This window comes from Dipodomys spectabilis, unplaced genomic scaffold (genome assembly GCF_019054845.1).
Source record: "Dipodomys spectabilis isolate Male_0828 unplaced genomic scaffold, ASM1905484v1 ptg000749l, whole genome shotgun sequence".
Taxonomy (NCBI): domain Eukaryota; kingdom Metazoa; phylum Chordata; class Mammalia; order Rodentia; family Heteromyidae; genus Dipodomys; species Dipodomys spectabilis.
Window position 1 is genome coordinate 1 of NW_024871426.1, and position 72,089 is coordinate 72,089.

The 72,089-nt window shown below is 43.0% G+C and overlaps 1 protein-coding gene across 1 annotated transcript; it reads left to right on the top strand.

Annotated features, from left to right (window-relative positions):
• Positions 1-1,943: 1,943 nt before the first annotated feature.
• Hprt1 (hypoxanthine phosphoribosyltransferase 1) lies at positions 1,944-26,243 on the top strand (the record flags this gene model as incomplete). Its single annotated transcript, XM_042672646.1, has 8 exons — positions 1,944-2,056; positions 5,413-5,596; positions 11,884-11,949; positions 15,130-15,147; positions 19,162-19,244; positions 23,952-23,998; positions 24,671-24,747; positions 25,653-26,243. Coding segments are annotated over 8 exons (636 nt in total), but the record flags the coding sequence as incomplete, so codon positions are not given.
• Between the last annotated feature and the right edge of the window lie 45,846 nt (positions 26,244-72,089).

Genomic DNA, 72,089 nt, shown 5'->3' on the forward strand with positions numbered 1-72,089 from the left:
GTGTGTGCGTGTGTGTGTGTGTGTGTGTGTGTGTGTTTTGGTGCATGTATAATACTTGTAGAATGAATCCTAATATTTATCATTACCACAGGGGTTGTATCATTGGTATTTTTTTTGTCAGTTATGGGGCTTGAACTAAGGGCCTGAGCACTGTTTCTGAGCCTCTTTGTGCAAGGCTAGCACTTTAACACTTGAACCACAGTTCTACTCTCTGAGCAGGTTTCTTGATCTGTATATTTTAACTCATGACAAGCATATAGTATTAAAGTTTCAAACATAATTAGAGGTAGAGAGAATAATGTATATTTTCCATATATTCATAACTTTTTTTAAATGCCTAGCATTTGGCCACATTTCTTTTTTTTTTTTTTTTAATTTATTTTTTGTCCAGTTGTGGGGCCTGAACTCTGGGCCTGGGCGCTGTCCCTCAGCTCTTCAGCTCAAGGCTAGTGCTCTACCACTTGAGCCACAGTGCCACTTCCGGCTTTTTTCTTTCTGCTTATGTGGTGCTGAGGAATCGAACCCAGGGCCTCGAGCATGCAAGGCAAGCGCTCTACCACTGAGCCACCTTCCCAGCCCTGGCCACATTTCTTAACTCTTTAAATTTTCTTTTTTTCTTAGTGACTTACCTAAAGTAAATTAAATGTTTTACCTACTGGTTAGTTTGGACATAGCCTGAGGACTTCAAATCCTACATTTTATTAAAGATGATTGACTTACTACTTTTTTTGGTTCTTTGTGGGACTTGAACTCATGGTCTGGGTGCTGTCCCTGAGCTTTTTTGCTCAACGCTAATGTTCTAACAATTTGAGCCACAGTGCCACTTCCAATTTTCTAAGGTGTTAATTGTAGATAAGAGTTTCACGGACTTTCTTTTCCAGGCTGACTTTCAACCACAATCCTGAATGGCTAGGATTACAGGCATGATCCACCAGTGCCCAGCATAAATTTCATATGTGTTTCACTTCTACAATTTTATTTTAGGTACTATGGTTTGAGCTTAAGATCTTCAGCTTATTTAGCTTACTTGTACAGTTACTACTCAACCATGTGAGTGAGCCATGCCTTCAGCCTGATTTTTTGATGGTTATTTTGGAAATGGACTTTTCTTCCTGGCTGTCTGTAAATGAAAATCCTCTGGATCTCAGCCTTCTGAGTAGCTAGGATTAGTGTGAGCCAGCAGTGCGTGGCTCACTTTTTTATTAACTATTCATTTCTTTTTTTTTTTTCTTTTTTTCTTTTTCTCTTTTTTTTGTCGGTCGTGGGGCTTGAACTCTGGGCCTGAGTGCTGTCCCTCAGCTCTTCAGCTCAAGGCTAGCACTCTACCACTTGAGCTATAGCGCCACTTCTGATTTTCTGGTGGTTTATTGGAGATAAGAGTTTCACAGACTTTCCTGACTGGGCTGGCTTTGAACCGCAAACCTCAGATCTCAGCCTCCTGAGTAGGTAGGATTACAGGTGTGAACCACCAGTGCCCGGCTAACTATTCATTTCTAAGATATGCTTTTCTTACAGGAGGATAATGTATACTACAAGGATACAAAGATGTATTACTACATAAGGAAATGTATAACTACAGGGTTAACAGTTCTAGCTGGCACCAGTGGCTCACACCTGTAACTCTAGCTATTTAGGAAACTGAGATCTGAGAATCGTAGTTTGAAGCCAGCTGGGGCAGAAAAGTTTGTGAGACTATTATCCCCAGTTAATTACCAAAAAGCCTGAAGTGGAGCTATGGCTTAAGTGGTAGAGTGCTGTCCTTAAGCACAAAGGTATTAGGGACAGTGCCTAAGACCTGAGATCAAGCCCTAGGACTGGCACAAACACACAAAAATTAACAGTTCTTTGTATTATATCATATCTAAATTTGTCTGGTAGTTTATCATCTAAAGCCAGTTAATTGTATCTTGTAATACTTTGATTTGAAACAACTCTTATTTCTTTTTCAGATTAGTGATGACGAACCAGGCTATGACCTTGATTTATTCTGTATACCTAAACATTACGTTGAGGATTTGGAAAAGGTATTTATACCTCATGGACTGATAATGGACAGGTAAGATCTTTTTAAAATTTTTAAAAATAAATTTTAAGTGCCAGTAATCGTTGTAGTTGATATTTGAATATATATACTAGGCTAACTTGTTAATTTGAATACTTTTTTTTGTTGGTCATTGAGCTTGAACTCTGAGCCTGGGCACTGTCCCTCAGCTCTTCAGCTCAAGGCGAATGCTCTACTACTTGAAACACAGAGCCACTTCCGGTTTTCTAGTGGTTTATTGGAGGTAAGAGTTTTATGGACTTTACTGCCTGGGATGGCTTTGAACTTTGATCCTCAGATCTCAGCCTCTTGAGTAGCTAGGATTATAGGAGTGAGCCACCAGTGCCCAGCTTTGAAAACTTTTTATTTTAAAGTTGTCTTTACAAAAACAAAAGATTATTATATAATAATATATAATGCTATATAATATTATATAATAATATAATAATTATATAGAATAATGCCATAATTTGTTAGAAATCTGTAGGGAGTAGAATAAAGTATACATTGAAAGGAGGTTGGAAAAGTGAGCTTTTTGGGGCTGGGAAGGTGGCTCAGTGGTAGAGCGCTTGCCTTGCATGCTCGAGGCCTTGGGTTCAATTCCTCAGCACCACATAAACAAAAAGAAAAAAGCCGGAAGTGGCGCTGTGGCTCAAGTGGTAGAGCGCTAGCCTTGAGCTGAAGAGCTGAGGGACAGCGCCCAGGCCCAGAGTTCAGGCCCCACTACCGGACCCAAAAAAAAGAAAAAACAAAGAAAAATGAACTCTTTATCAGTTTGATTTCTTAATCCTGCATAGAGTAGTAGCCTGAGAATCACATGAAGGCATAGTCAGATTTTCATTATTACACATATAGCTTGAAATGTTTCCCATCAATAAATTAGAATGAAAAACTTTTTCTGGTATTACATACGTGCTTATATGTCTGACTCTTCTGTTTATTTTCAAATTGTAATCATTTTTGTTTGTTTGTTTGTTTTTGTTGGTCATGGGGCCTGAACTCTGGGCCTAGGCGCTGTCCCTCAGCTCTTCAGTTCAAGGCTAGCACTCTACCACTTGAGCCACAGCGCCACTTCTGGCTTTTTTCTTTTTGCTTATGTGGTGCTGAGGAATGGAACCCAGGACCTCGTGCATGCAAGGCAAGCACTCTGCCACTGAGCTACCTTCCCAGCCCTCAAATTATAATCTTGGTCTTGGAATAATGAAGCACTTTAGGCTGGGTTCATGCCTGTAATCCCAGCTACTCAGAAATCTGAGATATGAGAATTGTAGTTCAAAGTCAGTTCTGGCAGGAAAGTCCATGAGACTTGTATCTCCAGTTTACCACCAGAAAACCACAAGTGGAGCTGTTGCTCAAAGTTGTAGGGTATTAGCCTTGAACAAAAAAGCTCAGGAATAGTACCCAGTCCTGGATTTCAAGCCCCATGACCAAACAAAACAAAACAAAACAAACATTGTATAATGGAATCTGCAAATGGAAAAATACAGTCCCTAGACATCAACTGCTCATTTATACTTACTACATGTAAATGTGGTTATATACACATATTTTTAACACATACATGTACTATCATATGCTACTAATTGTTTTTTGGGTCCAGTTGTGGGGCCTGAACTCTGGGCCTGGGTGCTGTCCCTCAGCTCTTCAGCAAAAGGCTAGCACTCTACCACTTGAGCCACAGCACCACTTCTGGCTTTTTTCTTTTTCTTTTTTTTTGTTGGTTGTGAGACTAAACTCTGGGCCTGGGCACTGTCCCTCAGCTCTTCAGCTCAAGGTTAGCCCTCTACCACTTGAGCCACAGTGCCACTTTCGGCTTATTCTGCTTATGTGGTGCTGAAGAATCGAACCCAGGGCTTCATGCATGCAAGGCAAGCACTCTACCACTGAGCCACCTTCCCAGCCCCGCTACTAAATTTCATCAGACTTTTTTTTCATATCAGTACATCGAGTTATCATATATCTAACATATTTTAGTAGAGAGAGCGAGTGAGCATAGCATTCTGTTTGTAGATATGCCATAACTGTTCATTATTGATGGCCACTTAAAATCTATTGATTTGCCCTTACCTACTATATTAGAGGGAATATCCTTTTCCATGTATTTGGCACTTGTATCCAGATATGATATAAATTCAAAATCAGAAGGAAGGCATTCATTGTATATTATCCTCCAAAAAGTTGTATCATTGTATACTCCCAATGGTATACTACCTCACAATCTCTATTAATGTATAATAAAGAAATATAGTTGAGTCAGTTTGCCAATCTGATAAGTAAAGTGACATCTTTTTATTTCCATTTTAAAATTTGTAATGTTAGCCGGGCACCGATAGCTCATGCCTGTAATCCTATTCAGGAAGCTTAGATCTGAGGATCACAGTTCAAAGCCAGCTTGGGCAGGAAAGTCTGTGAAACTTATCTCCAATAAACTACCAGAAAACCGGAAATGGTGCTGTGGCTCAAGTGGCAGAGCACTAGCCTTGAGCTGAAGAGCTGAGGGACAGGGCCCAGGCTCAGAGTTCAATCCCTATGACAGACAAAAAAATAAAAAAATCAATAAATAAAAATTAAAAAAATAAAAAATTTAATGTTACAGTGTCCATAGTATTTTATCTAGTCCAGGTACTGGGACTTGAACTTATGCTCTCACATGCTCAAGCTTAGTATTTTCACTCAAGACTCATTCACTACCACACCTCCACATCTGGTTTTTGTTTTTTTTTTCTTTTTTTTAGTGGGGGGGGGGTCCGGTCGTGGGGCCTGAACTCTGGGCGCTGTCCCTCAGCTCTTCAGCTCAAGGCTAGCGCTCTACCACTTGAGCCACAGCGCCACTTCCAGTTTTTTTCTTTTTGCTTATATGGTGCTGAGGAATCGAACCCAGGGCCTCATGCATGTAAAGCAATCGCTTTACCACTGAGCCATCTTCCCAGCCCCTCCACATCTGGTTTTTTGATGGTTAGTTTGCTGGTTATTTCTTGGATTTGTCTGCCCAGGCTGGCTTCAGACATGGATCCTCAGATCTTACACTCCTAAATAGCTAGCATTATAGGTGGGAGCCACCAGCACTGGGCTCATGTTCTACATGATTTTTAAATATACCACCTTTTAATTTTGCTTGAGTGGGTATGATGACACATACATGTAATTCTAGCACTCAGAAGATAAGAGGATTACGAGTTTGAGGCTACTCTGATTTATATAGTGACTATCGTTAAAAAAGTTAATATATATATATATATATATATATAAATTTAGTTTTTGATTTATGAAGCAAAGATACTTGTCCTGGAGGAAATGGATGTGGTTTTTAAAAGTTGGAAATTATAGATTTTTTGCACATTTGTTTTCAATCTCTCATTGTATTTCCACAGGACTGAAAGGCTTGCTCGAGATGTGATGAAGGAGATGGGAGGACATCACATCGTAGCCCTCTGTGTGCTCAAGGGAGGCTACAAGTTCTTTGCTGACCTGCTGGATTACATTAAGGCACTGAATAGAAATAGTGATAGATCCATTCCTATGACTGTAGATTTTATCAGACTGAAGAGCTACTGTGTAAGTATAGTTAGTATGGGTTTTTGTTTAAAAAATATAGAGCAACTTTGGTTTTGTCTGCATTGTTTTGAAGCTCTCTAAATGATTTACATCTTTTTTATAGGTGATAGAAAAAGTTATTACAAAAGAAATAAGACAGAAAGAGAGCATATGGCATACATACACCATAGAGAAGCCCACAGTTAACCTAGAGGACTCACATCTTTTTTTTTTTTTTGGTCGGGGGTGGGACCTGAACTCTGGGCCAGGGCGCTGTCCCTCAGCTCAAGGCCAGCGATCTACCACTGTAGCCACAGCATTATTTCCGGCTTTTCCTGCTTATGTGCTGCTGAGGAATCGAGCCCAGGGTCTCATGCATGGAAGACAAGCACTCTACCACTGACTACCTTCCCAGCCCATGACTTATATCTTAATTTTACTTAGTCACAGTGGAATTTTACTTTTGGCAGTTGGAGGGCTTGAGCTCAATGCCTAGGCGCTGTCCTGGAACTCTTTTGCTCAAGGTTAGCACTCTTCTACTTTGAGCCACAGCAGCTATTTCAATTTCTAGTGGTTAATTGATATCAGAGTCTTAGAGACTTTCCTTCCCAGGCTGGCTTAGAACCACAATCATCATTTTTTTTCCTTCTAGTCCTGTTGTTTGAACTCAGGGCCTGGGTGCTGTCCCTGAGATGCTTTGTGTTTTACCACTTGAGCCACATTACCACTTCTGGCTTTTTCTGAGTAGTTTATTAGAGATAAGGGACTTTTCTGCCCAGGCTAGCTTTGAACCACAATCTTCAGATCTCAGCCTCCTGAGTAGCTAAGATTACAAGTGTGAGCCACCAGACCCCGGCTGTATATTTTTTTAAACTAAAATAGTTCAATGAAAATGATGGGTTGGGTAGAAAAGTTATTAGACAAATTTTTTTAAACTAAAATAGTTCAATGAAAATGACGGGTTGGGTGGAAAAGTTATCAGATAAATATTTCCCTCCACTTCTGGGGATGAACTCAGGGCCTTACAAATGCCAAGCCACATGCCTAGTCCCAAAGCTAGAGTTTGTTGGTGCATAGAGGTTTTCACAATTCCTAGGGATGGAAAACTACGAAAAAAATGAAGTTATTTCATATTATCCTCATTGTTTTACCTAGACTCCAAGAGGTAGACAAAGTAGAAACAAATGGTAAGGATATGTATTTATACAAAGAGTTCTATAGATAGTTTCTTTAAATTGTAATTTAATTATTATTAAGGTGTTGTACAGAGGGGCTACCATTTCAAAGACATATCTTTAAAGCTAGTTTCAGGCCTCTGAAAAAAGTGAGAAGGGATGGGAAGAGAGGTGACTGGAGGAACTCACTAGGGGGCACTCTTCCTACATGCCAGCTCTTCACCCCAGCATTATTGTAATCAAAGATGAGGTTATATCGCCAGATTGGGTTAAGTGATATAGTACCGGCTGTGAGTAAGCAAGCTGAGTGAGAGCATGAGGCTCTGGTTTTAAGCCCTGGTACACACCAAACAAATGCATGTAAGGGGGATTCTGGAAAGGGAAAATAGGAAGCTCATTCGAGACAAGAAAGGAGGGAGGGAAGTTGATATAGTTCCTCTGGACGCTCAGGTCATACAATTGATTTACACATGGCATTTGTATATAATTTGAGCACTTACACCTGTATTCTAGTACGTGGACTTTCTCATTGCTCTTTTGAAAAACCGTGTGTGTGTGTGTGTGTGTGTGTGTGTGTGTGTGTGTGTGTGTGTGTGTGTGTGTGTGTGTGTGTGTGTGTGTTTATGTGTTTGTTGATACTGAGGCTTAAAACTCAGGGCCTCACATTCTGGCTCGGCTTTTTCCTTTTTAAATTGTTATTATAAAGGTGATATACAGAGGAGTTACAGTTACTTAGGTCAGGTAGTGGGTACATTTCTTTTTCTTTTGTCATTTGTGGGGCTTGAAGTCAGGGCTTGAGCACTGTCCCTGAGTGCTTTGCTCAAGGTTAGTGCTCTGTCACTTTGAGCCACAGCGCCACTTCTTGTTTTCTGGTGGTTAATTGGAGGTAAAGTGTCTCACACATTTTTCCTGCCCAGGCTGGCTTTGAATTACAATCCTCAGATCTCAGCCTCCTGAGTAGGTAGGATTATAGGCGTGAACCACTGGTGCCTGGCTGTGAGTACATTTCTTTTGGACAGTGTCTTCTCTTCCCTCAGTTTCTTACAGTTTTTCCCTCCCTTACTCACCCATGAGTTGTATAGTTTGTTTTCAACATAGTACCACCATTGCTACATTTGTTCACCTTTTGTCCCTCCATTTCTGTGATGGCTTTTTCATACAGTGTTGGTGTGTTACCACTTGAGCCACATCTCCAGCCCATGTACCATTACTCTTAAATCTTTTTCTTAGCCTTCATTCTAAAGGTGACTGGGATCCATTGAAAAAAAGCCTCGGCTGGGAATGTGGTTTAGTGGTAGAGTGCTGGCCTAGCATGCATGAAGTCCTGAGTTTGATTCCTCAGTAACATATAAACAGAAAAAGCCAGAAGTGACGCTGTGGCTCAAGTGGTAGAGTGCTAGCCTTGAGTACAGAGAAGCTCAGGGACAGTGCCCAGGCTCTTGAGTTCAAGCCTCAGGACTGGCAAAAACAAAAACACTTCAGAAAAAAACACAAACTCAAAATTATGGGGCCACCAGGTGTGTTTAAATTTGGGTGCTAGTAGAGCAGCAATACCTTGGATGTTTGGAGTTGTCTCTTACCCCATCAATTACATCCTTGTGTCATGAATATTTTTCCATAATGAGTACACTTCAGTTTTTGGATGTTTATTCCTCTTAAAAAAGAACGCACAAGCTGGGTCTTGGTGTCTCAAGCCTGTAATCCTCACTACTCAAGAGACTGAGGTCTGAGGATCATGGTTCAAAGCCAACCCTGGGCAGTAAAGTCCAAAAGCCTATCATCTCCAATTAACCACCATAAAACTGGAAGTGGAGCTGTGGCTCAAAGTAGTACAGTGCTAACTTTGAGAAAAAGCTCAGAGACAGTGCCTAGCCTTGAGTTCAGGCCCTACAACTGACCACAGAGAACAAATAAAAAAATAAATGGAGGGCTGGGAAGGTGGCTCAGTGGTAGAGCGCTTGCCTTGCATGCCTGAGGCCCTGGGGGTTCGCTTCCTTAGCACAACATAAGCAAAAAATAAAAAAGCCGGAAGTGGCGCTGTGGCTCAAGTGGTAGAGCGCTAGCCTTGAGCTGAAGAGCTGAGGGACAGTGCCCAGGCCCAGAGTTCAGGCCCCACGACCAGACCCCAAAAATAAATAAATAAATGGGAAAAAAACACTTTAATTTTGGGGTATTTACTCTTAGAGAATCAATTCAAGTTGGATTGTAATACCACATTTCTACAGAAGGTGGCACTATTTACCAAGGTATCCAGTAGAAATGTAAAACTGTTTGATGTGTGTGTGTGTGTGTGTGTGTGTGTGTGTGTGTGTGTGTGTGTAACTGTGTGTAACTGTGTGTGTTGGTACTGGGGCTTGAAGTCAGGACAGAGGCAATTTTCCTCCAAGCATTTTTGCTCTAACCTAGCACTCTACTACTTGAGCCACAGCTCCACTTCTATCTGTTTTCAGTGGTTAAAGACTTAAGTTTAGTTTAACTTAAGTAGTTGCATGGGTTTAGTTTTGTGTTTTGGTTTACTTCTTTTGGTGCTGAGAATGTCATCCAAGGCCTCACTAATGCTAGGCAAGCACTCTACCCCTGAGCTATACACCCTCAGCCTGTCTCCCTCCTTTCTCCCTCCTTCCCCACCCTTCTCTTCTTTTCCTTTTCTTCCTCTCTTTCTCCCTCTTTTTCTTTTCCCTGCCTTCTTTTCTGGAATTTTTTTTTTTTTTTGGGTTCAGTCGTGGGGCCTGAACTCTGGGCCTGGGCGCTGTCCCTCAGCTCTTCAGCTCAAGGCTAGCGCTCTACCATTTGAGTTACAGCACCACTTCCAGCTTTTTTCTTTTTGCTTATGTGGTGCTGAGGAATCGAACCCAGGGCCTCATGCATGCAAGGCAAGTGCTCTACCACTGAGCCATCTTCCCAGCCCTCTTTTCTGGAATTTTGAAACTGATAGGTACAACAAGACAAGACCAACCTCAACTACTTTTTTTTTTTTTTTTTGCTAATCTTGGTGCTCAAACTCGGGGGCCTAAACCCTGCCCCTGAGCTCCTTTTTGCTCAAGTCCTAAAGCTTTACCACTTGAGCCACAACACCACTTCCTGATTTTTCTGAGATTAATTGGAGATAAGAGTTTCACAGACTTTCCTGCCTGGGTTGGCTTCAAATTGCAATCTCTGCCTCCTGAGTAGCTAAGATTACAGGTATAAGCCACCTCTAACTGCTTCAACTTCCTGAGTGCTGGGCCTATAAATACCAAATAACAGTTTTGTTGGTGTCACATTGGTCTGTGACTTGGTATTCCTAGTGTTCTTTCTTGTTACTATATTTTAGATTGCTAGGTTCTTTTGTTTGTGAGTAGGGCTTTAAATTTAGGGCTGTGTGCTAGCTAAGCAAGCATTGTGTTTGAGCCACACCCTCCAGTCCTTTTGCTTTATTATTTAAATAAGATCCTCCTGTTTATGTTTCCTGTGTAGTTAGGCTGAGAGGTTAGGATCTTAAGCCATGATCTCCTCATCTTAGTCTCCTAGGTAGCTAGGGTTACCGGTATGAGTCATTGCACCTAAACCAGATTCTTTTTTGTTGTTGTTACTGTGGTTTGAACTGAGTACCTCTTACTTGGTCAGCTAGCACTCTATTAACTACTCCTCCAATCCCAGATTCTTTTTACTATATGACAATATTACTACTGCATAGATTACCTTCATAGATTTAAGTGATTCCCTATTAATAGACATATCAGTAATTTTTTGATGAACAGCTAATAGACGTTGAAATGTACCTTTGAGTATTACTAAATGTTTTTGTGGTGTCAATTCCTGTAGACAGGATTATAGGGCCAAAAATGGCATACATGTTTATAATTTTAGTAACTATTGCTATATCCTTTTCAAAAGAGGTGGTGTCAATTTATACTTTCACCACAAGAGGGCTTATTTCCCGTGAATATCACCAAAGTTCAGTTTTGTGAGTATGAATGGGTGAACAGATCACTTTTAGTATTTTTCAAGTAGGAATCATTGTATATGTTATGGACCTCTGCTCTTTGTGTTTATTCTCCATTGTCTTATAGGTTATTTTGGAGCCCAAGCTGTAATTAGCAATGTTTGTCACCGATCTTTTCAATTCCAGTTCACATCATATTCTAGATTTTTACCCTTTCTAAGAATATAGGAAAAAAAAAACCTTCCTCCATTTTCTTCCAGTCTGCTTATGGCTTTATTTTTTGCATTTAGATTTAATCCATCTGGAATTTATTTTTATGCATGCTGTGAGGTAGGGACCATACTTTTATTTTTCCCCCAATGGATATGTAGTTGACCAAGCACCACTTATTGAATAATTCATATTTTTTGTACTGACTCAAAATGCCATCTTTATCACACACTAAATCCTCATATTACTGGGTCTGTTTCTGGGCTTTACTTTGTTCCTTGATGTTTGTCAATTACTGTGCTGGTACCATGCCATCATAATTACTGTAGCTTCATGGTATGGCTTGCTTTCTGTTAGGGAAGGCTCAGGCTGTTAACTCACCTGTCTTCACCCAGTTTTTAGTCTTGAATCCAGAACGTCCAAATTACCCTTATTACCACCAAAACTCCAGTGGATGTTAAGCATTCCCCTTTGAAACTCCTGTAAGGGTTTCTGTTGGGTTCCATGGTAGCAGAAAAATTTGAGAGCTAGCAAGGTATACCTTTTATAGGATTACTGATCAGACCTGGTTTCTCAGACAGTGCTGAGATTACCTGGGCCTGGGCCAGACTTTTGAAGGACTTATCCTTGGGGTTGGAGGTAATATAGACTAGTCTTTACAACTTGTTTGTCACATGGGAATGGTACAGGGCCAGAACCAGACACCTGTCATGCTAATAACTTTCTTTGTGGTTCAGAAGTGACTGTAACTGATGATTGGTGGCTTCAGTAATACTTCCCACTCAGAAAATGGGTGTGCTCTATTTTTAGGACTCTCATTTTTACTAATCTCTACTTGAAAGTTATTTAGCTCATTTTTAGAAATATCTCTTATAATTCCTATTGTGTAAAATATAATATTGTAGACATTAGATAGCTAACTTCTTAAATCTTCTAGTTTTAGTGCCTTGTGTATACATAAGGATGTACATATATATGATATTTTTTTTCTTAATTAGAATGACCAGTCAACAGGAGACATAAAAGTCATCGGTGGAGATGATCTCTCAGCTTTAACTGGAAAGGTATGTGTCTGGAAGGGAAAGGAAAGAGAACTTTATATCACTATACTTGTAATCAGCCACTAAGAGGCAGTTTATGTTGTATAACTCAATAATGGTTATTTAGTCTTTGGAAATACTCAGAATTCATTACATTTCCCTAGGTCATATACTAAAAAGAAGAGTTCAACAGTTTGCTAATACAAGTGGAGGAAAGAGAGCTATCTTAAAAAATACACAATGCCAGGTGCTGGTGGCTCATGCCTGTAACCCTCGCTACTTTGGAGGCTGAGATCTGAAGATGCCAGTTGAAAGCCAGCTCAGACAGGAAAATCTGTGAGACTCTTATTATCTTCAGTAAACCAACCCAAATCCAAAAGTGGTGCTGTGTCTCAAGTGGGAAAGCACTAGGCTTGAGCAAAAGCTCAGGGACAGTGCTCAGGCCCTGAGTTTGAGCCCCAGGATCCGGACCAAAAAAAAAAAAAAAAAGACATCCACAACTTCTGTAGAAGCAATAGAGTGTAGCAGCTGAAAGTCTGGAGTCTGATGGCTTTAATTGAAAACCTTCCTAACTCTGCCATACTGGACAGGTTTGTTAATCTCTGGGTCTCAGAGGGGTCCCAGTAGAATAGGGGTGATAATGGCACCTAACTCACAGGGTTGAGGATTAAGTGATAATACATGTAATGATCTTATATTTTTAAATATGCATTTAATTTTAATTATTTTTATTATCCTAAAGTAGTTGTACGAAGACATTTTAACACAATTAGGTGATGTAATACAAGTAGAGATATTAAGAAAGTTTTTTTTCCTGTTCCTGAGGCTTGAACTCAGGGTCTGGGCGCTGTCTCTTGAGCTTCTTTTTCTTTTTTTTTGGTCAGTCATGGGGCCTGAACTCTGGGCCTGGGACTGTCCCTCAGCTCTTCATCTCAAGGCTAGCGCTCTACCACTTGAGCCACAGCACCACTTCCCGCTTTTTCTGCTTATATGGTGCTGAGGAGTGGAATGCAGGGCCTCATGCATGTGAGGCAAGCACTCTACCACTGAACCACCTTCCCAGCCCTCTGAACTTCTTTGTGCTCAAGGTTAGCACTCTATTTGAGCCAAAGGTCCACTTCCTGCTTTTTCTGAGTAGTTTATTGGAGATAAGAGTCTCACAGACTTTCCTGTCCAGGTTGGCTTTGAATCTCAGATCTCAGCCTTCTGAATAGCTAGGATTATAAGCATGAGCCACTGGCACCCAGCTCAAGACAGGTTTTTTGTTGTTGTTGTTTTGGGGTTTTTGGTTGATCATGGAGCTTTAACTCAGCCTGGGTGCTGTTCCTGAGCTCTTTTGCTCAGTGCTAGCGCTCTACAATTTTGAGTCTAATCTCCACTTCTAGTTTTCTGGTGATTAATTGGAGATAAGAGTCAAGGACTTTACTGCGTATGTTGTGGTAGCGTAATTTGAACTCAGAGCTTTTCTCTTGTAAGGTAGGCATTCTACAACTTGAGCCACTTTTCCAACCCTTTTATCTAGAGGTATTTTTTTTTTTACCAGTCCTGAATTCAGGGCCTGGACACTGTCCCTAGGCTAGCCCTCTACCACTTGAGCCACAACACTGTCCTTGGGCTACAACTGTCCCTGAGCTGCTTTTGCTCAGAGCTAGCACTCTACCACTTTGAGCCTAAGCTCCACTTCTGTTTTGTTTTGTTTTGTTTTTTGCTGCTTAATTAGAGGAACGAATCTTATGGATCTTACTGCCTGAGCTGGCTTTGAACCTCAGTCCTCAGATCTAAGATTCCTGAGTGGTCAGGATTGTAGGCGTGAGTCACTGACACCTGGTTTACACTGAAATTTTTTTTTGAGAAATCAGTGATAAATGATGGAATATTGCTTTTCTCTTTGATATCAGTTATCATTTACTTGCAGACACTGCCAAGTAAATATAAAGAGATTGATCTTTTAATAAAAGTCTCAACACTGCAGTGAGGGAGATTATATCCCCATCTTGTATATCAGAAAATTAAGGAACAGAAGTATTCTTTGTAAAACAGCATGGAATTATGATACACCAAAACTCTCCATAGTCCCCTAAGTCACATAACTAGTAAGTGGGATAGCTTTAATTTAAAGACGGACACCAAAGCTCCTTTCTTCTTTTGGCTTTTAGATCTTAGTGTTCACTTCTGTTTAACTGAGTGTAAGAAAAGTTAAATGAAAATGATTGTGCAAAATTCTCTGCTCATCAACATCCTCAGAGGAGAAATGTGTGTGACTGATAGAGCCTTCTGCACTTTGAGCACTCTGTCCATACTTAGACGCTATTTGAAGCCCTTATGATAATACTAGTTTCTAAATCTCTGCTTTGAAAATAACTTTTTGCATGTGCTGGTACTCTAGCCTTGTGCTCTCAGAACTCAGCTTATTTGCTTGGCTAGCACAGTACTACTTGGGCAATGCCTTCAACTTGGCTTTTTGCTGGCTATTTTGGAGATGGAGTCTTCAAGACTTGTCTTGGACTGGCTTCAAACCATGATCTCAGCTTCCTGAGTGGCTATGATTATAGGCATAAATCCCTGGCACCTGGCTCAAAAATAATTTATCATCACAGTAGAGCACATTTATTGTGGTAAGATTATAGGGTCATTCAAAACTTCATTTTTTCTTTTATGGAGACTTAAGTGTGTACATGTTTACACACACATGTAAATATTCTCCTCAGTTAATGTCTAAAAATTTGCACTTTTTTTGTATGTTCCAGTACTGGGGCTTGAACTCGGGTTGAGTCCCTGAGCTTTTCACTCAAGGCTAATACTCTACCACTTGAGCCACAGTGCCACTTCTGGATCTTTTGGCTTAGAATCCTTAGATCTCAGCCTCCTGCTTAGGAATATAGGTGTGAGCTACCAGTACCCAGCTCAAAATTTCTCATTTTACATATGGAAACTGAGGCACAGAAAATCCATGACTTCCTTAAGTAATTTAAACAACTTTCAAGAACAAAGCCATGAGTCAACTTTTTATTTTAGAAAATCTTAGTACTAAGGACATCCAGTGCCAACAGACAATTTGATTGTTTCAACCAGGGTTTGCTTTGTAAAGTTTCTAAAAACAAGAATTTGAATGACTTCCTTAGAGCTTTTTATGATGTGATTTCCACTGACTATTTGAAATACTATGGCCAAATGTACTGATACTCATTTTTCTTTTTCTCCTAGAATGTCTTGATTGTTGAAGTAAGTTCTACATTTACTTTTAATATGGTATTTATGACTTTTCTATCTTAATTGCTCTATCCTAAAGGTAAGCCAGGAAAAGAAATGCGTCTTTATCAGTTTTATAGTGGGCTGTGTTTTGTAAAAACTACTTAGTGAAGCTGGGCCAGGCTGGAGGAGAGGAATCTCTAATCCTAGTTCCCAGGAGACTTGAGCAGGAGGATCTCAAAGGTGAGGGCAGCCTGGGCTACATAGATAGGTACTGTCTCAAAAAATAAAAATAAAAAAAATTGCTTTTACAGATAATGGAAAAGTTGTGGTATATTTCCTACTATATGTGTATATGTTTAATTCAGTGCCTTGCTTTTGGTTTTTTGAAATATAAAATTATTCTATTTGAAATTTATTTATATTTCCATATAAATACCATTTTATGTTAAAAATAGAATATTTAAAATATGCTATTTTCAACTGTTTATTATGTTCTTAAAGTTGATTCTCTTTTTTTTTTGCTGGTCCTGGGACTTGAACTCTGGACCTAGGCGTTGTACTTGAGCTATTTTCCCCTGGTCACTTATCACTGCTTAGCAGTGTATTATATACTTTGTCTGATCTCCCTATTGTTACTGAACTCTACAAATGCTAAAGCCTCCTGTAGCAATTTAGAAATTTAGATTATACCTCATGTTCAGACTCTATCCTCCTTCCTTTTTAAAAGGTTTTTGTGTGTTCTGGTATTGGGGCTTGATCTCAGGACTTTGTATTCTCTGGTGTTTTTTTTTTTGTCGTGGGGCTTCAACTCTGGGCTTGGGCACTGTCCTTGTGCTCTTCAGCTCAAGGTGAGCGCTCTACCGCTTGAGCCATAGTGCCACTTCCGGTTTTCTAGCAGTTTATTGGAGATAAGAATCTCACGAACTTTTCTGCCCTGGCTGGCTTTGAACCACGATCCTCAGATCTCAGCCTCCTGAGTAGCTAGGATTACAGGCGTGAGCCACCAGCGCCCGGCTATTCTCTGCTTTTTTGATCACATGACAATCTACCACTTGAGCCACACCTCTAGACTGGCACTTGGTTTTTAATTAGAGATGAGTACCATAAACTTTTCTGCCTAGGCTAGCTTTTAACAGTGATCCTCCTGCTATTCTCAGCCTCTAAGTAGCTAGAATTATGGACAGTAGCCACTGGAATTTAGCTATTATGAAATAATTTGGACTCAGAGAAAGACATGTTCAACACACACATACCCACCAGAAAATAATATCATTTTGCCAAATTAGCTTCAGATCTCTTTTTTTGTGCCTGGTTTTGGACTTGAACTCAGGGCCTGGGCACTGTCCCTGACCTTTTTTTGTTGCTCAAGTTTAGTGCTCTACCACTTGCGCCACAGCTTCACTTCTCGATTTTTTTTTTTTTTGGTGGTTAATTGGAGATAAGAATCTCAACAGTCCTTGTTGCCTGGACTGGCTTTGAACTGTGATCTTCAGATCTCAGCCTTCTGAGTAGCTAGGATTACAGGCGTGAGCCACCAGCGCCTGGCTGTTTTAACATTCTTTTTTAAAGAATTTTATTATATAGGTGATATAAAGAGGGGTTACCATTTCTTAAGTCAGGTAATGAGTGTTTTAACATTCTTTCTTTTGGGGGGGATCATGGAACTTGAACTCAGGGCCTGGGAACTGCCCCTGAGCTGTTTTCACTCATGGTTGGAACTGTTAACACTTTGAGTCACAGTTTTCTGGTGATTAATTGGACATGAGAGTCTCATGGACTTTCCTGCCTGGGCTGGCTTTGAACCACAATCCTCAGTTCTCAGCTTCCTAGATATCTAGGAATGTATCTGTGATGTGAGTCACAGACACCCAGCTGCTTTAGCTTTTTTTAATCTGTGGGTCCTGGGGTTTGAACTCAGCCTGGATGTTGTCCCTGAGCTTCTTTGTGCTCAAGGCTAATGTTCTTCCACTTGAACCACTGCACCACTTCCGTGTTTTCTTAGAGTGTTTTCAGTGAAGAGCATCAGGGTTGTGATTTAAGGTAGAGGTAGAAAACCTTTCTTCTGCTGAGGGCCATTTGGATATTTGTAACATCAGTCACAGACATCAGTACAGGCAAAAGAGCCTCAAGAGGCGAAGGAAAAATGCACAGTAGCATACACAAATCTGTCCCATCATGTACCAAATGATTTTAAAGAATGGGCAGACATCTCCCACTCCTGGTTTTAAGGGAGGTAGTTTTTTTTTTTTATAATATCCTACTTTTGATTCAGTGGCCCAGATTTCACTTTAAAGTCATATTATTTAGGAAAACCATATTAATTTGGATACTTTTAAAGATGATACAAAGCAATATTTCTGAAAGTGTGTCCTATTAACCAAATACAAAGATTTGGTTTCTTTTTTTTTGGTCCGGTTGTGGGCCTGAACTCTGGGCCTGGGTGCTGTCCCTCAGCTCTTCATCTCAAAGCTAGCACTCTACCACTTGAGCCACAGCGCCACTTCCAGCTTTTTTCTTTTTGCTTATGTGGTGCTAAGGAATCGAACCCAGGGCCTCATGCATGCAAGGCAAGCACTCTACCACGGAGCCACCTTCCCAGCCCCCTAAATACAAAGATTTGGGAAGGAGAGAATCCCTGTCTTGAATTTGGGAAGAAAAATGTAAAATTCCTTTTGTAAAGAAGAGCACAAGCTGGGTGCTTGGTGGCTCATGCCTGTAATCCTACTCAGGAGGCTGAGGTCTGAGGATCATGAGTCACATCCTGCTGGGTCAGGAAAGGCTGTAAGACTCTTATAGCAAATTAAGCACCAGAAAACCAGAAGTAGAGCTATGGCTTAATGTGGTAGAGCATTAGCCTTGAGCAGAAAAGCTCAGGGACAGTTCCCAGGCCCTGAGTTCAAGCCCCATGACTGACCAAAACAAAACAAAAAAACAAGTGATCAAGTCAGGTACCAATGGCTCATGCCTGTAATCCTTGCTGTTCAGGAGGCTGAGATCTGAGGGTTACAGTTAAAAGCCAGCCTAAGCAGACAAAAATCCATGAGACTCTTTTTTTGGGGGGGGGGGGGTCGGTCGTGGGGCTTGAACTCTGGGCTTGGGCACTGTCCCTGTGCTCTTTAGCTCAAGGAGAGTGCTCTACCACTTGAGCCACAGTGCCACTTCCGGTTTTCTAGTGGTTTATTGGAGATAAGAGTCTCATGGACTTTCCTGCTTGGGCTGGCTTTGAACTGCAGTCTTCAGATCTTAGCCTCCTGAGTAGCTAGGATTCCAGGCATGAGCCACCATGCCTGGCTCTTTTTTTTTTTAATTGTGAAAATACCGTACAGAGGGGTTACAATTACATGGGCAAGGTAATGAGTGCATTTCTTATCAAGCATTGTTGCCTCCTCCTTTGTTTCCCCTTCCCATCCCTTTCCATCTCCCCCCCCCCCCCCCAAAACGCCAAAATTGTTAAGTTCATTTTTGACATAATATCTTGTATATCTCATTGGTGCAATGGGTCCACCTGTATCCCTATTTAACAATTAACCACCAAAAAGTCAGAAGTGGAGCTGTGAGTCAAGTGGTAGAGTGAGTGCCAGCCCTTGAGTGAAAGAAAGATAAGAAACACTGACTATACCCTGAGTTCAAGCACTAGGACTGGCACAAAAGAAACAGAAATAGAGGGCAGCACACCTTTCTAAGATGATCACAAATTTAAGACCAGTGTAGGATGCATAGCAAGATCTTGTCTCAAAAAATGCAGATGTAGATGATATTTACCTGTATATAATTAAGTTTGCTGTTCTTGACACTTCTGTGCCTAGAAAAGTCTAGTACTAAGGACTGGCAGTCTCAAGTACTTGCTAAGTAAGGCTAACATGCTTTACTGACTAACCAGAGTATGTGAATTTTGATGAGAACTACTACACTGAAAAAAATGACATCGTGCCGGTAGAAAATGTCTGAATATTGAAGTTTCGGTATTGTATGTTTGTATAGTGGCAGTGAATGTAAAACAATGCTATCTTATCTATCATTTAAGTGTCTTTTCTGTTTTTAAAGGATATAATTGACACTGGCAAAACAATGCAGACCTTGCTTTCCTTGGTGAAGCAACATAACCCAAAAATGGTCAAGGTCGCAAGGTATGTATTACCTTTTAAATAATGCTTTCTGGACTAGAAATGTGGCTTAATGGTAGAGTGCTTGCCTAGCATGCATGAAGCCCTGGGTTTGATCCCTCAGTACCACATGAATAGAAAAGGCCAGAAATAGCTCTGTAGCTCAAGTGGTAGAGCGCTAGCACAGAGAGGGCCTCAGTCTAGGCCTTGAGTTCACACCCCAGGACTGGCAAAAAAAAAAAAGAGAAAGAAATAATGCTTTCTTCATTTGGAAGATTAATTAGGCAATTGTTTCTTTGTAAAGATATTACTGTCAGCTGTCATTTTAAGAAGTAGTATGATCTCAAATGAAACTGAGAAAATAGCCTTCGTAAAACTTTGCAGTCACATTTGTCCCTCTATATGGGAGGTGGGAGTTTACTGGATCTAATAGTCTCACAAACGCCAAACTCCCCAGATGTTCATATTTTTGATACACAATAAGGGATTATGTGATAGTATTTGAATAGAACCAGTCCATATCCTCCCATATACTTTGCATCCTCTCTTGATTACTTATAAAACACAATGTAAATATTATGCAAATAGTTATGCTGTATTATTTAGAGAATAATGATAAGGGTACAATCTGTATCTGATCAGTACCTACACAATATTTTTAGGATATTTTTATCTGCTTTTAAGTTTGTAGATGTAGAACTCCCAGATAGAGCCAATTGTAGTATTAACATCTGGTTTCTCAGCATACTAATTATATTAACTTGTCCTGAGTAGCGTGGCAGAGACTTGGAGGATCCTTACAAAATCAAGAGAAAGCTCTCAGGGCTGGGAGGGTGGCTCAGTGGTAGAGCGCTTGCCTTGCGTGCCTGAGGCCCTGGGTTCGATTCCTCAGCACCACATAAGCAAAAAGGAAAAAGCCGGAAGTGGCGCTGTGGCTCAAGTGGTAGAGTGCTAGCCTTGAGCTGAAGAGCTGAGGGACAGCGCCCAAGCCCAGAGTTCAGGCCCCAAGACCGGACCCCCCTCCCCCAAAAGAAAAAAAGAGAGAAAGCTCTCATAGGGAAGGTGATGAAGTGATAAGAAGGGGTGTGGCCTAAACATCTGGATCTGCTGGATCAGTGATAACACTGTCTTGTTTGGTGTCCACAATTGAAGTTTTATGGTCCCTTACCTCTTGGTTATACCTGGCTTTTTACTTTTATGTTTTAGTGTCTGTACCTAGTTATAGTTTCATCCTCCACAACTCAGGGATAAATTGTTAATCCTACTTCATGAATAAGGACTGAGGTGTAGGCAACTGCCTAAAGACACAGCAAGCTATGGAGATGAAATCTGAAATCAAGGAACTTGTCTTAGTTAGTGCTTTTGCCACTTGTTTTGTGTTTTTGTTTATATGTGTTTAAAGTTTCACAACTGCATTTTAAATCATTTTCCAATTTATGATTTTTGTGTAGTGGGATTAGCTATTCCTGTTATTTTTTTTTCATGCCAGTACTGGGCCTTACTCTGGCTTGGCTTTTCTGCTCAAGGCTGGTGCTCTACCACTTGATGAATACTTCCACTTCCAGGTTTTTGATTGTTAATTGGAGATGTGTCTCACAGACTTTACTGACCAAGCTTGATCCTCAGACCTCAGCCTCCTGAGTAACTATGTTTGCAGGCATGAGCCACAGTAGCTTGGCTAATTAGTTGATTTTTATAAACCTCTTCTAAAGAGTCAAAGTATCTATCTAATGTCTGACTCAGAATAAAACAATGAGAGTTGGCAGACAGTCAACTCTCAGTCTGTTCTTACGGGCTTTTCTGATAGCTGGTACAAGTGTACGTCATTGAGATTTTATGTTACTGGAAATTTGATATCCTGAAATACTCTGAGTAATGTAGTTGGCATGGATCAGTATCTTTTGAACTTTTTTCCTAATCTTCTGCCCCACTATGAAACTTTAATATAACAGATATTTTGTATATATTTTAAGTTTGACATGAGTTATTTTGTATATCTGTGCTTATTTTTTTATTCAGTGAAGGGTTTAGAATGACTAATTAAACTTTTTTTTCCTGGTCTTAGGGCTTGAACTCAGGGCCTGGGTGCTATCCCTGGTTTGTTCAAGGCTAGCACCCAACCACTTGAGCCACAGTTTGGTACTTAATTGGAGATGAGAGTCTTTACATATGTTCCTGCCCAGGCTGGCTTTGAACTGAGATCCTCAAATCTCAGCCTACTGAGTAGCTAGGATTATAGGCATGAGCCACTGACACCTGGCTTTAAAATGTTCTGTCTGTGTGCTGAAGTGCTCTGAGTTCAATACTACTACCACCAAATAACTAAATGACACACTTAAACACAGGCACAAAGCCCTATTATCTGATATGAATGTAAAATGATACAGCCCACTTTGGAACACACAAAGAGCATTAAAAAAAAAACCACAAAACTTAATATGGCTGGGCACCGTGGCTCATGCTTGCCATCCTAGCTACTAAAAAGGCTGATAATCTGAGGTCTGTGGTTTAAAGCTAGCCCAAGCAGGAAAATGTTTGAGAGACTCCCATCTTTGATTAGTCAGCAAAAATCCCGAAGTGGAAGTATGGCTCAAGTGGTAGTGTGCTGGTCCCAGCAAGCTTGAGACCCTGAGTTCAAATCCTATTACTCCTAAAGACAAAACAAAAATAAGCCCTAATTATGTAACTACAGTAAGACTCCAGAAGTTGTACTACCGATGATTTACTTTAGAGAAGTAAAAATGTATGTCCACATAAAATTCTGAACATATTTACGCTAGCATCATTTGGGCGGGGGGAGGGGATCTGGTCTTGGGGCCTGAACTGAACTCTGGGCCTGGGCACTGTCCCTCAGCTCTTCAGCTCAAGGCTAATGCTCTACCACTTGAGCCACAGCGCCACTTCTGGCTTTTATCTTTTTTGCTTATGTGGTGCTGAGGTATCGAACCCAGGGCCTCATGCATGCAAGGCAAGCGCTCTACCACTGAGCCACCTTCCCAGCCTTACGCTAGCATCATTTGTGATAGCCCCAGACTAATAGCAACCCAAATATCTTCTGTAAGTAAATGACTAAATAACTGTGCTTATATACCCCTACCATCACACTCAGCAATAAACAGGAGCCAACTGTTGATGGCCTTAAGGAAATGTTGCCAGTGAAAGTCATCAGAAAGGTACATACTGTGTGATTTCCCACATACTCAACATTCTTGAGATGACAAACTTACAGAGATGCAGAATATACTAGTAGTCACCAAGGGAGCTGTGTGATGCCAGTAGTGATAGTGGTAGTGATTTCTTAAATCCACCATAGGATACTGTTGTCTAAAATCATACACAAACATGTAGACCTGCATGGGAACATGCATGTAAGATTGGGGAATCTAGATGAAGCCAATTAGTTCACTAATATCCTTGTCTTGGTTGTGATGATTGACTGTAGTCAGGCAAGTTGTTGCTGTTGGAAGAAATTGCATTGAATGGGGGGAACCACCTTTTGTTGTTGTTTTTTGTGACTTCCTATGAAAATTAAAATTTTGAATAAAGTTATCAACATTGAGCTATACTTACTGAGTCACCTTTAGTGTAACTTACATAAATTGTATCAAGTCACATATACAAAATAGTGATTTTTATAAATAATAATAGTATAGTCAGTTCAGAAGAAAAAAATCGCTCAAAACATGTTTCTAGCAAGAACAAAACAATTGAAAACTTAACAATGAACTTTTAGGCCAAGGGTTAGCTCAGTGGTGGTTCCTGCTTAGCACGAGCAAAGGCCTTAAGTTCCAAAAAAAAAAAAAGTTCCAGCTGGGTGCCAGTGGCTCACACTTATAATTCTAGATGTCTAGGAAGCTGAGAAGTAAGGATTGTGGTTCAAAGCCAGCCTGGGAAGGAAACTCTCAGACTCTTACCTCGAACCACCAAAAATCCCAAAGTAAAACTGTGGCCCAAGTGGTAGAGCACGAGCTTTGAGCACACAAAAGCTCAGGGACAGCACCCAGGCTCCTGAGTTCAAGCCCCAGGATCAGCAGGTGCACAAAAACAAATTAGGGATTGGAGGCATGGTTCGGGTGGTAGAGTGCCAGCTAGTGAGTGAAACCATCAGATACCAAGTTTGAGTCCTGCTCTTGGTGGGGGGGAAAGTTAATTCTTTCAACACACTGATTTGTTTAGCCTGCAGTTGTCTTCATAAGCCAAATATTAGAAGTCTTTCCCACGTGTTTTACAACTTTAGTGATTGTATTTCCGGGGATTTTCAACCATCTTTGCTCATCAGTGCTTCATCCTTCAGATTACCTGCCATTGATGTAGCTCAAGACTACCCTTCAGACCCAGGTAGAGGGCAGTGAAAGGCCTTGTGTGTATGAGAACTCATTGCTGCCCCTTGCTAGGAATGCCTATGATTTACTTCTCTATTTCAGGCTTTTTTTTCCGAAGCATTAAACTAATAACCCTGGCATACTGCATACACTTTTTTGTGTGTGTCGGTCCTGGGGCTTGAAGTCAAGGCCAGGGTCCTATTCTTGATTTCTTCAAAGCCAGTGCTCTGCCACTTTAGCCACAGCTCCATTTCCAGCTTTTTGTTAGTTAATTGGAGATAAGAGTCTTCACCAGGGCATGGCTTGATGATCAGCTCAATGAAATATCATTTAGGAACATGCTTGTTTTCTTTTGTTGCACCCTGTAGTCTTTCCATATGTTACACATGTTGTATTTTGTAATTAACAGCTTGCTGGTGAAAAGGACCTCTCGAAGTGTTGGATATAGGCCAGACTGTAAGTACATTGCTTTTTACTAATCATTTACTCATCATTTTTTTTTTTTTTTTTGGTCAGTCATGGAGCTTGAACTCTGGGCCTGGGCTCTGTCCATCAGCTCTTCAGTTCAAGGCCAGCTCTCTACCACTTGAGCCACAGCGCCACTTCCGGTTTTCTAGTGCTTTATTGGAGATAAGAGTCTCATGGACTTTCCTGCCCAGGCTGGTTTTGAACCGTCATCCTCAGATCTCACCCTCCTGAGTAGCTAGGATTACAGGCGTAAGCCACCAGTGCCAGGCTCATTTACTCATCTTTTTTTTTTTTTTTTTTTTTTTTGTCGGTCATGGGGCTTGAACTCTGGGCTTGGGCGCTGTCCCTGGGCTCTTCAGCTCAAGGCGAGCACTCTACCACGTGAGCCACAGCACCACTTCCGGTTTTCTAGTGGTTTATTGGAGATAAGAGTCTCACGGACTTTTCTGCCAGGGCTGGCTTTGAACCACAATCCTCAGATCTCAGCCTCCTGAGTAGCTAGGATTCCAGGCGTGAGCCTCATCTTTAACCTAAAAAGGTTTATGTGAAATGGCTTAGAGCTACTTCAGAGAATATTTGTAAAGAAGGCACATTTGCAAGTATTAGATATGAAAGTAATGCTTTCTGTATCTAATGATAACTTGAGATTTTTTTTTTCAGTTGTTGGTTTTGAAATTCCAGACAAGTTTGTTGTGGGATATGCCCTTGATTATAATGAATACTTCAGGGATTTGAATGTAAGTAGTGCTTCTTTTTCTTGCTTTCATTTTTCAAAACCCACATAAAAATTTAGGGAAGGGAAGAATTGTTTTCTCCTTTCCAGCACCTCATAATTTGACCAGACTGATGGTTCCCATTAGTCACATAAAGCAGTAGTCAAGTACAGACGTCCCTAGAACTGGAGCTTCGCCAGGCTAGTATGACACTTCTTGCTGGCTAAAAATAGTTGAACAGCTTTAAGATACAATAACTATCTCATTACCGTTTTCGATGATAAATAGGTTCATTGAAAGAAATGATAGAGTTTGAGGCTTTTAATTCGGCTCTGCTTTAAATTCCCACCTCCCACTCTAGAGGCAGAAGAGTCTAGTGCATGTGCTTATGAACGTGGGTATGTTTGTCAACTTGGTATATTGGTGTGAACATGGGTGAGTGTGATATATTGGTGAACATGGGTGTTGTGTGGCCATGGAGTGTTTATGAATGTGAGTGGATGTGTTTGAGTTTTGAGTGTGATATACTTGTGAACACGAGTGAATGTGAGCATGGTAGGTGTTTGGGAACATGGGTGAGGAGGATTTAGGAAGACCACCCTGAGAATGCCATCTCTAGCAGCTTTCTCCATCTTGCTGAACTCCCTACTGTATGCCCATTCTAATAGGACCTAGAATTCTCTGCTGTATTTCTTTTTCACAGTTACATACTTGGGAATCCAAAAGCAAACTAATGGGACAAACTATTTATTTCTCAAAACACATTCTCTCCAGAAGTGACTGGCTGGGAGTCCAAGTATTGCATCTGTTTGTTTAGTACAATCAGGGCAGCATAATACTATTCTAACAAGATAGGCAAAATGCTGTCCTGGCCTTTTGATTTCACAGTACACTCTTCTAATCTGAGTTTCTGCGGTTTTATTTTATAGCATGTTTGTGTCATTAGTGAAACTGGAAAAGCCAAGTACAAAGCTTAAGACGAGTGTTCAAGTGGAGTCTGGAAACATGAAGAGTCCCATTGACGTCATCAGATGTTCCTAGTTCCGTGGCCATCTGCTTAGTAAAGCTTTTTGCATGAACCTTCTAAGAATTTTATCTGTTTTGTATTTTAGAAATGTCAGTTGCTGCATTCTTAAACTTTTTATTTGCACTATGAGCCTATAGGCAGATTACCAGTTCCCAATGGGTAGATTGTTTAACTTGCGGATGGAAAAGTCTCTTAAACCACACCACTGTTAAATGATAATATTGAAATTGTATCTGTAAGAAGCATTTAAAAAGAAGATATATTAGTTTTTTAATTGGTATTTTAATTTTTATATATTTGGGGGAAAATGGAGGTGATTGACTATTGTTAATTGTACCACCGTGCATTTGGAACAGTCAGAGACAGTCAGTTCTCACCAGTAACAGCAGCCTGTTCAGTAGTAGTGACAATGTTGGCTCACTTGCTCAGATTGTTTCTGTGAATCTTGTCAACAGTTCCTTTCAAATGCAAATAAATAAAGTTCAAAAAATTACTACTTTTTGAACTCTCAAATGTAAAAGTCCTGAAAAATAAGAACTGTTCTCCTCCAAAGAAGCTATGCATGCCTACCATTTCCATCTACAAACTAACAATATATTTTTCCATTGGTTTCTATTTATTATCTTTTCCTTCCATTTTAGTAACAGGTTTAAATTATAGTCTTTACCAAGCACAGCAAATAATTATCTGGTAAACTGAAATGATGGAGCTAGCAAAGTTCCTATGTAATTCAGAGATATAGTATACATTTTAGGCACATGGCATACTGTTTTCGGTGCCAGTCCTGGGGCTTGAACTCAGGGTCTGGGTGCTGTCCCTAAGCTCTTTTGCTCAAGGCTAGAGCACTGCTGACTGTTTTGGTGTTTAATTGGTGATGAGCCTTATGGACTTTCCTGCCCAGACTGGCTTTGAACTGTGATTCTCATACCTTAGCCTCCTGAGAAACTAGGTTTGCAGGCCTGAGCCATTGGTACCCAGCTACACATGACACACTTTATGTTAAAAGAACACAGCTTTCTCTTGGAATCTGTGAAGTTATTCAGAACGTAATGCCAGCTACATCTCAACAGATTATTTTGGATGTGGGTGTCCTCTTACCTCTGCATAGACAATGCTTCCTTGACCAAAGAACAACCCCCCCCCCCATTTTTTTATTCTCTAGAAGCAAGAGAAAAGTTTTTAAAACAAAAGTCTTAAGTTGCTTTCCTGTATTTCTTTTTGGTGAGGTATGAGCTAGCACCTTTGTGAGCAATTTCCCTGTATTTCTTTCAAAGTTCTATATAAGCCGGACACTGGTGCCACCTAACTACTCAGGAGGTTGAGATCTGAGACTCATGGTTTGAAGCCAACTTGGCCAGGATAAGTCTGTTAGATTCTATGTCCAATAAACTACTACTAAGAAAAAACAAAAACTAGAAGTGACACAATTGATAGAGCTAGTGCTCTACCTTGAGCAAATAAAGCTCAGGGATAATGCCTAGGCCTTGAGTTCAAGCCTCAGGACCAGCACCATAAAAAGTCTGAATATTAATATTCCAGTCTTAGAACTTCCTAGTTTAGGGCTGGGAAGGTGGCTCAGTGGTAGAGTGCTTGCCTTGCATGCAAGAGTCCCTGGGTTCAATTCCCCAGCACCACATAAGCAAAAAGAAGAAAAGCCGGAAGTAGCGCTGTGGCTCAAGTGGTAGAGTGGTAGCCTTGAGCTGAAGAGCTGAGGGACAGTGCCCATGCCCAGAGTTCAGGCCCCACAACTGGACCCAAAAAAAAAAAAAAAAAAAAGAACTTCCTAGTTTATGAACATCTCATTTTTTTGGTCTCATTTGGTCTTTAAACCTGCTATTACCGCATGTGAGTGCAATAGCCAGAATTAGGCCTAAGTCTTGCCCCACAAAATATCTGCCCACTGAGATCTGTTTACCTGGCTATCTTAGATGCTGCTGCACCCTGCTTGCACTATTGACACTCCTTTATTTGGTGGTATTGGAATTTGAACTTAGGGTCTGTCAAGCCCTCTACCACTTGAACCACACATTCCAATTATTTTTTTTCTCCTAGAATTCTCAGTCTTGTGCTTTTGTATTGTGGGTCCTGTGCATAAACGTACCTATGCCTACTGTGTAGTGAGGATTACAGGTTTTACTACAATGCCCAGCTTACTGGTTGAGTTGGAGGTCTGCCAAGTTGTTGGGGTTCTAGGTATGTGCCACCAGAAAGTTCTTTCTTTTTTTTTGGGTCCGGTCGTGGGACCTGAACTCTGGGCCTGGGCGCTGTCCCTCAGCTCTTCAGCTCGAGGCTAGCGCTCTACCACTTGAGCCATAGCGCCACTTCCGGCTTTTTTCTTTTTGCTTATGTGGTGCTGAGGAATCGAACCCAGGGCCTCAGGAATGCAAAGCAAGCACTCTACCACTGAGCCAACTTCCCAGCCCAGAAAGTTCTTTCTTTAAGCCCCATCTCAAATGGAAAACACTGAGCATAGTGGTGTACTCCTGTCATCCCAGCTAAAATGGGATTGAGATCCAAACCAACCTGTGCAAAAAATGAGAACCTATCTCAAAAATGACCAGAGTAGAGCCAGTTGTTAGTGGCTTGTAGCTGAGGAGGCCAAGATGTGGGTCATGGTTCGAAGCCAGCCTGGGCAGGAAAGTTTGTGAGAATCATCTAATTAACCATGAAAATGCCAAAGATGGAGCAGTGACCCAAGAGTAGACCAGTGGGGCCCTCAGTTCAAACACAAGTAAAAAGTGCTGAGGATCTGATTCAAGCAGAAGGGTGCCTGCCTATTGAGGACAAAGCCCTGTGCTCTGCCAAAACAGATTTTCTTTTTCATTTAAGTTGACTTAGGAAATAGAGAAATATCCTATCATTTTAAGAATACCACTGTCCAAGAAGGAATTTGGGTTTAGTAGCCTGGGAAATAAGTGTGTTGAACACTTTTTACACTCCTGTACTGTCATGTACTATGATGCTTAGAATCTAAATGTTGCTAGGTCTCCCTTTTTTAATTGTATATATCAAATGTTTGTAGGTAACTAGCCTACTGCTCTACAATAGCTGGGAAACTTAAAGTCCTATGCATTTGAGATTCTAGAAACACTCAAACCTCACCCCTTGTGTCTCTAGGGTCTTGTGAAGCTACAGTTCTACTTGTAGAAAGAAAGACAACAAGATAAATTTAAATAGTGATAAGCTGTGAAGAAAGTACAATGTGCCAGGGCCCCCAGTCTTTAGCATGGTTAGGGAATGTCACCATAGAGCTGAGAAAAAAAAATGGAGGAAGCAGCCCTGGGGAAACTTGGGAGTGCATTCCTTGCAGTAGAAATTGCAGTACAAAAGGACCTGAGATGGAGACCAGCCATCTGAGGTGCTTGAGGTAGAGGTGTCAGCTGTCATTCCAGTGACCTTGAGGCTCAGGCTAGAAGTTTGACTTCTTTACATTCCAAGGTGAAAAAGGTATTGAGGGTTTTAAGGTGGGAGGTAGAAGTGAGACTACATTTGCATTTTTTGCAAGTACCAAACTCATGAATGTCGTGAACTCAGAGCCTGGGCATTGTTCCTGAGCTTTGTTGCTCAAGGGTAGTGCTCTCCACTTGAGCCACAGCTCCACATCTGGCTTTTTTGGTGTTTAATCGGAGATAAGGGTCTCAAAGACTTTTCTGCCTTGGCTTGGCATTGAACTGTGATCCTCAGATCTTAGCCTCCTGAGTAGCTAGGATTACACTGGCACCACGCCTGCATTTGCATTTTTAAAGGCACACTACTGAATCCTTCAGAGAGTAGGTTGAAAGCTTCAGCATAACACTGGCAGTGCCAGCAGGAACTACTTACTATGTTTAATATAGTCAGCCATACTATGCCAGTTGCTTACAGAAGACCAGCTTAGTTCAATCGCCAAATTAATAGGGGGATTTGGTGAGGCAAGATTGCCATGAAAAATTGACCACTTTTTTTTTTAGTCAGTTGAACTCTGGGCCTGGGTGCTGTCCCTCAGCTCAAGGCGAGTGTTCTACCAGTTGAGCCATAGCATCACATCCGGTTTTCTGGTGGTTAATTTGAGATAAGAGTCTCACGGACGTTCCTGCCTAGTCTGGCTTTGAACTGCAATCCTCAAATCTCATCCTCCTGAGTAGCTAGGATTACAGGCGTGAGCCACCTGTGCCCCACTAAAAGTTGAAGTTTTTTTGTGTTTTGCCAGTTATGGGGCCTGAACTCTGGGCCTAGGCATTGTCCCTCAGCTCTTCAGCTCAAGGCTAGCACTCTACCACTTGAGCCACAGCGCCACTTCTTGCTTTTTCTGCCTATGTGGTGCTGAGGAATCGAACCCAGGCCCTCATGCACGCAAGACAAGCACTCTACCACTGAGCCACCTTCCCAGCCAAAGTTGAAGTTTTTTAAGCGACAGATCTGTGGCCATGTGACCACCACAAGCATGGGACATAGGCACTGGAATCCCTTCACTTCTCTGTGAGACTTCTAGAAATATCTCTCTCTCACGTGGTCTTCCCTCCACACCTCCTATCTTGTTTAGTGTGCACCATGCATTTCCAATGGTTTTCATTTTTATTTTTACTATTGAGTGGTTTTCTTCAGAAAGAGGATGATCTTTGAATAATATAAAGCAAAGCTGGGTGTGGTGATGGGTGTTTGTAATCCTGGCTACAACATAGACTGGTAGGAAGAGCACAGGGTGATACTGGCAGCCAATAAGCTGAAGACCATATAAAAATAATTGCAAAAAGGCATGCCTAGCAAGTACAAGACCCTTAATTCAACCCTGAGTATTGCCAACATATCCCCCCAAAACAAAATCAGATCATATCCCTTAACACCCAAGAAAACACAGTGTTGTAAGCTCTAGAAACCATTGTGTGAATTATCAGCTCCTGCTCACATTGCTTAAGTTGTCCTTAGCTTACTCATTTCCCTTGCTCACGTCACTTCCAGGCACCTCATTCATTCATAGCATCAAACTTGCCGATCACTCCATTGCCTTAGGGCCTGGCTCTATCCTTGCCCCTCCCCTCCATCAACATAACTGCTTCATAGGTCACCTGGGTGAACCCTAGCCTGACCTCTAACATCCTCAAAGTCACTTTGCATTCATGACCTCATTTATTTTCCTCATTAGTCCCTAGCACTGTCAAGCCTCCAAGCAGCCTTAAGTTAGCAACACCTACACCTGAGATTGGACTTGACCACTCTGCCACAGAGTTGCCCAAAGAAGCAAGGCCAAGTGGACATAGATTATGACTTAGCTTGACCAAGAAAAACATGCTGGTAGCTCCCTGTATCCCTGATCCCATGGGGGAGTCAGTTCTGGATTCGAGCTAAATTATTTTATGGCCTGCAGCTGTATCCTAAATGGGGTGGCAAGGTCAGGCAGGTGGCTAAGACACCCTCCTGGCAGCCCCCACAAGATAGAGATGTGGGTGACAAACGGCCTTGGGACAGCTCCTCACAACACTGCTTATGTTACAGTGTTCCGGGAGGATCACAAGGCATTCCTCCAAGACAGGTCAGGCTGCAGTTGACCTTGTCTACTAGGCTTATGTGGAAACATCTGTAGCACATCCTCCCATACACTTTAAATCATTTTGAGATTACTCAGAATGCGTAGCACAACGTGAATGCTACGCAAACAGCTATTACACTTACTGTTTGGGGAATAATAAAAACTGCATGCTCAATACACACGCAATTTTTTTCAAAAGTTTTAATCTTGGCAGAACCTAGACTTAGAGACGGCAGACTGTACTTTTCAGGTTGAGGAAAAAAAACTAACCAGGCACCAGTGGCTCAGGCCTTTAATCCTAGCTACTTAGCAGGCTGAGATCTGAGGATTATGGTTCAAAGCCAGCTTAGGCGGGAAAGTTTGTGACATTCTTATCTCCAATTAACGAGCAAAAAAGCAGGAAGACCTTGAGTTTAAGCCCCAGTACCAGCACACAAAAAAAGATAGCTAATGTTTATTGAACTATGCAATGAAACTACCCTAAGCACTTTTGAAGCCTTATTCCCCTATATGGAGGTTGATTTTGGTTTTGTGATTATTTCAACTTCACAGAAAAATGTGCAGGTCCAGAGAGTCTGCATAATTTATCCAGATCATGGAACTAGTGTCAGATAAAACATGACAGTTAGTTTTTTGTTTTTGTTTTTGCTGGTCCTGGGGCTTGAACTCTGGGCCTGGGTGCTGTCCCAGAGCTTCTTTTGCTTAAGGTGCACTTTCTACTACTTGAGCCCCAGCACTACTTTTCACTTTTTTGAGTAGTTTATTGGAGATAAGAGTTTTACCGACTTTGCTGCCCCGGCTTGGCTTTGAACCACGGTCCTCAGATTACCAGGCATAAGCCACTGGTGCCCAGCTCAGAGTGTAACATTTTTATCCTACCATTTGCCCTCTTAATTCATTGCCACTTAACCTGTAGTGGCCAGCTCTTGTGTAGAAGCAAATCTACTGATAAGAGAGGAAAGTATGAAGCTCAGTGAAGGCAATAATTCCAAATGCCTTGATTGTGAACCACAGCCTTTTAAGGTCACAGCTATGTCTTTTTTTTTTTGTTCTTCCGATCATGGAGCCTGATCTCTGGGCCTGGGCGCTGTCCCTCAGCTCTTCAGCTCAAGGCTAGCGCTCTACCACTTGAGCCACAGCGCCACTTCTGGCTTTTTCTGCTTATGTGGTGCTGAGGAATGGAACCCAGGGCCTTATGCATGCAAGGCAAGTGCTCTACCACTGAGCCACCTTCACAGCCCCCACAGTTAATGTCTTTAAGAAGGTAAGCAGACGTTCTCTGACAGTGGGCAGTGTTTTCAAATACGTGCTGTTTCTCTGATGTACTCTTCAGATTTTTCTGCTAGCAGCTTCAGACCAAATAACTTTCTAGCATGAAGGATTATGTGTGCTCTTTGCCACTTTTAAATATGAATTTTATAGACACTTCAAACCACTTGAAAGAGTAATGATGTTTTAATGGGTTTTCATTATTATTTGTAACTTCAAGCATTACTGATAAACCGTCAAATTAAATTTCAACTTTTCTCTTTATTCAAAATGGGAGCACTGTATAATGGGCTTCCTCATTATGATTCATAACTGAAAGTGACTTTCAAACTTGGTAGCTTTTCAGTAGGACTCCTTTTCCTAACGTGGTTTTTCTACTCTATTAGCTAGGATGCTATTTGAGAGCTGCGAAATGAGAAGTTCAGTTTGATTGCACATGGCTTATTCTGCCCTGCAACTTCTCGTCACGCACCTTTCATCATCTCCTGTGCCCTTTTCTCATTTCCCTCATCTTGTTTTCAGCTCTCCCCCCCCCCCACCTTTTGACAACACAAGATATCACAGGTTCATCTTGTATTTTCTTGAGCCACAGCACCACTTCTGGCTTATTTTTCCTGCTCATGTGGTGCTGAGGAATCAAACCCAGGGCCTCAGGCATGCAAGGCAAGTGCTCTACCACTGAGCCACCTTCCCAGCCCCATCTTGTATTTTCTTGTTGTGTGTGTATCTTGAACTCAGAGCCTAGGCGCTATTCTTGAGCATTTTTGCTCAAGGCTGATATTTCTACTACTTGAGCCACAAATCCATTTCCAGCTTTGCTTTTTGGTGGTTAGAGATAAAGAGTCTCACTGATTTTCCTGCCTGGACTGGCTTTGAACTGTCTTCTTCAGATCTTCACCTCCTACGTAGCTAGGATTATAAGCATGTGCTGCCAGCATCCAGCTTCATCTTGCATTTTTCTTGTGCTGGTCCAGAATCAGCCATTTCTCTTAGAAGCTCTGATTTGTTCATTGGGAAGTGGAATTGGAAATGAGGATCTGGGTGCTAAGTGTGCTTATTACTCCTGGGGTACCATTGCTTTCAGAGCTAGGAAATAAACTCATGTGTACTAACTCATGCCAACACACATTTATATATGTATGTCCATGTCTGTACTCATGTGTGGTAAAATAAACATCAGCCCAAAGCAATGTGTCTAACCCACACTACAGGTTTCATTCTAGCCTTTTTCCTTTATGTTGTGTGTGTACCAGTCCTAGGGCTTGAATTCAGGGCCTGAATGTTGTCCCTGAGCTTCTTTTGCTTAAGATTAGTGCTCTACCACTTGAGTCACAGCACCAGTTCTGGATTTTTTTTGGTGGTTAATTGTAGATTGGTCTCATGGACTTTTCTGCTTGGGCTGGCTTTGAACTGTGATCCTTAGCCTCCTGAGTAGCCAGGATTACAGGCACAAGCCACTGACTGATTCCTGGCTCCTTCTTGTTTTTAACCTCTTCAACAGTGCAAATGGGCTTTTCTTCTCTTCTTTTTTCGACCCCACTTTTTTTTTTCATCAAATTGCTACATATACCAGTAACACATTCACTTGCCAGAGACCGCTGTTTGTCCTAAGCTCTACAGTAGCCAATCAAGACACTTTTTTTTTTCCAAAATCATGTCATTATTGTCCTCTTTATCCCTCTCAGTATGGCTGTGTTGTTTATAGTGCAGTTGGGAAGGGTCTGCATTCCAGTTAGGTCCTTTCTTCCAGAAAGTCTAAGCTCTACTGAAAGGCTTACTCAGAGGTGTTTAGTTCCCTCCTTGTCCTTCTGATTCTGTTCCACTCCTTACATTTTCCACTCTTTTCCCACCCATCCTATGAGTACTATCTTCCTTGTTTTTAACCATAGTTACATTTTCACCCAATGCTCATTGTGTGTGATCTCTTTGCATAGACAACTGTATTCCATGTTTACAGCACCCCCTTGAGGTAGGTGTTATTAATACCTCCATTTTTTTTTTTTAGGTTAAGTTGAGTCTCAGTATAAAGAACTAATTCAAAATTCACATTTGGGGCTGGGAAGGTGACTGAGTAGTGGAGTGCTTGCCTCGTATGCATGAGGCCCTGGGTTCAATTCCTCAGCACTACATAAACAGACAAAGCTGGAGGTGGCTCTGTGGCTTAAGTGGTAGAGCACTAGCCTTGAGCAAAAGAAGTTCAGGACAGTGCTCAGTTCCTGAGTTCAAGCCCCACGACCGACCCCCCAAAAAAGTCACATCTGGTATAAAGCCATTACTCAGACTGGGAGCTTTCTGATCCAAGGGCCCATGTATAACCACTATGTAGTTGGTTCAGGTCTGCCATTAGTTATCTTGGGACCTGTTCAGAGAGAAGCTCAGATAATACTGTGGAGATTTATTTAGTTATTTATTCATTTATTTGTTTTGTTGGTCATAAGCTTGAACTCTGGGCCTGGGCACTGCCCCTGAGCTTTTCTTCTTAAGGTTAGTGCTCTACCACTTTTTTTTTTTGGCGGGGGGAGTCCAGTCGTGGGCTTTAACTCTGGGCCTGGGCGCTGTCCCTCAGCTCTTCAGCTCAAGGCTAGCGCTCTACCACTTGAGCCACAGTGCCATTTCCGGCTTTTTTCTTTTTGCTTATGTGGTGCTGAGGAATCGAACTCAGGGCCTCATGTATGCAAGGCAAATGCTCTACCACTGAGCCACCTTCCCAGCCCCTGCTCTACCACTTTGAGCCACAGCTCTACTTCCTTTTTACTGTTGGTTAATTGGAGATAAGAATCTCGTAGACACATTCTAGTTACCATAAATGAGGGAAAACATATGGGGCCTATGTTTCTTTGGGTCTGGCTTACTTAGCTTAATATAATTTTTGCCAAGTCTCTCCATTTCCTTACAAATGGGGCAATGCTATTCTTTCTGATGGAAGCATAGAATTCCACATGTCCTTGATCTATTTGTCCACTGAGGGGCATCTGGGTTGATTCCATACCTTAGCTATGGTAAATAATGCTGCAGTGAATATGGTTGTGCTGGTGGCTTTAGTGTGGTTTGGTTTGTGATCAATTGGATAAATGCCCAGGAGAAGAATTGGTGGGCAATAGGGAAGCTCTATCTTTACTTCTTTGAGGAACCTCTGTACTGCTTTCCATAGTCTTTGAACAAGTTTACATTGTTAACATCCCTACCAACAGTGCAGTAGCATTCCCTTTGGCCACATACCTACTAGCATCTGTTATTGTTAGTGTTTTTGATAATGGCCATTCTCACTGAGGTGAGGTAGAATCTGAATGTCATTTTGATTTACATTTATTTTATGGCCAGAGATGTTGAACATTTCTTCATGTGTCTATTGGCCATACTTACTTCTTCTGAGAAGTCTCTAAGTCTTTAGTCCATTTATCAATTGTTGTTTCTTTGAAGGTTTATTTTTGGAGTTCTACAAGTAAACCCACTGGATAGTAAAAGACAAAAATACTCTGGGACATGATAAATTGTACAGGTCTTTAGACATTCACCCAGTGAAACCAGAGGAGGATATTCTTAGGAGAGGCTCACAGAGACTCAATAGCTATATGCATATGATCATATAAATATTTCTTGAGGGCTGGGAAGGTGGCTCAGTGGTAGAGCGCGTGCCTTGCATGCTTGAGACCCTGGGTTCGATTCCTCAGCACCCATAAGCAAAAAAAAAGCCAGAAGTGGTGCTGTGGCTCAAGTGGTAGAGGCTAGCCTTGAGCTGAAGAGCTGAGGGGCAGCGCCCAGGCTCAGAGTTCAGGCCCATGACTGGACCCAAAATAAAACAAAACAAAAATATTTCTTGAAATCAACTCCAAGAAACAGAAACAAGAGGTTTTTTTTTTTCTTGGTTGCTGTTTTTGTTTTTGTTTTTTTTTTTTGCTTATGTAGTGCTGAGGAATCGAACCCAGGGCCTCAGGCATGCAAGGCAAGCGCTCTACCACTGAGCCACCTCCCCAGTCCTCTGTTTTTGTTTTCTGTCCTTTGTGTTGAGTTTATAAGTTTATCTGTTTCTGGGAGGGTAAGGGGAAAAGCACAGAAAGGGTGGGACCAAGGATGAACAAATGCAGCAGTGGTACACTATGTTGAAAATGAATTACACAACTTGTGGGAGGGAAAAACTGGGAGATAGTGAGGGAAGGGGTGACACTGTTCAAAAAGGAATGTACTCATTGGGCTGGGAAGGTGGCTCAGTGGTAGAGCGCTTGTCTTGCATGCCTGAGGCCCTGGGTTCGATTCCTCAGCACCACATAAGCAAAAAGAAAAAAAGCCAGAAGTGGTGCGGTGGCTCAAGTGGTAGAGCGCTAGCCTTGAGCTGAAGAGCTGAGGGACAGCGCCCAGGCCCAGAGTTCAGGCCCCATAACCGGACCCCCCCCCAAAAAAAAATGTACTCATTACCTGACTTATGAAACTGTAACCACTCTATGTATCATCTTTATAACAATAATATATATGTATATGTATATTTATATATGTGTGTATGTATATATAAAGAGTTTCACAGACTTTTCTGCCGAGGCTGGCTTTGAACGAGATCCTCAGATCTCACCTTTTTGAGTAGCTAGGATTACAGGTATAAGCCACCAGTGCCCAGCTGCTGTGCAGATGTAAAGTGGAACTGTCAGAAATAGGAGGAGAAGCCAGGAGCATTAAGGAAGACACAACATTTATAAAGACACTTAGGGAAACATTGAGTCAGGTTAAATGTAGAAGAAGGCTAGGAGAATGATTTCAGCTGAAAGGTTTGCGTAGGCAAAGAGATAGGTTAAAAAAATTCCCAGGGCAAAGTGGGAGTACTGGAGAATCATGCCTGTAATCCTTGCTACTCAGGAGGCTGAGATCTGAAGATCATGGTTCAAAGCCAGCATGGGTAGAAAAGTCCCTGTGAGACTCCTCTACAATTAACTACTCAAAAACCGGAAGTGGCACTGTGGCTCAAGTGGTAGAGCGCTAGCCTTGAGCTGAAGAGCTGAGGGACAGTGCCCAGGCCCAGAGTTCAAGCTCCACAACTGTCAAAAACTGCAGGGCAGTGTGGGAAAATGTTATCTGGATATAGAAGAAAGGATATAAAGGAGGATGATAAAGCCAGATCGGCAGTCATCTTAAGGGTGTTTCTTTAAACTTCTCAGTCACATGGCCCAGCTGAAACAGACGGACTGGATCACTTTGATCCACTGTCCCAGTATATTGTGAAGGACTCATGATTTCAATCCCACTGCTCTTCTGCCCACAGTGCCTGCTTCATTTTAAAGGCTGGCCCTGCGGCTATGGGTGTAGCTCAAGTAATGGAGCATGTGCTCAGTGGGTGAGAAGCCTTGGCTTGAATCCCCTGTCCCACAGAAAAGAAAAAAAAAAAATCGTCTGGCCCTGGGCTCGGTGCTAGATCACGTGCTAAGCATGAGCAAGGCCCTGGGTAAGAGCCCCAGCACCAGCAAATGCCCAAAAGACAAAGGCTAGTAGTTCTCCTTATGATGAGGTGAGGGCTGCAAGTAGTCATCTCCAGAAAGATCTAGATCAAGTCTCTCTTCCAAGTGATTATCACTAACCCATATCTCAAGTGTCTCTGGTCAGCATAGGCTCCCACAGCCATGTTTTCAACCAGGCAGTGGTTAATTGAGGATGGAACTGCCTTGGACCCCAGCAGACCCACTTCTAGAGCTAAGATCGAAGTCAGTTTCCCTTGGAATGCATTGAACAGCATGATTCGATAAGGAAGGGGAGAAGCAGGGAGTTGGTGTCCCATAGGCAACTGAAAATAGTCTCTGTGGTCTCAAGTGCCCAGAAAGTGAACTTTTGTGCTTGCTCAGCTACAAATGATGATCATAGGAAAACACTTAAGTTGAATAAACCCACAATGACCTGGTGTTTCAGTGAATCTAAGATACTATCAATTTGTATGTACCATTACTTTCTGTACCACTGAGCAGGACAAAGCCTGCCAGGGAAGCTGGGCACTGGTCCGAGTTGGATGGCCTGAAAGCAAGCTCTTGAGAAAGAGGTGAGCATGCAGGGAGCTTGTCGGACAGTGTTCTTGGGTTCAGTACTTCTGGGACAAGGTGAGGTTACAGGTACTGGCGTGGTGGGTGGAGGAGGAATACACAAGGAAGCTGGTTTGCAATCATATCTCAGGAAAGGCCTCAGCCCAGCCTACAGGAACCTCCAAAAGATTTGTCTATAGCCTTCATCAAGACCCTGCACTGCTGAGGAATGAATAGCGTTTACTCACCCTTCCAAACACTTTCCCCACACACACCGCCCATACTCCATATTGGTATGTTGGTAGGTGTGGGCTCTTCTAGGAGGTGTCAATCCTTCAGTTCAGTTAGCTTTCCTGAACAGAAGGTTGGCAACTGATTGAGGGCTATCTCATAGAAATCCATAGAAATCCGAGCTCTCCAGAGTGGGGATCTGGGTACCATGGGTGCTACATCAGGCATTCCCATATCTGACATGTTAAAATGTAAGAAAAAGCATCCTTCTTAGAAGAAAGGAATATTTGGATAATAATGGTCAATCCGAAAGATGGTTACGGCGAGGGTGACCCACGTGGCAGAAAAGTAGCAGCACCTTTTAGCTCGGAGGACTTGTACTTGATGCTTTATCCCTTTGTGCCCTGTTTAATCTTCATTCATAAATATCACCAGAAAAAAAGAAGGTAGAAAAGGAAGGAAGGAGAGAAAGAGACAGAGTGGGGAAGGAAGATAGGAAGGATGGAAGGAAAAAGAGAAGTGGGAAAGGAAAGAAGGAAGGAAGGAAGGGAACCCTCCCTCCTCTCCATTCACCTTTCTTACTGACTTCGTTTTCTGAGAAAGAACCTGTCTATTGATCTGTCTGTCTGTCTGTCTGTCTGTCTGTCAGGGCTTACGTGCTGTCCCTGAACTTCTTTTGCTCAAGGCTAGCACTCTACCACTGGAGCCACAGTTCCACTTCTGGCTTTTTAGTAGTTAACTGGAGATAAAAGTCTCATGGGCTTTCCCACCCGGGTTGCCTTTGAATGGAGATTCTCAGATCTCAGCTTTCTGAGTAGCTAGGATTACACGTGGGAGCCACTGGCAACAGCTTTTTTTTTCTTTTCTTTTTCTTCTTTTAATAAAACTTACAAGTTTTTTTTTTTTTTTCTTTTGGGTCCGGTCGTGGGGCCTGAACTCTGGGCCTTGGCGCTGTCCCTCAGCTCTTCAGCTCAAGGCTAGTGCTCTACCACTTGATCCACAGTGCCACTTCCAGCTTTTTTCTTTTTGCTTATGTGGTGCTGAGGAATCGAACCCAGGGCCTCATGCATGCAAGGCAAGCACTCTACCACTGAGCTACCTTCCCAGCCCTAAAACTTGTAAATTTTTATTTAAAAAAAAACACAAAACGTTCAAGAGCATGGCATTGATGTCTGCTTTGTACCTACTAGAGGCCTTTCTGCTCTACAATATTGTGGAAATATCAAGAATTTTAAAACTCTGGAGTTAACGTACCCAATGAGATATTTTTTGTGTGCCAATACTGGGGCTTGAACTTAAGGCTGGGAGCTCTTGCTCCACTGGTTTCCTTACAGCTGATGCTCTACTGCTTGAGCCCTACCTCCAGTCCAGCATTTTGCTAGCTTTTGGAGATGAATCCTCAAATGTTTTTTCTTGGACTAAATTAAAACTTCATTGTCTGTATTTCAACCTCCTGAATAGCTCAATGAGACTCTTATGTTCTTTATTTGTTGATGTATATCCTTTGAAAATTTGGTAATTCTGTTTTTTTTTTCATTGCTGGGGACCAAACTCAAGGCCTTGCACTTACTAGGCAAGTGCTATTCTACAAGCTAAATAAATCCCCAACCCCTTGAGGATAACTATTATTATCTTATTTTATTTATTCCAGTGGCATCCTAAAGGCTTCTCATCGTTGTGTAGGTCCAGGCATGTGGTGCATACCTATTATTCCAGCTGCTGGGTGGCTAGGGAAGGCAGATCATGAATTTGAGGCCAGACTGGATTATGTAGCAACACTTTTGTTTTTCATCAGTCGTGGGACTTGAACTCGGCCTGAGAACTCTCCCTCAGCTCTGCAGCTCAAGGCTAGTATGCTACCACTTGAGCCACAGCGCCACTTCTGGTTTTCTGGTGGTTTATTGGCGATAAGAGTCTCTTGGACTTTCCTGCTTGGGCTGGCTTTGAGCTGCGATCCTCAGATCTCAGCCTCCTGAGTAACTAGGATTACAGGTGTGAGCCACTGGTCCCCGGCTTATAGCAACACTCTTGTTTCAAAAAAAAAAACAAAAAAAACCAGTTTAGCCAATGACTCACACTTTCCTACTCAGAAGGCTGAGATCTAAGGAACAAGGTTCAAATCCAATCTGGGCAGGAAAGTCTGAGAGACTCTCCTCTAAACTACCATAAAAGCTGGAATTGAGCTGTGATCAAGTAATAGCACACTAGCTGTGAACAAAAGAAGATCAGGAACAATGCCTAGGTCATGAGTTCAATACCTAGGACTGGTGCACGTGCACACACACAAAAACAAATAATATACAACCACAGAAATCATGTTTATGAGTACTATGCAGGAATAGAAGTGAAACTCCAACCCCCCGATGCCATTGACTGCCTTAGTTATTCTAGACACTTTTACCAGTAGCAACTCAAATCCTTACAGCAACCCAGTGCAGGTTGTAATAGTAGTGGGCTAAGTTTCCCCAGCTGCGTGGCCCTAGATAAGCTTTCCTAGATCTCTCTGCCTTTTGTTTTCCATCTGAGAAAACACGGCCTCCACCAGCACCTCCACCTTTCCTGCGGGAGGGGCTTTCCCAGGAGAAAAATGCTCCATGTAAGGCACTTACAACAGAGCTAGGCATGTTATGAGCACTCACCAAATGTCTAGTATTCTCACGTCCCCCACCACCACCAAAAATTGTGAATACTCTGAAAGTTTACACATGACAAAATATAATCAAAATAGGGCAGCACCCGAAGAACATGTAGATGAACTCAGGGCCTGGACGCCGTCCCTGAGCTCTTTTTTTTTTCCCCTTGAGCTCTTTTGATCAAAGCAAGCATTCTACCACTTTGGGCCACTGCCCTACTTCCAGTTTTCTGGTGATTCATTGGAGATAAGAGTCTGACAGACTTTCCTGCCTGGGCTAACTGACTCTGAACTGTGATCTTCAAATCTCAGCCTCCTGAGTAGCCAGGAATACAGGCATGAGCCACCGGTGCCCAGCATGAGAAGACCTTTATAAGCATGATATCAATGGCAGAAACAAAGGCAGAGGAGTGGTAGAGCAGACCAGACAATAAAAAATAAAATCACTGCTGGAGGGCAAAATGTACCACAATGAATACTACATTGAATAAGAGTAGCCTATTTGACAGGCAAGAGATGATGTTATGTACAAAGAAGTTTGAAAATGAAACAAAACACACATCCAAAGTTATTTTCCTAGAAAAATATGCCAAGGCCATGAACAGTTTGATGTGGATATGTTATTAGTGGGGATTCATTGTTCATTCTAAAGAACCAGCTGGCCCAGCCCTGCTGCAAATGTGAGCTGTGGCCTGCTCTGGGGTCCTAACCTTCAGTGCACACAACCTGGACTTCCTCCACACATCATTCTTTTCTGCATTATCCATTGCCTTTTACAAATACAGGTTACTTGCGGTCAGAAAAAAAAAAAAAAGAAGGAAAAAACCCGTTAGACAGGATTAGCCTCTTCAAGGAGAAGTGAAATCAACTTTAATAAAAAAGATAATAAATGACAGGTGCCAGTGGCTCACACCTGTAATCCTAGCTACTCAGGAAGCTGAGATCTGAGGATCACAGTTTAAAGCCAGCTGGGGCAGGAAAGTCTGTGAGACTTTTTTTTTTTTTTTTTTTTTGTCGATCATGGGGCTTGAACTCTTGGCCTGGGGCTGTCCCTCAGCTCTGCAGCTCAAGGCAAGAGCTCTCCCACTTGAGCCACAGAGTCACTTCTGGTTTTCTGGTGGTTTATTGGAGATAAGAGTCTCACAGACTTTCCTGCCTGGGCTAGCTTTAAAATGTGATCCTCAGATCTCAGCCTGAAGAGTAGCTAGGATTATAGGCGTGAACCACTAGTACCCGGCAAGTCTGTGAGACTTTTATCTCCAATTAACCACCAAAAAGTGGAGCTGTGGTCTAAGTGGCACGGTGCCTACCCTAAGCAAAAATGCTGAAAGGACAGTGTCCAGGCCCTGAGTTCAAACCCACGCAGACACAAAAATTAATGGCAAAGCTGAGGATGTAGCTCAGTGATAGAGCACTTGCCTAGATATGCAAATCCCTGGGGTCTATCTCCAATGCTACAAAATGTGAGTGATATTAAATTATGGTATTTGTCACCAGACACTGGTAGCTCATGCCTATAATCATAGCTATGTAGGCTGAGATCAGAGGATCATGGTAAGAAAGTCTGTGAATTTTTTTTCTCAGTTGCAGGGCTTGAACTCAGGGCCTGGGTGTTGTCCCAGAGCCTCTTTGTGCCCAAGGCCAGCGCTCTACCACTTGAGGCACAGCACCACTTCTGGTTTTCTGGTGGTTTATTGGAGATAAGTGTCTCATGGACTTTCCTGCTGGCTTTGAACCACGATCTTCAGATCTCAGCCTCCTGAATAGCTAGAATTATAGGTGTGAGCATCTACAATTAACCACCAGAAAACCAGAAGTGGATCGGTGGCTCAAAGTGGTAAGGTGCCAGCCCTGATCATGAAAGCTCAGGGATAGAGCCCAGGTCAAGCCCCAGGACTAACAACCAAAAGGAAGAAGAAGTGGAAGAAGAGGAAGAAGAAGAAGAGGATGAAGAGGAGGAGGAAGAGGAGGAGGAGGAGGAGGGAAAGAAAATAAAAATAAAAATATTGAATCATAAGAGAAAATTTAAGAATTTAGTTGTGTGTGTGTGTGTGTGTGTGTGTGTGTGTGTGAGAGGCTTAAACTGAGGGCCTAGGTACTGTCCCTGGTCTTTTCTGCTGAAGCCTAGTATTCTACCATTTGAGCTACAGCTCTACATCCAGCTTTTTGGTGCTTTATCGGAGGTGAGTCTCACAGACTTTCCTGCCAAGACTGGCTCTGAACCACAATCTTCAGCTCTCTTGTTCCTGAGTGGCTAGGATTATAGGCATGAGCCACCAGTGCCTGGATTTTTATTTTATTTCATTTTTGTGCCCATACTGGGGTTAGAGCTTTCATGTTGTCACTTAGCTTTTCTTCTTGCTTATGGGTGGTGCTCTACGACTTGAGCCATACTTCCACTTCAGACTTTTTCCTGGTTAAGGGGAGATACAAATCTCGTACATTTGTCTTCCTGACTGCCTTTGAACCACAGTCCTCAGATCTCTGCCTCCTGAGTAGCTAGGATTTACAGGCATGAACCACCAGTGGCCCAGCTAAAGAAAGCAGTGAGAGGGCTGGGAAGGTGGCTCAGTGGTAAAGCGCTTGCCTGGCATGCATGAAGCCCTGGCTTCGATTCCTCAGAACCACATAAGCAGAAAAAGCCAGACGTGGAGCTGTGGCTCAAGTGGTAGAGCGCTAGCCTTGACCTGAATAGCTGAGGGACAGCGCCCAGACCCAGAGTTCAGGCCCCACGACCGACAAAAAAAAAAAAAGTAGTGGGATATTTTCTTCACAGTCTGAAGCTAAAAACAAGAATTTTATTTATTTACTTGTTTATTTTTGTCATAGGGTCTTATTGTAACCTAGGCTGTCTTAGAATTGAGATCCTCCTGTCTCTACCTCCTAAGTACTGGGATTATAGTTGTGAGCTATCATATCCTGTTCTGAAATAAAGACTCTTACTGGGTGTTGGTGCCTCCCACCTATAATCCCAGCTGTTCAGCACAGAGCAAATGTCATGTTTAGTTTTTCTGAACACGGAGTTCACACAGCAGGTTTGGTGGCTTAGTTGTTGCATGTCTCCCAAGGGACTCCAAATGAAGCCCTGGGAACTTGGCCTTGGGAGCCTTCCTCATGTCACTGATGGATGGATGATGTCATTGTGTACACCTGCCGTGCTATCTTGTTAGGGTTGCCTTGCAAAAAAAAAAAAAAAAAGGGATGATGTATGTACCCAGTTTTAACAATTGGGGTCCTGAGTTTCAGTTTTCATGGCCAGCTGCTTGTGGGACATGTTTATGGGAGACACCCCCATAGGGGCCTCTGACCTTAAGTCTCCAAACAGGTTTCCCTAAGCAAAGGATTCTGCACATATGTGTAGTTTGCTGCGAGAGGAAAAGAGCATGTCCTGAGTGGCTTCACTGCTCATCAAGGACATTAGAAGTGTGCACTGGCCTTCTCTGACTCCCTGGATGCTTTTCCTTTGTATCATTTGTTGTAATAATCCTTAGTCTTCAGAAGAAATGTCTATTGAGTGATGTAAATCTTCCCAGCGATTCACAGTAACTGGAGGAGTTGTGGTCTTCTCATTCATATGTTGAAACTGTCATTCACGGTAGCCCAGAAACTGTAACTGTATTCGAGCCAAACATTGGTGGCTTATGCCTGTAACCCTAATTACTCATGAGACTGAGATCTGAGAATCGTAGTTTAGAGCCAATCTGGGCAAACATTTTCAAGACCCTATTCTCCAGTTAATCTGCAAAAACCGAGGCTGGAGATGTGGTAGAGAGCCAGCCTTGAGCAAAGCAAGCCAAACAAGAGTACAAAGCCCTAAATTCAAGCCCCAGGACTGGCACAAAACAAAAGTGAATTTATTTGAACATAGAGTCTTGGAAACAATGATTCAGTGAAAATGGAAGTCATTGGAGAGGACTCTAATCTAACATGGTTCATGTCCTTATAAGAAAAGAAAACTAGCCAGGCGCTGGTGGCTCATGCCTGTAATCCTAGCTTCTCAGGAGGCTGAGATCTGAGGATCACAGCTGAAAGCCAGACTGGCAGGAAAGGCCTTGAGAGTCTTACCTCCAATAAACCACCAGAAAACCAGAAGTGGTTCTGTGTCTCAAGTGGTAGAGCACTTGCCTTGAGCTGAAGAGCTGAGGGACAGCGCCCAGGCCCAGAGTTCAAGCCCCACGATCTACAAAAAAAAAAAGAAAGAAAGAAAGAAAAGAAAAGAAAGAAAGAAAACTAGCTAGGTACCAGTGGCTTATGCCTGTAATCCTGGCTCCTCAAGAGGTTCATGGTTCAAAGCCAGGGTGAGCAGGAAAGTCTGTGAGACTCTCAACTCTAATAAAGTACTAAAAAGCCAGAAGTGGAGCTGTGGTCAAGTGGTAGAGTTCTACCTTTAGAAGAAAAAAGCAAAAACTCAGGGACCGCACCCAGGCCCTGAGTTTAAGGCCCAGGAAGGAAGGAAGGAAAGCAGGCAGGCAGGCAAGGAAAGAAGGAAGAAAAAAGACAGAAAGAAAGGGAAGGAAGGAAGGAAGGAAGAAAAAAGAGACAAGAAGGAAGGAAGGAAAGAAGGAAGGAAAGGAAGGAAGGAAGGAAGGAAGGAAGGAAGGAAGGAAGGAAGGAAGGAAGGAAGGAAGGAAACTGAGTGCCCATGGCTCACACCTGTATTTGTACGTACTCAGGAGGCTGATGTCTGAGGATTATAGTTTGAAATCAGCCTCTGCATGAAACTCTACAAGAAGCTATCTCTAAATAACTAGTAGAAAGCAAGACTAGAGGCCTGGTTCAAGTGCTAAAGCACATCATTACCAAGCAAGCTGAGCAAGTGCAAGGCTCCGATTTCAAGTCTCACTATAAAAAGAGAGCAAAATGCTCATGTTTTCAGAACTGTTAATGCTGTGTACCAGAGATTCATTATATTCTTTTCTGTGGATTTTGGAAATGTTCCATTATTAGATATTTTTTTTAGAAAAAAAAGAACCAGAGAGTATAATCTAGTGGCAGAACAATTGCCCAGCATACATCCCCAGCATTACAAAAAAAGTTTGTTAAAAGAGTATTATGGGGGGCTGGGAAGGTGGCTCAGTGGTAGAGCGCTTGCCTTCCATGCCTGAGGCCCTGGGTTCGATTGCCCAGCTCCACATAAGCAAAAAGAAAAAAAAAAGCCAGAAGTGGCGCTGTGGCTCAAGTGGTAGAGTGCTAGCCTTGAGCTGAAGAGCTGAGGGACAGCGCCCAGGCCCAGAGTTCACGCCCCACGACTAGACCTAAAAAAAAAAAAAGAGTATTATGGGGCTGGGAAGGTGGCTCAGTGGTAGAGTGCTTGCCTTGCATGCATGAGGCCCTGGGTTGGATTCCACAGCACCACATAAACAGGAAAAGCTGGAAGTGGCACTGTGGCTCAAGTGTTGGAGTGCTAGCCTTGAGCTGAAGAGCTCAGAGACAGTGCCCAGGCCAAGTTCAAGCTCCACGACCGACCAAAAAAAAAAAGTATTATAAGGACTTTATAAAAATTAAATTTAGGGGCTGGGAAGGTGGCTCAGTGGTAGAGCACTTGCCTTGCATGCATGAGGCCCTGGGTTCGATTCCTCAGCACCACATAAGGAAAAAGAAAAAAGCCAGAAGTGGCGCTGTGGCTCAAGTGGTAGAGTGCTAGCCTTGAGCTGAAGAGCTGAGGGACAGTGCCCAGGCCCAGAGTTCAGGCCCCACGATTGGACCTCCCCTCCAAAAAAATTAAATTTAAATACAGAAAAAAATGTGTACATTACTAGAAGTAAAGCAGAAAACAAAAAATACTGAAACTCTGAAACACATTCAATAGTCATTAAGCAGGTTGAATTGCTGGTTGGAAGTCTGTTCCCATGAAAGACCTTCATTTATTTATTTATTTATTGGTTGTGGGGCTTAAACTCAGAGCCTGGGCACTGTCCCTCAGCTCTTCAGCTCAAGGTGAGCACTCTACCACTTGAGCCACAGTGCCACTTCTGGCCTTCTCTGTGTATGTGGTGCTGAGGAATCAAACCCAGAGCTTCATGCATGCTAGACAAGCACTTTACCACTAAGCCATATTCCCAGCCCAGTAGTCAGGTATTTTTTTTAACATATATGAGCTCAAATGTGTGGTCCAATTCAAGTTAAGCTTGTGTGATTCATTCAGTCATTCAACAAATGATCTGCTGAATTGACTCTGGACCAGGAAGTGTCCTAAATATGGGAGATACTTATCAGTGAATAACAAACAAGAACAACAAAAACCATCCAAGGTTTATACTCTTGTGGTGCTAAGAACACAATAAACAGTGAATGTGTTATCTAGAGGAAAAGCACTGAGGAAACAGCAGGGTGGATAGAGGGGAGGGATGAGAGGTAGAAGGAAGAGGTACTTAGTAACTTGAAATATGAAATGCCAGGGAGACTTTGACCTTGAAACATCATTTCCCTACTGCAAGCCCCAGGGTTCTTTGGGGAAATGGCTAACTCAGGGTCTAGGAAAAGAAGTATTCCAGAAGAAACCGGAACAGTAAAACCAAATTTCAATGAGTCACTGCTGGAAGATACTGGAAAAAGCAATTCATTGCTAGGTGAGAGGAGGGCTCACTCAGAAGGTGGAGACAGGAGGATTTGGAAGCAGGAGGACCTCAATCTTGAGGCCAACTTGGACTACAAATATTCAGAAAAACGAGCTTACTCCCCTCCCTTTGAATCAGACTGACTTAGAGACTTGCTTGACCAATTAACTTGACCAATGGTGACACTTTAGGGCTTTCGAGGCGAAATCCTAAGAAGCCTTCCCGCTCTCTCACCACTCATTCTGGAAGTCCTGAGCTACTAGATGAGGAGCAGATGGCCGAGAATCGGTCACCTGGCAGAATGAGGGAAAATGAAGTAGTTAGGGGTAGAAAATGATGACTGAAACCAACTCCAACATGACAGGAAGGAATGATGCAACAAAAAATACCCGTCTTGCCGGGCGCTGGTGGCTCACGCCTGTAATCCTAGCTACTCTGGAGGCTGAGATCTGAGGATCACGGTTCAAAACCAGCCCGGGCAGGAGAGACCGTGAGACTCCTATCTCCAATAAACCACCAGAAAACCGGAAGTGACGCTGTGGCTCAAGTGGTAGAGCGTTCGCCTTGAGCTGAAGAGCTGAGGGACAGCGCCCAGGCCCAGAGTTCAAGCCCCATGACCGACAAAAAAAAAAAACAAAAAACCCGTCTTGTACATCTCATTGTTACAATGAGTCAACCTGTGTTCCCATTTAAATATTTTGTTTTTTCCCTTCCCCTCTCCAAATTAGAAAAATGTATATACAAGATGCAGGGCACTGGAATCAAATACAGTGAAAACAGGGGTTATACCATGGGGGAGGAACATACAAAAGAAACAAAAAATCATCTAATAAATGTGTTAGAAAGAAAAGCAAGCAAGAAAAAAAATCACTTGTGTCCCTATCTTGGGGTTCATTTCACTTAACTTCATCTTACTTGAGAAACGAAACGAATTTTACAATTGGGGGGGGAGGGAGGAGTGTAGTTGGGGAGGTGGGAAGGGAAGGGATGGTAGGGGAAAAACAAAGGAGGAGGCAACAATGCTTGATAAGAAATGTACTCAATACCTTGCTCATGTAACTGTAACTCCTCTGTACATTATTTTCACAATAAAAAACATTAAAAAATAAAATCACTAAGGCACGTAGGCTGTGTTTGACTAGCTGTAACATTCATTTCTAAAATGGCCAACTGTGGTACAAAAAAAAAAAAAATAATACCTGCCTTATTCCATTAGGCTTCAGGCCCTAGCACATAGCACTCTTGTGGGTGTGGCTTGGGTGAATTTCTGCTAACCTCCATCCAATCAGGAAATCTTTCTGTGCCTATGCGCAAAGATGAGGGATCCAATCATAGGGCCACTTCCTGCTTGTGCTCCAAAGCAGGGGAACCAATCACAAGACTGCCATAGCACATGCCCACCCCTTGACCAATTGGACCGAGAGCATGAATGCCCTTAGCCAGGAAGAAGAGCAAAACCTTATATACAATGAGACCTGAGCCAGGCGCCAGTGGCTCACGCCTTGTATCCTAGCAACTCAGGAGGCTGAAATCTGAAGATCACGGTTTGAAGCCAGCGCAGCCAGAAAAGTCCTTGTGATACTTACATCGAATTAACCACTCAAAAACTGGAAGTGGCTCTGTGGGTCAAGTGGTAGAGTGCTAGCCTTGAGCACAAAGAGGCTGAGGGACAGCACCTAGGCCCTGAGTTAAAGCCCCACAACCGACAAAACAAACAAAAACAAAAAAATGGGAACTGAGAGGGAGACTGCTGCTGTTTATATTTTATTTTTGTCTTTCAACTAAATCTGCTGTCTGCTTTAAACACTTTCATGCCCTTAAATTGTTCATTAGTGGAGAAAATGAGCCCAGAACCCCAGACGGTATCAAGAGCAGTTCCAGCTAAAGTCAGTCATCAGCCTCTGCCATCAAGGCACCAGGCTTGAACCCTCCACTCCAACCTATCTGCTGTGTAAATAAAAGAAGCACCAAGCTGAACCCTGCCCCAGTTCTGAACCCTTACAATTGGGTTAAGTGAAATAGTGGATGGTGCTACTAAGCTCTAAGATTGTTTCAGAGACCAACACTAAGTGGCCCACGGTTTTGTAAGTGAAGAAATGACGTGAAAGTCAGGGTACTGATTCTGAAGCTGTGGGAGGGACGTACTGGAAGGAAGGACAAAAGAAGATGAGATGGGGAATAGAAGTAAATTGAAAGGTATATTCAAAGGTATTCATGAAGGCCTAGTCTGAGTTTGGCTGTTTGGTCTGTTCTCATGTGTGTATTTAAATTTTGTGTGTATGTGCTGGTACTGAGGTTTGAGCTCGGCCTGGGCATGACCCTTAGCTATTTTGCTCAAAGCTGGTACTCTTCCATCTGAGCTATGCCTCCACTTCCAGCTTTTTGGTGGTTAATGTTAGGGTTTTTTTTTTGGGTGGGGGGGGGGGGGGAGTGTCTGGTCGTGGGGCCTGAACTCTGGGCCTGGGTGCTGTCCCTCAGCTCTTCAGCTCAAGGCTAGCGCTCTACCACTTGAGCCACAGCGCCACTTCCCGCTTTTTTACGTATGTGGTGCTAAGGAATCGAACCCAGGGCCTCATGCATGCAAGGGAAGAACTCTACCACTGAGCCACCTTCCTAGCCCAAATGTTAGGTTTTTAAAAAGAGGTGGCCGAGTAAGAACAGCACCACGCACGTGGTATTCAGGTAAGGGGTAGGTTTATTCAGTAGACCTGCTGGGACCAGGCCAGGTTGGCACTCCACGTTGTGGGGAAAGAGGGCGTCTGGCCCTGGGTTAGGCCTTATCTAGGGTAGGAGTGGGGAAAGGTGTGTCCAGGTAAAGGGAAGTGGGACCAGGTAAGAGGAGGGGGGACCAGGTGGGAAAAAGGTGTGGCCACATCAGATCCATGTGACCTCAGTGGATGCAGATGTGACCTCTTCCAGGTGTCCCAGTTGCCTAGCTAATGCAGGTACTGGGCGGGGCCTGTTTGCCATCCAGGAATGGACCTTACAGTTAAACAGAGATGAGTCTTACAGACTTCCCTGTTTGGGCTGGCTTTGAACCTTGATCCTCAGCTCTAAGCAGTTGGAGTAGCTAGAATTCCAGGCATGACACTTGGTTCCCTCCTATCTATTGAACTCTTTCCTTGTTTTAACAGAGAAAATGCAATAACATTTTCATTACTGAATCAAATCTGGACCTTAGAGAACAGTTTTATTCCTACTGGAACTTTTTGCAGCCCATGGAGCACTGTTAAGCACTCAAAGATCTATAGAGCTTATGTTGAGAGATTGGACTTGACCTTGACAGTTCCTGCAGTCTATCTCCTTACTGATTGGAGACACAGGCCATCCGTTCCTGCCTGTGCCCTGTTCCTGAGACCCTCCCCTTCTGTGAATGGCCCTTGCTGTTTTCTCTCTTTCAGCTGCCTAGGCCTGTGATGATGTGCTCCAACTCCCACATCCTTCACAATGTCATCTCTGACACTGGAAAGAGCCCTGGAGACAAGGGTTCAATTACTGAAGGCCAATAATCCCCTGCAGGACCTCTCTGCCAGTTACTTCCCTTCTCTGCAACTCCACTTCCTCTTCTGTGAGGGTTGGACTCATGGGTTAGCAAAGGGAAGCTCGTTCTCTTTTGGTACCACCCCCTCTTGGCATAGGCCGAACTTGGCACTGGTCAAATTCTATAACACGTTTTTTTTTGTCAGTCCTATGGCTTGAACTCTGGGCCTGATCACTGCCTCTGAGCTCTTCAGCTCAAGGCAAGCACTCTACTCAGCCTCCTGAGTAGCTAGGATTACAGGCATGAACCACCAGCACCAGGTTTATGACATTTTGTTGATTCCAAAATTAAAGTGCTAGCATTGCTCCCCCCCCCCCCCCACACACACACAAACTGGGAAATTCGAGGTTTTATTAGCCACTATTCAAATTGGAAAGCTCTCTCTTTCCCAGCCCTGGAGGTGAGATTTCCCTTTGAGGAAGGAGGTCTGGCCTATGCTGTGCCCTTTCTCCACACCCTTTGTCTAGCAAGGGCCAAAGTGAGGCCTAGGGGAAAGGAGGCCAGTTGAATCATTCAGCTGAGCAAAGCAAGTTTTCCATGGGACCAGACCTGGCTCAGAAGGTCAAAGCCCCAGTTGTTCCCTGCTCCTTGGAGTTCAAGGCCGGTCTGACTCATTATGGCCTTAACCTTTACTTTTCTCCCATTCTCCTTCTGCTCCACAAGTTAATAAGTACAAAGCTAGGAGCACAGCAAAAAAAAAATGCTTTGATTGACCAAATGTGGCAGTGAAAAAAAATGCTTATTAATGCACACACATTTCAGCAAATGGCCAGTTTGGCTGTGCCACGATTTGTTGTTAAGCAAAACCAAGAACTTGGCAGCAGAAAACGACCAGAATGGTATCTTTGCAAATGAATCCTTTTTTCCATACAACTGTTATTTCTGCTTAAGGAATGTGCTCAACAGGGCTTGAAAATAATGTCTAGGGATACAGACTTGCTAGAAAGCTAATGGTTATTTGAGGGCAAATCAGGTTCCCAGAGTACTTGTAGTCTGTGGGTGTTAGCTGCAATTTTCTTTTTTGCCAGTCCTGGGGACTGAGCTCAGGGCCTGGGCACTGTCCCTGAGCTTCTTTCGTTCAAGGCTAGCACTCTACCACTTCAGCCAAAGCGCCACTTCTGGCTCTCTCTGTTTATGTGGTACTGAGGAATCGAACCCAGGGCTTCATACATGCTAGGCAAGCGCTCTACCACTGAGCCACCTTTGCGGCCTCAGCTGTTTTTCTAATGGGGTACAGTTGAGGACCATTAACACCCTTAGTTCTTGTCATAGATATCTTGTTATACTCATGCCAGGGACTTACTAAATGTTTCCATTTCTCTTTCCAGGACACGGGATGAGTAAATTGGGGGAGACCATGTGTGTCCCCCATCTCCAGGGCTATGATGGAGCTGGTCAGAATTTGTGGGAAAAAAATGCAAGAGGCTTTATTTGCATCTGCAAAATGAACTACGTGGAACTAGGTTTTCTGTAAGCTGTTTTTCCTGACTCAGGCATGTCCACAACTGGCCAGTAGGTCTTGAGGTCCTGGGAAAGTATCCAAGTGCTGCCTTCCTGAATTGCTCCTAGAGGAAAAGAAACTTGGTCCAACTTTCTCTACATTTTACAGTAGTACTTTGATTAGACATGAGATAGCGGTCTGTTCAGCAATATTACTAGTATTACTGTTGTGATTATATATGCCATGTAATTACTTACATGATTTATAGTTTGTAATTATATATATAATATGAAATATGTTTTGTTTCTTTTTGTGGAGATGGGACAGTCTTACTTGGCTGTTTTGACTGGACTCAAACTCACTCTGTAGCTCTGGCAATGCTGGTACTCATGCCTCCCACTTCTGTCTCAGCTGGGATTACAAGCATTTGCTACCATGCCTAGCTCAATCATGCCTACATTTTAAATATATACATGCTTTTTTGTTTGTAAAGGGAAACCATTTGCACTGCAGATCTAACAGAAACCCTGGAAGGTTTTCCCAGATAGATTTGAAGATGTGTTGTAGGCCCATTGCTGAGCCAATGGGGGGGGGGGGAAGCCTTCCCCCCACCCCCAGGTCAGAATTTCATGCTTAAACAAATAAATACAAACTTTTTAAAAATAAAATAAGGTTTATTGTTCTTATAAAAATACATTTTGTTTATACAAGTATTACTGGGAAAAGCCAAACATATAAAATGAAACATAAACATCACTCATAATACTAGAATTCCAGACATAACTACTATGAAAGTTTTGGTGTATTTCTTCCTTGCCATTTCTCCCTATATTGATACAAAACAAGCATGCAAAATGTTCCCAGTATACTCAAAGTGCATATTAGTAACACATCACAAAAATATTTAGCATCTTTCTTTGGTTTTCTAGCTCAGAAATAACCACCTTTAGACTTTTGGTGTACTTCCTCTAAGCCACTCCCCCAGATTATTGATACAAAACTAGGAATGCAAGATGTCCCCAATACATTCATATAACATATTAGGAACACATCGCAAAAATAGTCTAGCATCTTTTTCCTTCCTTTCATTCTTCTCTTCTTTTCCTCCCTCCCTTCTCCATCTTTCCTCCTTCCTTGCTTGCTTCCTTGCTTCCTTCCCTTTCCTCATCCCTCCTTTCCCTCCCTCCCTCCCTCCCTCCCTCCCTTCCTTCCTTCCTTTTCTGCTTTCTTGTTGGGAATTGAACTCAAGGCCCTGTGGGTACCCTCTTATCACTGAGCTGTATCCCACAACTCAAAAGATATCAGCTACAATGTTTTGATGTATACCCTCTTGGCCTTGTATCTATACATATATTTATTTAAAAAGCTGCATGAAGGGGCTGGGGAGGTGGCTCAGTGGTAGAGCGCTTGCCTTGCATGCATGAGGCCCTGGGTTTGATTCTTCAGCACCACATAAGCAAAAAGAAAAAAAAGCTGGAAGTGGTGCTGTGGCTCAAGTGGTAGAGCGCTAGCCTTGAGCTGAAGAGCTGAGGGACAGTGCCCAGGCCCAGAGTTCAGGCCCCATGATCGGACCAAAAAAAACAAAAAGCTGCATGAAGGATGCAGAGAAGGGAAAAGATTTTATATATTTATTACTAAACTTTTTTTATCAGGAACACATCCTTTTTTTTTGGACAGTCGTGGGGCTTGAACCTTTGGCCTGGGCACTGTTCCACTTGAGCCACAGTGCCAGCTGCCAACTTTTTCTGCTTATGTGGTGCTGAGGAATCAAACCCATGGCCAGGCAAGCACTCTACCACTGAGCCACCTTCCTAGCCCCAGGAACGCATTCTTATGTCACAAAAATATTTCAGAAACATTTTTAAGTGAGAGCATCAGTTCCATTTGATTAGAAATACCATACTTTATGCAATTTTTGTTGTTAGTGGTCATGCATGGCATTCTTAATTTCATCTTTAAAAATACTGAAATGATGGGGCTGGGAAGGTGGCTTAGTGGTAGAGTGCTTGCCTAGCATGCATGAAGCCCTGGGTTCAATTCTTCACTACCACATAAACAGAAAAAGCAGGAAGTGAGTAACGCTGTGGCTCAAGTGGTAGAGTGCTAGCCTTGAGAAGAAGAAGAAGAAAAAAAAAAGCTCAGGGACAGTGCCCAGGCCCTGAGTTCAAGTCTCTGGATTGGAAAAAACAAAACAAAACTGAAATGAGCCTATTTTTTCTTTTTTTTTTCCAGTGAATTTCTGGTCACATAGATTTATGCTTATTTCTGACCACTTGTATGAATGTAGCATAGGAAAGATGATCTTATGTTTCTAATACTGCTAATGTTCTTTCAGGTGTATGTTTGAACACAAATTCTTTGCTTTAATATTCTAGCCTAAATAGACACTTAAGACAATAAGGATACAAATAAAGACATTCATCACTCACTAAATTCCTATAAAAACATAAATCATGGCAATCACTTTTCATTTGTGCCAGTCTTGTAGCTTAAACTCAGGGCCTGGGCACTGTCCCTGAGCTTTTTCCATTCAAGGCTATTGCTCTATCACTTGAGCCACAGCTCTACTGTTGGTTTGTTTGTTGGTTAACTGGAGATAAGAGTCTCACAGACTTTCCTGCCCGGGCTGGCTTTGAACCATGACCCTCAGATCTCAGCCCCCCCCCCCCCCCCCGAGTAATTAGGATTACAGGTGTGAGCCACCAGTGCCCGGTGGCAATCACTTGTCTCCTTGCTTAGGACCCATGTTTCCACCAGATCCTTTCGGACCTTAGTCTTGTAATACTTACCACACATATTGCTATGAAGATCAGAGGCTCCCAGACCTTTCAGTTATCAATCTGTCACAAGTGCACTATGGTATCTTGTGACACGATGATCCCCGAGATGTCTGACGTCTCAGCATCCTTCACCCAAAAGTTCTGTAGCACCCTTAACCTTTAAAGACTTTATAGAGAATTATATTCGACAATATAACAGCAGCAACAATAACAACGATAACAAAACAATCATAGCCTAACAAAACAACCCAAAACCTGAAAAAATTAGAGACAAAAAAAACTTCTGGTCTAATTCTACTACCATTAAGTAACATGTCTTTTTTGTTTTATGTGTTTTTTTTTTTTTTAAATTCAGTCATGAGAGTCCATGTGATTTGTGGCCTTGAGTCTTTAAACTTGCTATCTTGGGCATTTCCCAGGTTTCTAAGTAGTTTTTCTAATGATTATTTTAGTGAGGCACAAAATTAACCCCTATGGTTATATTTTCCCCCTTTAATACTAATTTGCCTGAATGTACAGATAACCTCAAGTATGGGCAAAAGATGTGGCGTTTGTGCACACTGACTTGTACAAAGCTGGCTGATTTATAGTCAGCTTTATAATCCTGGGGCCAGTCTTGGGCCTCAACCAGGAAGTGTCTAGCTCATCATAAGACTAGCGAGTTTCACTTAGAGGTTTTGTTTTTGTTTTTGACCAATATATTAAGATCAGCTCCTGCTTTAGTCAGGACTGTATAGATTTCTGGAAAAGAAGGTCCCAGAGACTAGCTGGGACAAATCTTTCACCTCCAGAAAGCCTGGCTTATTGTTTGGAAGGGACTTTTTTTTTTTTCACTCTCTGACTTTATTTTTCCAGGTGGTTGCAAATAACAAATATGAAAGCATCTGGCAATGTTGCTAAAGGAACAATATACAAAGGGATGGTATGGAGAATATGATTGTGAAGAGTGTGTTTTGTTTCCAGGACCCACACATCTGACATTGAGATATTAATGTGGAGTGGAGGTGGGGGTCAAGGCCAGGGGAGGAAGGTGCTTCCAGAGGCTCAGACTTCATAGCAAAGCTGTTTTCATGGCTGTAGCCATGAGGCTAGGACCACCTCCTCAAACTCCCAGCACATGCGCAGAGGATATAACAATAGTGTAAGCAGGGCACTCCAAGGCCAGAAAACTCAGAGGAAGTGGAAGCTTTACAGAGCTCCTCCCTGTGGACTGCATTTGCTGAACCAATTTCTTTTTTGTGGTGTGTGTGTGTGTGTGTGGGGGGGGTTATGCCTTTAGACCTTGCCAACAAAGATCAATTGTGGAGCTCAGGCAAAGATAGCAGGTAAGGGAAATGTTGGGTGGGGGGCAAGCTAGTAGATACTCATTCATTTAGTGAGCAGACATTTCCTCAGTGGGCACAAGTGGGGTGTACAGGGGCAGGGAGAGGCATATTTGTTACAACTGGTGTTATACACAGCTTGTTACTTAAGAGTTATGCACATATAAAAGCCCTGGGGGTTATGAGAACATTGCTGCCAGCCAGTGAGGAAACTAGATCTCTAGAAATGTATGCCAGCTTGGATACAGTCCCAATCTAAGCCTTTTAATTTCCACCAATACACTTTTATGCATATACATAGCATAGCACATATGCTTTTGGCACTGACTTTTTATTTTCATCTTGTAGTCCCTCAGGAAAGCTGCCCACATGACAATTTCCATCTTATGGGGTCATATTTTGTGCAAGTGTTACCCTGAGCCCTACAGTCCAAGATTTGTGGAACAAATCCAGTCCCCTTCTGTCTCCTCTACCTTGATGAGTTGACAGGTATAATGTTTTAAAACAATCAGCAAAAAATAATTTGCACTGCTGAGTCCCTCTTAGTTTTTTTTTTTCATTGGTCAGTTGCCCATATTAATGGAAATCCAAAGCAGAACACAATTTAATCTCCTGACACTGGAATGGATCCAGCTGTTTTCCAGCTTTGGGCTTCCACTTTTGCCCTTGTCTTTGTACTTACATACATTTTTACAGAGCTGAAACCACTGTTTTTTTGTTTTGTTTTGTTTGGGTTATTTTTTGGTCTCTGTGGCCCTGGTTATTGGCACCTACTTTTCCAAGTAACATTGACACACATCTGTTCAAATCAGTTGATGCTTCCATTATGACCAATTCATTTGGCGGGATAAACAAGTTTCCATGCCAACTGGAAGCAGGACTCATGAATATGGGGGGAGCAGTGGGAAGAGAGAGATGGTGGGAGAGGAGTTTTCTGACTTACAGACTATAAAATATTTTCTAATCACATTATAAAAGGGTGGATAATATTACACTTACTGATTATATTTTTACCCCCCCCTCAGGGTGGGACACAGGTGGTTTTCAATACCTACTAAGTTCAAGCTGTATATAAATTACAGCCTTTGAAAGATGATTGCATTTTCTTGAAGCAGGATTGTTCTCTGCCCAGATTCTCCTGACAAGAACATTGCTGTAGTGTTCCTTTGTTGGGGAAAAAAAAGTCAGTAGTGCTAACTTATACTACTAGATGTCTTCAAGATTGTTCCTGTGATCATTCTTTTTAAAAAATAGAAGTATGTTGAATCCTAGTGTATCAATCCAAGCAACCTGTACATATCATCTCCTCACTTATGGAAATGTCAAAGTTTGGATTGAGAACTAGGCTCAGCTTTTCCTAGTTTTAAGAGCCATGCTTGGGTAATAAACTTTCTACAGTGCCACGTGTACACAGCATTCTTGCTAACAAGTACCATGTGTTGGGACGGAATGTAAAGGTGCCTCCTTGAAGGTGGGAACTGTGGACTAATTTATCAGCCAACTATAAATTGATTCACTTTATACAAGTCTCCTCCACATTAGGATGCACATTTAGTAATGCTAGGGGAGAAAAAAAACAATTTCAAAGAATTCCTTAGGGAGTTGTTAAAGAGAATTTATAGTCTGGAACGAATTGCCATTTTCTTAATTGACACAGAAATGTTTGGCTAAAATATTGCTTTATTCACATTTTTTTTTTTGTCCTTGGAGGAAAATGTAGGCACACTGCAACTTCAATTGTGTAAACAAAGGGGCCAAGGGGATATTTTAAGTCCGAAAAGGGGGGCGGGCAGGGCACGGAACAATCAAGGGGTCCGTGTGGATGAGCTCAATGTCAGCACCTCTCCGGAGCCCTGCGCAAGAGGGTCACTTCGAGTCTGGAAGGCAAAGCTCCCATGTCTGAATCACTTGGTTTCCAGCACTCAGTCCCTCAGCATCCCCAATGGCTAGAGTCTCACCTGGGTCTAGCAGGTGCCCGGATGGCACAGGCAGGGAGGGGGAGTGTCCTCCTGGAAGGGCTGGGGGGGGTCTCCAGCGCTGGGTGGCACTCTCTCCTACAGGCTGCAGGGACAACCCCTGCAAAGCCAAGGAAAGGGAGAAGGGACACTGGTGAGGGAGCGGCCCAAGGGGAGTTTCAGGGTGCAACTCCATCCTCACCACAGAAGAATGCAGCTGTAGGAACCTGTTCTCCATTCCCTACTGGGGACTGGGGGCCAGAGAGACCTTGCAGGATCTGGCAGGCCAGGACTCCAGCGTCCAGGTCAGGCATAGGCCATTAGAGTGAAGACCCCTCTGGGAGCCTGAGGGTGTTTCAGGGTTGGAAGGAAGGGGCCCTTCTAGGCATTGCCCAAGGGAAAAGAAACATGGGACAGCTGACTTTTCAGAGGCTAAAACCTGACTCCATGCCCAAGACTACCAGGAATCCCGGGGCTCCCCGTATGGTGTGGGGACGATATGCCCAGCACCCCCAGGAAGACCCGGGTTCCTGGCACCTCATACAGAATGTGTGTGCGTGCCTATGTGCGAGCGCGCGTGTGTAAGCATGTGGGAGCTCACAGTGCTTTTTGCCTTTGCAGATGATAAACAGCGTGCTTAATGATTACACATCTCCTTTTGTGTTTACCTGCCCAGACTCCAGATTAAAAAAAAAATCCTAAAACAATTGTCACAGGAAGAGGAAGACGTGTGTGTGTGTGTGTGTGTGTGTGTGTGTGTGTGTGAGAGAGAGAGAGAGAGAGAGAGAGAGAGGGGGGGGGGGGGGGGAAGGAGGGAGAGGGAGAGAGGGAGGGGGAGGGAGGGAGGGAGGGGGTTGGCTCCAGCAGAAAATATGAGCAGTACTAAAATCACAGCACACAGAGTTTCTGAGTCACAAAAGGGTCCCTGAAATCACAGCTCTGGTTCTGGTGCTGCCATTTTCTTAGGCGTTGTGAGGCCAACTGGGGCAGTAGGGCCTCTAGGGGTGATAAAACTGCCCTTGGGACTGAGTCTTCAGGGTGGAATGCTGGGATGATTTGAGAAGGGACAAAACAAACCACACTAGAAATACAGAGCCTTGTTCCACAGTCCCCTCCTGTGAGTTCTCACTTAGCTTGTACCCTGCCACACCCTGTGCGGCTGCTAATCGTTCTGGGTGCTTGAGTGCAGTAGTTGAGGAGCAGGAATGGGAGCCTGGGCAAGTTAAGGGCTCATTAATGTTTCCTGAACTCCAAAGTTCACACACAGAAAGTCAGGACCTAATCCCATTGGCCAGGCAGGAAGCTCTGAGAAAAGTGGGGACTGCTTAGCAGTCCCCCCTTACTCCATTTCTGAGCCTCTGTTTTGTAGGTGGGGACTGGAGATGCGCTTGCTTTATTGTTGGCTGGTGGGGCTGGTGAGGGCTTTTGTCAATTTATTCACTTTCACCAGGGCAGAAAAAGGAGGTTCTAAAGCGAAGCTTCTGCCACGGTCCAGTCACATATTCAAAGGGGGTGGGGGCGAGGCTGAGGTGTGTGTGTGGGGGGGGGGGGCGCAGGTGTCGAGGTGGGAACCAAAATTGTTCCTTGGCAGGCTCGGGTGCTGCAGGAGGTGGATGGCGACTTACCTGGTGGCTTGGTCCCTGGGGACGTCCCCAGTCTTACCCTGGCAGCGGCAACATTACTGCAGAGTGTGGATAGCTGACCGCAGTACTGTTCCCGCTGCTAGAGCACGGCTGGGGCGAGCGGGAGGGCGGGAGGGGCAGGCTATGGCTTCACTGCCCTCAAGGCAAGTGTCGTCAAGTGTCGTAGAGTCCACTCTCACTCCCACCCCGGCCCTGTCTCACCCCATGCCAGAAAAGCGCAGCAGCAGTCCCCCCCCCCCCCCCCGCCCACTTTACTAAGGCTGGGGCACAAACAAAGAAAAGACAAGGTAGCCCCCACCGACCTACCTGCTACAGAGCAGGCTTTGTGGAGAGGTGCCGGGGCCAGCGGATCCCCAACTTCGACCTTCCTCACGAAGGAATATAGCAGCGCTTCACGTTTTGAACCATTTCAAGGTACTCCAAAACATGAATTGCTGCTGCATTCCCTCTGAGTTAACGAACGGGGGTTGCCCTGGGGGGACCTGTAAGAGAAGAAAAGTGTGGGTGACTGGAAGGATGCTCCATTCCCGCCCCACCCAATGGCAAATTGATGTACTTTTTTTTTTTTTTAATTTCCAGGTTGTGTGGCTGGAGTGAAGGGTGTGGCTGTTGATCTCTCCTCTCTCCCCCTACGACGACGTGTTGGGAAAGTGTAGTGACAACCGGCCAAGCGCTGTGTGATGGGAACACAAAGTGGGAGAAGATCTTGGTTCTAAAGTAGATGAAAAATAGCATGAAATACATGATCACTCTGGGCAGTTTCAAAACATTGGTGACACTTCTTCCCAAAGCATTTACTGTTCCCATTAAAAAATAACCTTTTTATTTATTGGAAATAACTGCAAATGACTTAAAGGGAGATGTACAAAATTCCTCTTGGTAGCTTCAGCTGGTCTAATGTATACTATACAATAGACATCTTGCTTGAAGTTTTTTTTTAAGGGCCAAGAATGAGAGAGAATGTGTTTGGTAGATGAAATACTCAAGATGTTTCTGTATGCTGCTGCTTCAAATTTGTTTATAAAGAATTTTTATACCTATCAGTGTCATATATCAAAACACATATAAAAAATTTAAGTTCTTGATGTTGAATCATTCCTTCCTGTCTCAAGCAGCTCCAAGGAAACTGTTTCAGGTCCTGAAATGGCCGGCACCGTGCAAACTCCTTAATGATTAACTCATTAGACACCACTTTTTCTTTTTAAGATAGACTGCTTAACAATAAGTTATATGCATTCCTGTCCTTTTGTTTAAACAAAATATTTAAGCATAAGAAAAAAATTCTTAAACTCTAATCACAAAGCTAGAGTTTAAAACAAAAAAAATACAGTGGCGTTTAAAGTTGTATTTCCATGAAAGTAAATCATTCAATTAATGCTTCCAGTTCTGTTTAGTGTTTTGGTTCAATTTAAAATTATGCCAGTTTTCCAAAATGAGTACAATGAATATTAAGTGTTCTATTTGTTAATTAAGCAGCACATGTAATGAGATTTAAGTACAATCTTCATACAGATACAATAAAAAGATCCAGTATCTAAGAAATACACTGTTAAAGGTCGTGATAAATAAAACCATTACTAAAAACCCCACTCACTAAATTAGGACAATTAAATGTGTCTAAATTCCATCGGGTTTTGGGTATGATATTGACAAACAACTTTCACAGCGACCTTTGAGATCAGTGGAGAAAAAAACCGTCGTTGGTTGCCCTTAAAGAGAGAGAGAGAAAATGTTTAGCAAATGTACAATTACACTTCAGAAGTTCATAAACTTTCTCCCAATTAAATATTCTTGGTTCCACCCAAACATGCGAGTCAAATATTAGATGTTAAAATCACTCCTCATTTTACATCGCCTTAATTGACTACTTAGGCAAACAAAAGTTCACTTCAGATGTCAGCGGGAGCCGTTCTAGATTGCTTTGTCAACCAATTCATCGGATTCAAATTTATTTCTATCTTTCCATTAACTTCTTCCTTGTTTCCCAGGGACAGTACAACGACCTCCACCTGTAAAAAGCCACGCGCGCTCCCCTTGTTTATGTATTTCCCCTTAGACAGAAGTTTACTTACGAAAGGCGAGTACGAAAAGGCAGAGTGTCAGTTCTGGAAAACACAAAGAATCCATACTTTGGGGTCGCCATCGCCCCACCCCTTTCGGAACTGCACCGCATTTGGCCAAGTGATTTAAGAGCTCACGAATATCTCTCTTCCTCGGTTCCTATTTTCCAACGTTTTCTTTTTAATTTGGCAGATGCCCGTACCCCAACTTCCCCCCTCCCCGCTTACCCCTCCCCCGCCCAACACACAATATAAATCTTCCCTGGGCGCTTTCCCAATGTCAAGTTCCTTACAGGCAAAACAAAGCAACCTTGAAAATTGTAATTCAAGAGAAACAATGTTAGATCAATCTTACATTTGTATCGAAGACATATCTCATGGCTTACAAAGGAAAGTCACCAGAAGTCCCCTTCCACTGTGTCAAAACTAGTGGCTCCCCGACCCGCCCAGGGTGACAAGTCGGCCACCGCCCTACCTTTTCCTACTTTTTTATCCCCTTCTCAGTCCCGTTTTCTTGGCCACACTTAAGTTCTTAACATTTTTTTTCCCAAGGTTTAGTTCGTCCCCACCCTGATGCCCCAAAGTGCTTTTCAAACCCAATGCCCACATTTGTTTCTGCCGGCCGTAACCAACGCTACAACTGGGGAAGATGCCAGGCAACAAGTCCCTTAAAAAAAATACACAAGAAAGTCGTCTGTCACCTCTCGCTCCACTCGAAAATGGCGCCGAAATCGAAGAACTTCTTAAATTTCATTGCAAGCTTTTTGCAAAGGTTTCTGGGATTTTCCTGCGAAGCGGCTCCGCAGCGTCGGAAAGCGAGCAAGCCACGGGGGGGTGGGGGGGAGGACAAGGAAGGAAAAGGTGGGTGGGGTGGCGGAAAAGACACGTCGCCAGACAGACAGCGAGAGGGAGGGCGGAGGGCTGGGCGGGGAGCAAGGCCTGGGATTTGGGAGAACCGTGAGATCGCTGGGTGCTGGGTGTCTGCCGTGGAGCCATCGGGCCGAAGAGCCGGGAGCCGGGGTCGCCGCACCGTGGAGCGGCGCGCTATCGCGCCCGCAGCTGCAGTCGAAGCTCACAGAGGCGTGGTGGAGTCGGAGCGGAGCCGAGCGAGCCAGGGGGTTGGAGCGCGCACACCGGGAGGCGAGCTGGAGCTGCGTGCTGAGAGCCACCGGGAGCGGCCCTAGTAAAAGCCCGCTGGGGAGGGCGTGGCCAGGCGCTCCAGACCACGCCCCCAGCTCTCCCGCTCCTCGGGGGGGTGAGCGGGGGCGGAAAAGGGTGGGGGGAGAAGCGAGGGAGCGGTAGAAGAGGGAGGGGGACGGAATGCGGGCGTTCTCCTGCACAACCTTGGCCCGTAGCCTGGAAGGGCCGAGAAGGGTACACGGCTCCTGTAATAGCCAACTACACAAGCAAAGAGAGAGGAGGGGTGGTGGGATTTCAGGGATTTAAAAATAGAAAAGAATGAAAAATACGAAAACTAGGCGCCCTTAAAGACTCACCCAAGCAGACCCTCCGCTAAGCTTAGGGTCCCAGGTGACGTCGTTTGAGTTGCCCCAAGAGGCACAAGGTGGCTAAACCAAACCCCGCTAGGCGCTGTAATTCCCCGGGTGTGTTGGAAATGAGTTGAGACAGGACCCAGTCTGCAGGCGTGCAGTGGAGTCTCCCCGCAACTTGTTAGGTAGAGAATTCCGGGGGATCAGATGAGTCCTATCGCTCTTGGTCTGTCCACTTTTAGGGGCACAGCGTGAACGGACGGAGGAACTGTTCACACGTGTACAGTCCAAAAAGGGAAGTTTGAGACTTGTTTTAAGACGGAAGTGGGGAGCCAGAGCAAAGCTACTCCTTCCCAGGCTACCAAGTTGTTAGGACGATTTCATTTCGTACGTGTGAAAATGTTAGAGATCATAAGTAGGTCCGGTTGTCAGGATACTAAAAAGACGCCTGCCAAAGTGTGAAGGTGAAATGTCCCTCTGTCTACGATTTTCAGATCATACAGTTAACACACACACAGACACACACACACACACCTTCACAGAGAAAACACACTGCAGTGTATATACTACAGTGGTATTTTTTTGGAGTGTGTGTAAACACACATTCATTGTGTAGACTTTGGATTTTCTAGTGTCTTTGCAAAAGTGTCATAATAAAAACCATCGGAAAGAAATCCCGTATAAAATAGCGCCTGAACACTAAGAAAAAAAGTTGGCTTCTTTATCTTCACCCCCGCCCCCAACCCCTGTCCCGGTTGGGACAAATTTTCCAGGCAGCACGGCTCAAACTCACAAGCAATGTGGACAGGAAGAGCAATGGGCAGCGCTGGCCTGAAGCCAGCACAGCCGGGCATCACCAGACTCACGCCGGTGGTTGGGGGAGACACAGGAACCTTGGGATAGGTGAGCAATGGGTCGCGGTGCGCTGCTAAGGTGCTGCCTACCGTACTCACCCAAGGAAGGGAGTTGGGGGTGCCATCCGGCTAGAGCTCCTAGCGACCCAGCCCGCACTCTTACTTCCTTTGGCCTGCACTGATGACTAGCAAAGGACACTTGCAGATCCCAGAAGCCGAAGGGCGTGCTTGGAGCTGTGGCTGCGGCCAGCTCGAGATTGCATACCGAAGACCGAGGGAAGCAGTGTCCGGACTTAGGGGAAAAAAAAAAAACAAACCTAAAACAACCCGATCCAAACGCAGAGAAAACAGCAAGAGTGAAACAGGCAAGCACGCACACTAGAAATCAACACACAAAAATCAAGTCACGAGTTCTGCGGATCGGGGCACTCGTTTCGGGCTACTGAATTCTCTGGCACGTATTTTACTAGGATGTTTCTGTAGAGTAGATTTTTTTTTTGTTGTTTTAAAAAGCTTAAATTGAATTTCTTTGCAAGGTTGATGTCAAAGTCTGAAGGCATTGCCAACACCGCGCGGCCTTTCGGCTTGGTGTCTTCGGCGATTTCTTTTTTTTTTTCCCCCCCGGGGTGCGGGTAGGATGGGGGGAGCAGACAGTACAGTCTTTCAGGTTGTGAGCGAAAGTTATTTTGAAAACATAATCCAATAAGTTTTATAAATCACACTTTTCTTTTTCAGGTAAACGCTTTAAATGGCTGATAGGCGTACGGTTTTGGTGGGTGTTAAAAAGTATTAACCACGAACCACAATTTCTCTATTAATATCTTTAAATTTGTTCTTGGACAGGGCTGAAAGTTTACCCGGATGTCAGACGTGACTGAACAAGCTTCTAAACCCTCAGATAGATCATTTATAAAGTTCCGATGTCCTTGAGGGTGAAAGGCTTTCTTTGGACTTTTAATGCTCACTTTGGTGGGTAAATTGGCCTGGGTTGCTACAAATAAGAATTCATTTCCCTACCTAAATTCAGAAGATTCCACAGCCAGGAGATGAAAGGTGAATGTGTGGTATATCTTTGAAGAAAAATGGGAACAGCTTTCCTTATTAAACTCCTTTTGCTACATCAGCAAATTAGAGAGCCAGTTGAATATTGATGAATTCTTTGGGGGTGAGTAATAGAGCTACAGGCCGGAGAAAGTAAAGGAGAACAGGCTTAAGTATTTACTCAAGTGAACAACCTTTGCATATTTTTTTCCCCTGAATATAATGTCTCAAAGATTTTCTTAGGACCTCGGAAGCAAACCCTACTTCTAAAAATGGCTTCTCATTTTTCAGGCCCTCTCCAATGTGAGAAAACCGTACCGGACAAATCTGCTCTAATAAAGTAGCTGGAAGGTCACCTTGAAACTAGAAAAGGGGGGCAAAGCTTAGGGAACGTCTGACAGGGGGAATCATGTAACTTGTCACTGGGCAACTGGGAACCAGAAAGGAAATGCACACCATCTACCACTGCCCCCCCCCCCACTTTGAATTAAAGCACTTTTGTATTAAAGCCAGTATTTGAGAACAATAACATATAGTTTTCTATTTTCTTCTGTGCAACATTCAGAAGTTAACTTCATAAGAAATACAGTCAGGTGGGGGAGAGTTTAATAAAGGCTTCGAAGAGTTTTATGAGGAGACAGCGAGAAAAAGAAATTAGCTGTAGAGTTGATATTCCACAGTAAGTTCTATGCACTGCGAGCTATAGGAAATCATTTTGAGAAAGTGTTGTTTTCCCCACCAAACAATGGTGAATGTATCTTTTAAAATAGACATAATGACATCAACTTGAAGTGAAACATCCTTTTTGGAAAAAAAATACAAAGAACATTTCTAAAACTTGGGATTTTAAATTTCAAGTAGACCTGCCTTTTATGATTATGTTTTTCCCAAAGGCCTTGAGCTGGAGAAACAAGCCTTTACTTATGTTGTAAATATCCAGGAGTCTTCCTAGAGATAAAATCAGGGGTAGAGTTACAGATTTAACAGAAAGAAAACAACCAGAATCATGTTGTGAAGCTTCTACTGTGTTATTTGTAAAGCCTCCTTTTTCAGAGTTCAAACAAAAGCAAAATAGTGCCTACTTTATGATCAGATTGAACCAGAGAGATATTTTACTTTATAAAATGAGTTACAATAAATAAAATAGTGGTTTGGTCAAAAAAAATAGTTGAGTTCTCAAAGTTGGGGAAAAGATTTCAGATGTTAACTTCCACCACCATGAGCTCACCAGAAAAACGTAGAATAAATTAGTAAATTTTTCCTTCCTGTCAAAGAGGAGCTTAGTAAGTCATTGATGGCTGGGTCTTTTGATCTCAAGATCTCTTTTCCCTCCTCAAAGACGCAGAATCATTGCTTTCAATGCTGCTGGGATTTCTTCTTTAAACACAGCGTGTTTTTCTTGTTGGGTGTGTACGATTATTGTTCTAATTACTCCTGGATTTCTGCCCATTAAATCAAAGACTGTTTCAGATGACCTTTGCCTAAAGGAGGGCTACAATGAAGGGCTGTAGGAAGGCTGATCTTGGTCTGTCTTAATACCATGTTAGCCTGATACTGAACAAGTCCAGTCACTGTGCATAACTTGCTCTACCTCAGTGTCAACTGAACTGAGCAAAAGGGGCTTGGATGGAAGGGAAAAACTGGGAAAGAGTGAGGGAAAGAGTAACACTGACCAAAATGAAATGTACTAATTACCTGATAATGGTTACCCCTCTCTACATCACCTTCATAATAACAATAATGGTTTTTTTTAAAGGGGTCCTGGAGACTGGAAAACCCGTCTCTTTTTAATTTTTATTTTGCTGCTCCTGGTGCTTGAACTCAGGGCCTGGGTGCTGCTCTTGAACTTCTTTTGCTCAAGACTAGTGCTCTACCACTTGAGTCACAGAGCCACTTGTGGCTTTTTCTGAGGAGTGTATTGGAGAGAAGAGTCTCATGGACTTTTCCTGCCTTGGCTGGCTTTGAACTCAGATCCTCAGATCTCAGCCTCCTGAGTAGTTAGGATTACAGGTGTGAGCCATCAGTGCTTGGTGAAAATTCATCTTGTATATCCAACATAAAAATGATGGCTATTACCTATGTAACTTTTTGGCTTGGAGGGGAGGGTAAAACTGGGGAAAAGCAAATAAAGGGGTGACATTGTCTAACAAAGAAATGTACTCGTTACTTCACATATGGAATGGTAGCTTCTCTGTATAGCACCTTATTAATTACAATAAAATTATATTAAAACCCCCATAGTATGGCTACAAAAACAAAAAGATTGCCATCTATTTCTAACCTTATATAGCTGCCTGATTAGGAAAGAGAAAAAAAAATCCAATGTCTATCAGTATCAACAAATCAAATGTAATGGTGTTTAGGAATACTGAAATACCTCTGAATAATTACTTGCTCCATTTGTATATTAAAAAGCAACTGGAAAAAACCAAGCAAACAAATCCAAAAGTGAGCAGCTGAGGAGGACCCGAGGGCCTGAGGTCCCATAAAAAACACAGCCCTCTGCCAAGGCTGAGTGACATCACTTTCAGGCTCTTGCTATGCAAAGGGAAAATGCTCCTGGGGGCAAATAATATCTCACTGGTTAGACTGAAGAGGAAGGAACAGGAAATTGAACACTGCAGGAGGATGCTATCTTTGTTTCAAACCAAGATGAAGTGATGTGTATTCCAAAGCATGAAAAGTTCCAAAAGGGTAGATCCAAGAATGTGGCTAACACAAACATGGATTAACACTGAACTAGTCACAACACACTTGAAGCTCATGTTTTTGTCCCCATAACAGTACTCTTTTCATTTTAAGGAAAATGAAATTTAGACTGGTAGTAGATTTGCGATGTCTAGTGCAAAAAGGTCATTTTATTTTGTTGGTTATGAGGCCTGAACTCTGGGTCTGGGCACTGACCCTCAGCTCTTCAGCTCAAGGCTGGCACTCTACCACTTGAGCCACAGCACCACTTCAGGCTTTTTCAGCTTATGTAGTGCTGAGGAATCAAACTGAGGGCCTCATGCATGTAAGGCAAAGCATTCTACCACTGAGCCACCTTCCCAGCCCACCAAAAGGTCATTTTGTTTGTGTGCCAGTACTGAGGCTTGAATTCAGGGCCTTGGCACTGTCCCTTACCTATTTTGCTCAAGGCTGGTACTCTACTATTTGAGCCACATCCCTTGTGGCTTTTTGCCACTTAATTGGAGATAAGAGTCTCTAGAATTTTCCTGCCCAGGCTACGTTCCAACTGTGATCCTCAGATCTCAGCCTCCTGCGCAGCGAGGATTACAGGCGTGAACCACCAACCCTATCAGGCTAAATGTCATTTCTTTTAAAATACATTCCCCCCCCCCCATCTTTTTGTAGAGCTGAGTATGGAATCCAGGGCTTCGAGGGAGCATTCTGCTTCTCAGCTACATGCCAGTGCTTAAAATAATCCCTAGGTTTGAAGTTGGGTGGGAGTTGACAGTAGTTAAAAACCAGAGCAAACCCTCATTGGCATAAGAAAGGAAATAGAAATCTAGACCCCGTTTTCAATTTAGTATTTGTCCTAAATACCAGCTTCAACAGCTTCTTTAGCCCTGGCTCCCTAAGAGAGTGGAGGCCACAGACAGGGAAAAGTAAAAACAAGAGTTGAAGTCCAGGGTGAGGGCAAGCTAGAAAGGAAGGAAAGAAGGTAGAGGAAGGAAGGAAGGAAGGAAGGGAGGGAGGGAGGGAGGGAGGGAGGAAGGAAGGAAGGAAGGAAGGAAGGAAGGAAGGAAGGAAGGAAGGAAGGAAGGAAGGGAGGGAGAGAGGAAAAGAAGGGAAGGAAAGAAGAAAACAAGGCCTGGGAAGATGGCTCAGTGGTAGAGTGCTTGTCTTGCATGCATGGGGCCCTGGGTTCGATTCCTGAGCACCACATAAGCAGAAAAATCCAGAAGTGGTGCTGTGGCTCAAGTGGTACAGTGCTAGCTTTGAGCTGAAGAGCTGAGGGACAGTGCCCAGGCCCAGAGTTCAGGCCCCATGACTGACCGAAACATAACAAAAAACCCCCCACAACAACTTAGCTCTGAAATGGGATGTAGAAAGCTTTTGCCAACCTGGCTCCCATCTTCCTTTCTGGTTGTACTTCCTACCCTCCAGTCACACTTTCTTTATATTTCCACACAGAGAGATCTGTCTATTCCTTCCATTTTCTCATGGTTCAATGCATAGCTCCAAGGTCACCTCTTCCCGGAAGCCCTCTCAGATGTCCATAGAACTGAAGCCAACTGACTCTACCTTGTGATGTGACAGGAAGTTAGTTGTGTTGCAACTGTTCTTCACTAGAAGATAGGGTAGGTCTTTCTGCAGGTATTTTCCAGAACATTGTATGGTAACTTGTGTCAGTTCATGTTCAGCACATATTTGTCAAATGAATGCACAGTTGAGAAGGGCAACGGAAATGGAGGGAGCAACATCAAGTATTGGTGTTAAAGATACTGGTTAGCACCCTTAACACATGGCTTTAGTTCCTTCTAGTGGGCCCCAGGGCATTGAATCCAGGTCTAACCTGATGGCCATCTGGGACTGGCATTGGGAACACATCTGGAATAAAACGGAATTAATATGCTGTTAAATTATCTTCTCAGTACTATAAACCTTCTCATGAAAAACCGTCACTAATGTTGTGAACTTTTAAGGTGTTTCCTCCCCCCCCCTTCGATTGTGGGGCTTGAGCTCAGGGCCTGGGTACTGTCCCTGAGCTTTTTTAGTCAAAGCTAGTGCTCTACCACTTTGAGCTACAGCACCACATTCAGCTTTCTGCTGGTTAATTGGAGATAAGAGTCTCACAGACTTTCCTGCCTGGGCTGGCTTTGTGAAGCGCCATCCTCAGAGCCCAGCTTCCTGAGTAACTGAACCTTGAAGGGAAAGTGGAATTTGGATAAAACAGGAGAAATAAAACATTTTAAATTATGCATGTATACATATGCATATATGTATAGTATATTGTTTATATATATGTATATATGTATATGTGTATATGTGTGTGTGTATATATATATATATATATATATATATATATATATAGTTTATATGGAACCAAGGAATTGAACCCAGGGCCTCATGCATGCTAGGCAAGCACTCTACCACTAAGCCACATTTCCAGTCCCTATATTTTAATTTATATATTATCTACATAATTGTTCAAAGGAGTTTCAACTTATGTCCGTTTTTACATACAGTACATCTGGATCCATGTCACCCCTTCCCTCTTTTCCCTCTTCCTCTAGTCTACCCCACCCCTACCTATGCCCTAACTATATTTGCCCACCCTTCCTCTCTCCACCTGTCCACTCCTCTCCCCCTCAGACAAGACTTCAGCTTCCAGGCATTCATTTTGAAACAACATTTTTAGAAGCCCAGTGGTGGAGAACAACCGAAAGGAGATAGACCTAGATAGATGGGGAATTTCTACCAGGGATTGAGTTGAGACTGAGCAGGACAAACAGGGTGGGGTCAGATGGCAGGGACTGGAAGTGAGCAGAGGGGTTCTGACTTTAGTTGTAGGGTGGGATGGAGCCTTTAAAGGGCCTTATGTATGGGGATGTGTAATGTAATGAAGACAGTGTTCTGAACACGTTCTGAACATGCTTAAACTGTAACCCCATGAATGATGAACAACCTCAAACACAACTGTCTCAATAATTGGAATATGTCTCCAATAGCACATGGCAATGGGAAGAGAGAGTAAAAAAAAGTTGACTTGCTGTCTTCTGACTGTTGATCAGGAGATGTGCTAGACTTATCTACTAGCTATTTTTTTCCCTCTGCCCTTCCCACCCCCCACCAGAGCCTTATCCCTCTTCCTCTCACACACCAAAGACTTAAGCAAGACATTTTTTTTTGTCAGGCCTGGGCACTGTCTCTGAGCTTCTTTTTGTTCAAGGTTTGCTGCATTCTACAACTTGAGCCACAGCACCTCTTCTGGCTTTTTCTGTGTATGTGGTACTGAGGAATTGAATCCACAGCTTCATACATGCTAGGCAAGCACTCTACCACTAAGTCATATTCCCA